The sequence below is a fragment of the Nuphar pumila genome, chromosome 6, assembly GCF_984573655.1.
Source record: "Nuphar pumila chromosome 6, dmNupPumi1.hap1.1, whole genome shotgun sequence".
In the NCBI taxonomy this organism is placed as follows: Eukaryota; Viridiplantae; Streptophyta; class Magnoliopsida; order Nymphaeales; family Nymphaeaceae; genus Nuphar; species Nuphar pumila.
In genome coordinates this window covers 108,890,346-108,962,434 of record NC_143254.1, presented here as the reverse complement: position 1 = coordinate 108,962,434, position 72,089 = coordinate 108,890,346, and the positions used below count along the sequence as shown (strand labels likewise).

Here is a 72,089-nt window from a genome sequence, read left to right as displayed (position 1 = left end):
AAAAAAATGTTTACAAATAAAAACCACACGGTTTTTCATGATAAATAGCCAATAAAAGCATAAATATCATGTTTAAAACTCTCAATAAACGACTGGTTTTAACTTTCGAGTAATTTTTCACGATATTTTCGGCAAGATTTTCATAAATCTCGCGAGATTCGTCGCTATGCCTGCCATCCTTGGTTTAATATTTCTGTAAAGAGTTTTTTTCTATAATAGTCCCTATGTTATGGATGGTTACCCAAACACCCCTACCTTATTTTGTTTCCCAACATCATTCTTACATTTCAAAATGTTAAGATAACTTCTGTTCTATCATGTGACATTTGATAATTACCTTAAGGATGGTTTTGTCATGATTGACAAAAAACGAGTGGATGATTTTGGAAAATGAGGTAAGGAAAGGATGGTTTTAGCCTTTTAGGTTTGCTTTATAAGAGAGGATTGATCATGAAAAAAATTCTTGTAAATGTTGACCATGACCATTATGCTTATCATGCATTTGTTTTTTAATATTTTACACACAAGCACCTAACAAATAACAAATTTTCATTTTTCTGACTTAGTTTTCAATTATTTAATATAAACAATCTTTTTTAAGAAATTGCTTATATATCAACTGATTGTAGCCAACTCTTCATAGCAACACCTTTAACCTTTCTCTTTTTTAAATTATTGAATGTGGATTTCAAACTCTTCATTTTCTGTAGCTACAGTTAAGGACGAATAAGTAAATTTCAGTGGGTAAAAAGTAACTCAGAAAATCATTTGTGCAATTTCATAAAAAAGATAGACTTGTATCTTTAAACTAAGGCAGGCATAAATTTGGCATATGTTTGATTTTCTACTTCTCAAAACATAGTGACTGCTTGTTAGTTGTTGCTGTCTAGTATTAAAGATTGTTATAGCAAGACAAGGCTTTTATTTCTTGATCAGTTTTGTTGCTTGACATTAAAAAGTGAGGGCCAGTTTACAGAATGGCACAAATATATTAATTTACTTATTTTTGTACGAGTAAATTGGCCATTTTCTGCATGAGTTTAATAAGAGTTAATTTGTGGTTTATTTGCTTAACTTAGGTTGTAAGTTTTTGGGATATTTGAAAATAAAAAAATGTTGATACATATGTCAATTAGGACTAAAGTTTGGTGATCATTTGAAAATTACCATAAAAAATAACAGTGCATTTTTTTTTGCTAGTCCAAGGAAAAATATTGCATGTTATGGAAAGGAAAATGAATGATTACTTATAAAGACAAGTTAAAATATGTTGCCACTATTAAGTCATATTATACATTAGGTCAAATGAGATAGCTGGAAGGTTAGGTTGCATTATCATAACCTAGAGGTCCAAGTTAGAATCCCATGGAACTATCCCACATCTTGACTATTTAAAAACATAACACAAACTTTTCAAAAGTAACATTAGTTTTTGTGACCCGATAGATGCATTTCTCATTGTTTACTCGGTAGAATACGTGTATTAGATGAGGTATTTATCATGTTCAAATGTATTTTTCTGAAAGAGAAAAATCACACTAAAACTTGATAATTAAAATATTCATTTTTTTTGGCTAAATCAATTTGATCTAATGCATGTTTTTTAATAAGAATGTGTGATACCATGTATACTGGTATGATTTAAAAAAAAAAAACACCAGCAACTATGATTTTCAAATGCACTACAAGAAAAATTGTTAATTAGCGATGGAAATTTGCGATGAATTTTTTTCGTCGCAAATTTGCGACAGATTAACTAGAAAAAAATTTCATCCTGAATCTGTCGCTAAGTAGCGATGGATTAGCGATGCAAAAATGTTATCGCTAATATGTCGCTACTTAGCGACGGATTTAGCGAGGGAATTTTTCCCTCGCTAATCCGTCGCTAATTTTTTATTTAAACCGCCCATCAAGAGCGCAAAATTTTTCCTCTCGCCCCTTTCGAAATTTAAACCGACCGAGTGATTTAAACCGACTTCCGAAGGAATGATATCGAAGGGCGGCGACGAGGCAGAGCGGACGATTGCTGGAGGATGGTGATGTCGGAGAGCGTGTCGGTTCATGGAGGACGACGACGAGGCAGAGCGACCGGTTGCTGGAGGACGACAACGACAGAGTGTGCATCGTTCACGGAGGACGGCGACGAGGCAGACCATCTGATTATTGGAGGACGACAACGTCGGAGAGCGTGCAGGTTCACAGAGGACGGCGACGAGGCAGAGCGTTCGGTTGCTGGAGGACGGCGACGCCGGAGAGCGCATCGATTCATAGAGGACAGCGACGAGGTAGAGCGTTCGGTTGTTGGAGGACGGTGACGCCGGAGAGCGCGCCGATTCACAGAGGACGGCGATGCCGAAGAGCGCACCGGTTCACAGAAGACGGCATTACAGATATCGAAGGTCGGGCAGTCCCTTTGCAATGCCTGTCGGGTGCGGTACAAGTCCGACTTATTGTTGCCGGAATACCGCCCGACAGGGAGCAAATTTTTTTTTTTTTTTTTAAATTTAGCGATGGATATTGTCTGTCGCTAATCTATCACAGATTAACGACGAAAGTAACGACAGATAATTTTGGCGCTAATTAGCGAGCAAAAATTTACGATGGACGATATTCATCGCTAATCCGTTGCCAATCCGTTGCTAAACAGTTTAGCGACGGATTAACGATGGATATCGTCCATCGCCAATCCATGATTTTCTTGTAGTGATGGTCCTAATGAGTGACTTAACGGAAAAAAAGGCAGGATGCTCTCTCTCTCTCTAGCATAAATATTCATACACTTGTGAAAATTCACATTAAAACCAACACACATTGTTCAGGAGAAAACAAGTTTTTTTATCATGGTGATTGTAATGTCTGCAAATTTATCAAGAGCCTCAAAATTTTAACAGCCCATAATGTGCCAAAACTTAATGACTCAAAAGATACATTCAAGAAATATGAATTAAGGTATATATATATATATATGTGTGTGTGTGTGTATGGGTAAATATTGGCTACTAATAAAGGTATGAAACTAATGAGCTAAAAATCATAGGTGCAAGTTGTCTACTCAATCTAAGGATAAATCTTTGGATCATGCTTTTCTAATGTAAAAATGTGATCTTTTCCCATGATTCCAAACAAGTTTCCTACTAAACAAACCATGTAGATCACATCCATAACATTTGATTTACAACAAATAAAAATAAAAATTAAAGAAAAAAGCGATTTCTACTCATCAATTTCCTACCTTCATTAGTAGCCAATATTTATGTATAACTCTGATATGGGACCTCTCAAGTTCGAGTTCATGGGTATTACTTCTCAGAGGGAAGAGTACAATAGAAACATGATATAATTTTTTTTTTCTAAATTTACATCATAGTATCCTAACTCAAAACCTTCTCAGACTACATCATTCATCAATAGAAGCCCAAGCTCATGGCATTGTTGATCTTGTATCGGTCAAAAATAGCATGGATTTTGTGTAAAATAGTAATTCTACTTCGAATCACGGTTCATTTGAACCATGATTCGAAATAGAATCTTCTAATCAAATGAAAGTAATTCATAATCATCAGGGTAGGATTGATCTAAATCAACTTATTCTATATATGATTTAGCATGCCTACTATTAAACAACTTATTATAAATACAAGACAGCCAATGAGAAATGTTAAGAAATCTCCTGCTCTTTGAGGATGTCCTCAGTTTAGAGAAACATGTACTAGGGTGTATCTCCTACTACTGAAACATGGAACAATTGAAATCTTAGATCAAAACACTGTATGAATGGTATGAATTGCCTAAACAATAATTCTAGAACGGCAAACAACCATAACCTATTACTCACTACATCAAACAATTTCCATTAATGAAACATGTAAATCTATTGGAAAATAAAAAATATGCATGTCTGATGAAATGGTTGTTGTTATCTGCTCCAATAACCAATCATTGGTTTAACTGAGTAACTAAATCAAATAGATAGATCATTCTTTTCATCTTAGGTCGATAGACCTTCTCAATTGGAATATCTTTTATATGGATAATACGCATTCCAGTCGACTGAGCCTAATTCTAATTGTTTTGTTTTGAAGCAAAGGTATCAACGGAGGTGGGTTTGTCCTATTCAACATGAACAAGAAGCACTAGATTCTCTTTCAAATAGGCCCTCCCTGAAAGGAGAAGGAAGCCTGAAATGCCAACATATTTAATTCACCCAACATGATAGTAGCCATTTTGGGAATGTCCAATGCCAAAGTCACTGAATGGGTAAGTCGTCAATCCCTAACCTAAAATTGGCTATGTAATGTACTTTATCTGCTAGGTTATAGGTGGACATTTTACCAAAACTTTTTATCATATCAATCTACCTTGTGTGATTCTTGTTGAAGCATATACTTGTGGGGGGGTGCACGGTGGCACGGAGGGTGAGTTAGGGCCTAGTAGTCAAGATGATAGCAAGCTACAAATTCCGTCTCGATAGAACATGTATTTCTATTACTATAGGTTAGGTGGGGTATGAAAAATATGAATCAGGGTTTAAAGAATGAGAAGAAGAAGGAATCCTCGACTTGTAATAGATAGAGGAGGATGAGGATTTATTCAATCACATAGTTTGGGCTCCTATACTATGGCGCCCTCATGGCAATCTATTTGATTGTATCGAAAGGCCCAGTAAATTAGGATTTCCTTAGTGATACATAGATGGATACCCATGTATATTCTTTGTATGAAATATTTCATAAAAGAGTTTCATTTAGGAATTAATCAAGCACTTCTGTTCTATTATCTTAGTATTAGTTAGTGATCCTGACTCTGTGAGTCCTTTCTTCTGAGATGAACTATTTGCACTAGTCCTACATTTTGTCTCTATGAACCAAGGAGAAAGGGGGGGGGGCTCAGTGGGAAGAGGATTGTAACATGAGAGAGCAAGGAGGTCAACCTGTTTCAAATATACAACATGGATTCTGGCAATGCAATATAGTTAGACCCTCATGTCGATCTGAATGAATCAGTCTTTCCACGAAGGGTGAGTCAAGGCTTGCTAGTCAAGTGGATAGCAAGTTACAAATTTTGTTTCGATAGGACATGTATTTCTATTACAATAGGTTAGGTGGGGTTACTATTATTCTTTTTGTAGTGATGAATCTTGTATGTGTTCCTAATAAAAGAAATTTGTCTATTTTTTAAGGTCTCAAAATCAAAAGGGTGTGGAAACATATACGAACTCTTGAATGAAAATTGAAAAGAGATATAGCTCCAGTTCTTTAAAAAATGGTAAGATCTTTGGTGCAAAAAGAACGGGTTGATTCGTATAATCTTGACTTGGTTCTGCTTCCTCTCTTTTTTGTATTTTCTTTTCTATTTTAACAATACCGAGTCAAATAGAACATACTGAACACGATTTTCTTTATGTAGAACATGCTCGATTTAGATCAGGAAAATCATACAGATTTTATGAAACCATGTGTTATGGCTCTTAACCGTAGTCTTTTGATAGGAGTAGTTGACAAAAAAATTCAATTTTTTGCATTATTTTCATATCTATAATAATCCAAAAAGAAGGCCCAGCTCTAGGTTGTTCAAGAATAGTGGAATAGTGGCGTTGAGTTTCTCGACCCTTTAACTTAGGATTAGTCAGTTCTATTTCTCAATAGGGGCAGGAAGGGATATAACTCAACGGTAGAGTGTCACATTGACGTGGTGGAAGTCATCAATTTGAGTCTAATTATGCCTAAATCCAATGTGAGTTTTTCTATTTTGACTTGCTCCCTCACCGTGATCGAGTGAGATAAGAGGTTCGTGGGATTTACATGAGAGGGTAGGGTTGGCTATATTGCTGGGAGCGAACTCCATGCTAATATAAAGCGCATGGATACAAGTTATGCCTTGGGATGAAAGAAAATTTCGAATCAGCTTTGTCCACGAAGAAGGAAGCTATAAGTAATGCAACTATGAATCTCATGCAGAGTTTGATCCTGGCTCCGAATGAATGATGACGACATGCTTCTACACCAGATATCTTGTATAACCCCTTTAGTGTGTGGATGGAATATGATAAAACATTCAATGAAACTTAGGAATGAATTATTTTGATTCAACCATTTCTTTTTCTACTCTCTTGCCTAATTTAATCATATATTTTGGGTACTAAATTAATTAATGAATTAATTCATTTGATATCCAAAAACTACTCAGCAACAGTTGGACAAGTGGGTAATGTTGGGGTGAACCAGAAAAAAAATGGGTAGAGCTGGATCTAAATGTTGGCTAGGTAAGTGTCCTGTAGTAAGAGGAATAGTTATGAACCTAGTATACCATCCACATGGAGGTGGAGAAGGGAGGGCCCCGATTGGTAGAAGAAAACCCACAACTCCTTGGGGTTATCTGACTCTTGGAAGGAGTAGGAAAAGGAATAAGGTGGACACCGAGTAGGAGAAATAGAAGTTTGGGCTCTAGAAGGATTTGGTGTTGATCATATTTTACAAGAGATGCTCACTTATAAATCCAATCATATTAGAACTCGTTAGGAATTACTTGGTACTACGGTCATTGAGGGAACAATACCTAATCCTGAGGGTGCGCTAGAATATTTTTTATTGCTCATTCGTGAACTACGATCTTTATCTCTAGAATTGAATCATTTTCTTGTGTCTGAGAAAAACTTCTAGATTAATAGGAAGGAAGTTTGATTAGAGTGAATCAGAAATTTTCTTCTATGATCAATCAGTATAAACATCAACAACTTCGAATTGAAACAGTTTCTCATAAACAAATACGTGATTGGGCCAACAAAATCCTACTGAATGGAGAGATAGTCAGAGAGGTGACAAAACCCTATACTTTTTATTATAAAACCAATAAACCATAAAAAGATGGGTTGTTTTGTGAAAGAATTTTTTGACCTATAAAAAGTGGAATTTGTGCTTGTGGAAATTATCGAGTGACCGGGGGCAAAAAAGAACAAAAATTTTGCAAACAATGCGGAGTTGAATATATGGATTCTCGGATCCGAAGATATCAAATGGGATACATCAAACTAGCATGCCTGGTGACTCATGTAAGGTATTTGAAACACCTTCCTAGTTATATCCCGAATCTTTCAGATAAACCTCTTAAGGAATTAGAAGGCCTGGTATACTGCTATATGTTATTTGATCGAAATTACGATTTTATAGGTTCATAATGAAAAATTGACATCCCATTTAATCCGATTGGGATGCCTCTAGCTCTGACATATCTATTTCCAAGAATAACATGAAGCTCAACGAACTCTTAAAATAACTGAAGCTAACCTGAGGAAAGTGGAAGGCAAGAGACAAGTAATTGAGGTGAATTTAGCTCTCAGACGAGCTAGGGCACAAATAGAGGTTAATCTAAGGATTGCACTCTTGTGCATTTCTCTCTCTCTATAGGGATAATGTTTTCTACGCTCATGGGTACGGAACCCCTAGTAAAAAATGTAATATTTCTATTTTTTTCAGTTTTTGTTACATATCTTACCCTCCATATGTGATTTTCATATTAAGTTTAGTAGAAATTGGTATTTGTATCATGTTTTTTTAATGTATATGTCATATTTTATGAGGGTTGAAAAATCAATGGCTTACAATGTACCAAACTTTTAAACTTAAAAAAATTGTCTTTATCTCCAAAAACTATGATCCAAGAGTTGATTCCTACTATTTTGACCATGTTGCAAGAGGTTAGATTTGGTCAAAACAAATCTCCCTATGAGTCCCAACAAGGGAGTTCCTTACCCAAGAGAGTAGTAAATGTTATCCGCCCCCACACCTCCTCCCCCCCCCCCCCATATATATATATATATATATATATATATATATATATAGAGAGAGAGAGAGAGAGAGAGAGAGAGAGAGAGAGAGAGAGAGAGAGTAATGTGTTCCTTAGGCCCCCTTTTTCATTAGGTCTCGTTAATTAGGCCGCTTCAAAAATCTTAGTTTTAAGTATTTTTTCTCATAGGTTTTGTTTAGTGGGAATTGACTTTTGGATCAGCAAAATCTGACTTGTATATAGGTTTTTTCGGTGATCCACAATCAATGGCTATGAAGGTACCATTTTTTTTTGCTAAAAAAACATGTTTTTTCATAAAAAAAATCCAAGAGTCAATTCTCACTAAATCAAGCTAAACACATATAATGGTTAAGATCTGTCATAAAATACTTTAAACCTATGGGGTAGAATGAGGCAGAACGAGAAATGGAGCTTTATATGTTTGGCGTAGTGAAACTCTCTGGCCAAGAGGAATCATCATCGCTCAACATGCACTTGTTGAGCCCCTTTTAAGGGTGTGAGGTTGAGCGACAAGGCTGGCAACAAGAGTGGGCCCCACACATGCTTGAGATGCCCATGGAAAATTTGTATATTCGTGAGCATCCTCATCCCCTTCGATGTGCTACTCACGAGATATAAGAGTTGCCCACTCTGGACCACATGGTGAGACACCAATGCAAGTCAAGAGGAAGCTCCCCTATATAGGTGTTATGAGGGTCGACCCCCCACCAATAGGAGGAATCCTAATATCCCTTGAAAACACACCACTTTTGTTTCCAATGGAGTTTCTGATCATAGACTTCAAATTTTGTCGAAATGACCACACCAGGGTCTTCCTCACATATGAACGTGTTAGTGAGATTTCGATCTTGACTAAGAGATTCTCAATATGCAAGGAGATGCACGATCCCGAAGTTCAGGCGAGCTCGCGTGGATATTGACATGGCACCTTCAAATGAAGTAGATTATTTTAGTGTTCTAACTTCACATACATGTTCCCCACATATGATTGTGAGGGAGAATACTTGAGTGTAGCACATGAGTTCTGCATGGAAGGCATCCATTTGTGAACACAAAGTCGAGATAGGCTACAGGTGGCGTAACACCCTCGAAGCATGGCACATGGTCATGGGTGGCTGGAGAGACCCTCGTGGCATGGAGTTGAGCAGATGCACTTGAGATTTATCATGCATACTTAGACTTACTTGCTGAGTTGCTCATAAGCAATATAGTGTTGTCTCGTTCCGCAACCATATGCCATAGCCAAGGTATGAGCTTTTCAATTAGCAACATGCATGTCACCATAGGCTGTACCGCACTACAAACACACGTACACCACTTTTGGTCAGTGACAAATAAAGTTTGACACATTCCCCCCCACTAGAACAAATCAACGTCCTCATCGATACTTCTCCAATTGGGAGGCGACTAATGCCAAACCGCAGAAGATGGTGTAGAACAAGTATCCTTTGAGAGTCCGTGTGCAAGGCAGTAGAGCAGAGTTGGGTTCTTAGATAGAGCTCAATGTCAGTCTCTTTGTTAGGAAAGCATTCCCGGAGAGCATGGCATCTAGAAGCTACCAATGTGAAAATCACCACCCATTAAGATATGTGGCGTAGCATGCCGTCAGAGAGCTTCGAAGTTGGAGGTGGTCCAGTCTTTCTGAGTTGTGCGGGTGTTTGACACCCGAAGTGGTCCGTTGAGTAGAGCAACACGACCACGAGCATACATGACCCAAGCAATATAGTGACGTGGCCCATTGGTGACAAATGAAGATCATCACATTCTCCCCTACTAGAACGAACTCAATGTCTTTGTCGATACTTCACCAGTTGGGAGGAGATGTAACCTGCCATGAAGTTCCTGATGATAACCAAAGGGAGGCCACTTTGAAATATGGGAATCGTCACCCATGAAAATATGCGGTGTGGACGAGCTGCCATAAAGTTCTGAAGTTGGAGGTGGTCGGGTCCTCTTGAGCAGAGCGTGTCTTTGGTGGTTTGTTGAGTAGAGCAATGCGACTACGAGCAAATGTGATCGTTGTGACATAGTGAAGAGGGCCAAGAGAGCATAGCAATTTTTGAGTAGATGAGTTGGTCTTTAATAAATGATGGTCCTTCCAGAAGGTGTTGCATAACATCGACTTCTCACAACAAAGCACAACTAATAGGTTGAACATGAAGTGTCTTCACAATTTCCTCACATGTGCTAAAGAGCAGATGTTTGACATTTGAAGAGTGTAGCACAGAGTGTCTGGAGTGTATGTTCCATGAACACGAGAGGAGTGATGAAGTGTGAGGGTCCTTGCATCATCCTAGAGGTGAATATTCTCGAGACAGTCGTTGAGGTGTGACACAAAGTCCTGTTGTAAGGATGAAACACCAAGAGCTAGCAATCTTGGCGATGTCATTTGTGACATGACATTAAGTAGGTGAAGAGATCAGTCGAGTGAAGATAAACAAAGCAGATGATGTTGACGATGGGATGCATGCAAAACCCAATGGTCAACGAGTGCAAGCGACACCAAGGCAAGGTGTTGAATAAATGGACAAAGAGAGTGGGGGAAGAGAGGCATTCTAACAAGCCGATTGCGCTACGCGGCTCCCTTATCGCACGAGCACTAAAAGCGAGCAAGCTCCACTTGCGAGACTTACTCATGAGAGATTGGACTGAAGCAAAACACATCCCCTTAATGTGCTTGAAGAAAGAGGGGTCACCAGCAAGGTGTCTAACCGATAAGTGAGATCCCATGTAAAAGTGAGCAACTGCAGTAACGAACATATTAAGCCTCATTTCTCGTTTTGCCTCATTTTGCCCCATAGGTTTTAAGTATTTTATGGTATATTTTAATTGTTAAATGTGTTTAGCATGCTCAATTTAGTTGAAATAGACTCTTGGATCATGTTTTTTTGACAAAAAAACATGTTTTTCTGAGCTGAAAAAAATTGGTACCTTCATGGCCATTGATTTTGGATAACCGAAAAAACCATATACGAATCAAATTCCGGCGATCCAAAAGCTGTTTCTCACTAAAAAAAATCTATAGATCATATCTACGGTGTTAGATGTAAGAAAAAATACTTAAAACTACAATTTTTAAAGGCGCCTAACAACACCTAACCAAAAAGGGGGCCTAAGGAACACATTAGGGTTCTTGCATTAAAGAAACTTGTACCAGCATGTGATGTGGGCATCTTGAAAGACCACACACATAACTGTGGGCATCTTCGAAGGCCACCGTAATTGCCTCTTTTTCAGGAATCAAGATATTCAAGGTAGCAGAGTTGAATCTGCTTCCATATATACTTTAAACTGACAATACTGGATTTTGGAAAAATAAAAGCTGCAAAAATATTGGATTTGAAATGATCTTGATAAAGATTCGATAAAAAGTACAAATCAGAATCCAAAAATTCTGATCATGTGCCAAGGGGAACATTTGTTTTGCCTTGCCACAAATGATTTCAAATTACATGTGATTTGGAGTTGGGTGATTGGGAATCACAAGGAGCCCCTTGTAAGTCTATTTTTGGCATATATACATGAGAAAATGACTCTCATTTGCCACTGCAAATCACAGTGTTCTCTCACGCCCCATTCTCTCGTGTTTGCTTTGACTGAGAGTATCTGAGTCGATGAGAATCATTCGCTCATTGGGGTGAGGGAATACTTATCATCGGATTCAAACAAAAGTCCTAATCTAAATTGGACATTAAGTAATACTAATCCAAATTTATTCGAGACAACTCTAATAGTCCTTGACGGAACTAGACATTATTCTAAAACAAGATTCTATGACTTAAATATCCAATGATCCATGATCCATGATCCAACAAAGATCATTAATTGTATCTACATCTAGCCTGTTAGACATGCCACGCTTCTGCTTATACCTTGCCATCAAGATGACTAGCCACAATTCATTGATTGTTCTGCATCAATACCCAAGTGGGTGGACCAACCGCTAGCCATCATTATCAAACAATTAGCCTAGCACTAAGTAGGGGAGAGTGGTTGTGATTGCATTTGATTCAAGCTCATTATGTCATTGCAAATTGATGAGGATTTCATTGTAATATTTTTAAATTTTTTACAATTATTAAATAAATAAAGATGATTTTTTTATGTCTCAAATTTATGTTGAATTGTTTCAAATAGAATTCAAATCAACCTAGATCCAAATTAACTTGAGATTCAAATTTAAATTATCATTCAAATTAAATTCTAATTCAATAGTAATTCAATCTAAATTTAAGACATAAAAATTTATCTTTATTTATTTAATAATTATAAAATATTTATGAGCATTACACTAATAAAGAGATTATAGTCATTCTGATCCATGGACATGCAATCCGGTCATCTGATATTTGTCTAATTCTCGAGTTATCTTGAATTTCTTAATGTTTTGCAAGCACTTAAATGTACTACTCATGACCTTTTTTTTTTTTATCATTATGATGGTGCTTATATCCGTTGCTCTTATACCACTTATCAGCCACTTATCAGCTTTCTAAATCTTTTTTATGTACCTGTACCAAAATACCTCGAGTTCATAGTGGGTTCTTCCCCCAGTCTCTCAAAATATGGTACATTTTTGCAAATTAACCCCTCATTATAGCTAATTTACAAAATAGTCTCTGCCTTGTGCCATTTTTGCAAATCAATCCTCACCTTTCTAACCAGTTTTACAAACTGGTCCTTTTGTCAACATATGTTAGTTTGATCATGTATTAACTTTTTACAAATTTGTCCCTACCTTATTTACTTTTTGTAAATTGATAACCGTTAATTAGGAGTTGGCAACAGGCTGCCAAGCTGACCGGGTCATGGGTGGGGTTTGGGCTAAGATTTTAGGCCTCTGCCCGTTAGTTATCGGGCCCTAACTCGGCCTGTTATATACGTGGATTGGGCTCGGGTCGATTGAGTTATTTATTAATTTTTTAATAATATATTTTTTTTTAAAAAATTAACTATTACATAATAACTTGGTAAGTATTACTATTTACCTGATTAGTTAGATTAATTTTATGAAAACTAGAAAGATAATTAGTTGGGTATATGAGAAGTTGAAAACTTGTTAATTATTACTATTTACAAATGGATTATGGCTGGATCGGGCTGAACCCGAGCCGCTTCACATTGCCAATGGGTCGGGCCATGGGTTGCTCTTCAAACTCAAGCGCATTAAAAACCAAACCAAAACCTAGCCCATTAGTAAACGGGCTGGGCCATCTCTGAGCCAGGCCACACTTAAAGCCTGATGGATCGAGCTCTAAATAGGCCAAGGCTGGGCTGACTCAGCCCTAAGCCCACCCTTACCGTTAATGTGTTTGCCTTTAACAGTAACCATTAGGAAAGCTAACAACTGTTAACCTCAAGAACTGAATTGCAAGGGTTAATGAAAAGGCAGGGACCGGTTTGCAAAATAACCTAAGGCAGAGACTATTCAGCAAACCAGCTATAAAGCAAAATTTGATCATGGAAACCCACATGAGTCAAGGGAGGCGTGTGTATGACAATTATTTTGCTGACCTAGGTAGGTACTTGTAAAATATCAAAAGTTAAGTTAGGCGTGTGTTTATAAATTGGTCAAAATTCAGGCGAGTTTATGTAAAATGAAAAAAAGAAAAGAAAAAGAAGGGGTTGATCAAAGAGGGCATTTTTTTTATGCAGCGCTTTTGACAGCAACACTTCCTCAAAAGATTATTCAAAAAACTTTCTCAAAAGAATATTAAAGCAATAATTGACAAAAAGGTCGTGGGCTACTGTCGCAAAAGGTTGACGCCTGAGGCCGTACACTCTCTCCACTAGGGGAGGGCATTCCCGTTATTACCTTAGAATTCAAGGGTTTAGTCGCAACCAACCAGTCATTTGAGATCAAACCCGAAGAAAGGCCCCGTCTGTCGTCTTCTGCTGAACCGAAGCTCTCGACCTCACCAGAAAAAGAAAACCCTTCCCTCTCGGCGCACTGAGGGGTTTCTTCCGGCGCATAGACGGTCGGCATTCGGCGGCGCTCTCCGGAAAACCTTCCGGAAAAGTCGATCCTCCTTCGTCTCGGTGCGTCGATCCCGGAATCCCCAGTTCTTCTTCTTCTTATTCTCCTTCTTCCGGCCGTCGGGTCTCTCTTCATTTAAAAAAATATCCCGATCAGAGATAAGGAAAATTTTCCGTTTTCTTCTTCTATTCGGAGCGGTTCTCATGCGAGTTCCTTGTATCTGGCCAAAACCGAGGGTTTTTGTGCTTTGCAGATCTAGGTTTTGCTTGAAATCGTCTCGATTCAGATCCTTTCTTTCCGATCTTCTTAGTGTTGGAATTCATGTCTTTGGAGAGCAGAAAATAAGGTTTTTGGTGCCTTTGGGTGTTTTTGATCAATAGTTGCTCAGAAGCGTACGTTTTGCCTCCTCAATCTGAGAGAATTAGGTGGATTGTGGTGAAATTGTGTGTTTGAAATTAGGCTTTGGATTCGTGTTTTTTCGCGCTGCGTAGTGTTTGTTCGCGGTATGCAAGAGAGCAATGTCTGAGAATCACAATGATGTGAAGGGGCAGGAGTCACAGAGGCGTCATCCCGGCGTTTACACACAAGGGAACACCGACGTCCATTCTTCTGACCAGGAGCAGGTGAGCTCTCACCACATACATATGCACAACATGCATCTGCCCGGTCAGATTGATGACGTGCACGGGGACACCCAAATGCACGGTGGAGATGCTGCGAATATACCAGTGCACTTCGTGCAGGACCACGGCCATGCTCTTCATCACAACAATGAGAGCAGGATTGACGATGATCAGGACGATGGCGACAGCGACGGCATGGAGGGGGACGTGCCGTCTGACACTGCTAATCTTGCTGATCCAATTTCGGTTATGCCTCCTCGGAACCAGGGATCCAACCAACTTACACTGTCGTTTCAAGGCGAAGTCTATGTATTCGATTCGGTTTCACCAGAGAAGGTATCACTTTCATCTCTATGTTTATGTTCAATTAACTGCAGCTTTTATGGTTTACTTATCTGCTTTTCATGGCATGCTTGCTTATAGTTTGATACTGCCTGATAAGATGTAAATTTCTAGAAGCTTTATGTTGATCGATTTTGTTCTTATCGTTCTTTTCTGTCTACCCCTTGGAAACAGAAGTAACGTTATAGGTCTAGTTCTAACTTTGGTAAATCTTCTATTCAGTCTCAATTTACACTAGCTAAACCGTGCGTCCTAGTGGAGGCTTCAAATTAAAGAAAGAAGACGATTAGGTACTTCGGAGAAAAAAAAAAGAACATTTGTTAAGTGAAGTCAAACTGTCAACTTTTTGGTGTCCTTAAAACTTGAAAAAAACTGGAATCTCTCTCTCTCTCTCTCTCTATATATATATATATTATTGTGCGTTTCAATTCAAACCACTTTAGTATCACTAATCCAGAAAAGAAAAAACCAGAAGGTTTTTCATGCCATTTTTGAAATTCTTATAAATCCAGATTTGCATCAGACTTCGTTATGCACACATAAACACACAAGCACAAATGCAAAGCCAGCCTTTGAGCATTAAATGGTCCAAGAATTTTCTATCTTAGCTATTGAAGCTTTTGTTTACTTAGTTTGTTTTTTCCTATTAAGAAAGAGGTGACATTCTCATGGTTACTGAAAGAGGTGACATTCTAAGTAAGGAAGCAACATGTACGTTCTTGAAATGTTTGCCTCTATCACTAATAATAGCTCTCGGAACACTGAACCTACTAAAGTTGTGCTTAATGAACTTAAGTACTTCTTTATGGTCATTGGTTCAGGTGGCCATGACCTCAACCCACTTGGACACATAATCCACTGCCACCAAGATATAAATATTTCGAACGAAGGCAGGAAGGGACCCATAAAATTGATGCCTCAAACATCAAAGATCTCAACGACAAGAATGAGAAGCAGGGGCATCATATTGCGTTTAGAAATATTCCCTGTTTGCTGGCATCACAAGCATCTCTTGCAAAACTCATGTGAATCTCTATGCAGTGTTGGCCACCAGAATCCAGATTGGAGGACCTTGGCTGTGGTTTTTCAACGGGAAAAGTGGCCTCTACAAGCCAATGAATGACAAAAAGCCAAGACTGACACAATCTCTTCCTCGGGAATACACCTTCTAATAATCTAATTTGGACATAGCTTGAATAACTCTGGATCCTCCCAAAAGTAGTGTTTCACTTGCGCCATAAATCGATCTTTCTCATTTTTGTTCCGATACGCAAGAAACATTTCAGTCACCAAATAATTAATGATGTCCGCGAACCAGGACAGACACTTAACATGTAGAAGCTGCTCATCCGAAAATGAATCGTCAATCTGTCCCTGATCAGTGGATGACTCCACTGTTAGTCTGGATAGATGATCTCATACAAGGTTCTCACATCCGCTCTTGTCTTGAATTTCGAGATCAAATTCTTGTAGCAGAAGGATCCAATGGATGAGACGCGGTTTGGTATCCTTTTTACTCATTAAATACCGCAGGGTGGCATGATCTGAGTAAACAACGACCTTGGAGCCTAATAAATATGAACAAAAAATTTCTAATGCAAAAACTATAGCTAGCAATTTCTTCTCAGTAGTAGTGTAGTTCATTTGAGCTTTCTAGAGGGTTTTGCTAGCGTAATAAATAACATAAGACTTTCGTTTAATCTTCTGGCCAAGAATGACTCCAACCGCGTAATTCGACGTGTCACACATGATTTCGAAGGGCACTGACAAATCGAGAGATCACAGAATAAGGGCTGTGGTTAGGGCCTCCTTTAGAGATAGAGATGCTTTTAGACAGGCATCATCGAAATGGAAAGGCCAATCCTTAGAAAGCCCCTGTAGAAACCTGCATGCCCTAAAAATGACCGCACTTGTCGCACGGAGGTCGGTGGAGAGAGTTTCACTATGGACTCCACTTTGGCTTTATCGATCTCAATCTCCTTCTCGGACACAATGTGTCCCAAAACAATCCCTTGCCGAAACATGAAATGACTTTTTTCCTAGCTAAGCACTAGATTTGTCTCCATACACCGCTTGAGAACTCTCGATAACTTCTAGAGACAATCGTCAAATGAGGAGCCATACACCGAAAAGTCGTCCATGAAAATCTCAAGGACGTCATCCACCATATGGGAGAAAATAACCATCATGCACCTTTGAAATATTGTCATGGCATTATAGAGCCCAAACGACATTCTCCTGAATGCGAAGGTGCCATAAGGACAAGTGAATGTAGCTTTCTTCTGGTCTTCGGAGTGAACGACCATTTGATTATATCCTTAATATCCATCCAGGAAAAAAAATAGTATTGGCCTGCGAGTCGCTGTAATATCTGGTCAATAAACGACAGCGGGAAATGATCTTTTCGCTTTGCATTGTTCAATTTTTGATAAGCGATGCAAACTCGCCACCCCGTTGTAGTCCTCGTGGGGACGCTCTCTCCTTTATCATTGATGGTGACAGTGAACCTAGATTTTTTGGGGACAACCTGTGTTGGGCTCACCCATTGACTGTCGGAGATGAGATAGATTATCCCTGCGTCCAACCACTTGACTACCTCCTTCACATGGGGATTCAGTTTCCTTTGCATTTCTCTAGAGGGTTTAGCACCCTCTTTCATGATGATCCGATGCATGCAAAAGGATGGGTCTATCCCCTTGAGATCCACAAAAGGTCATTTTTGAAAAAAAGCAATTTTCAGGCCAACCGTAGCCCGAATTAAAAAAAACAAAATATCAATGTTTTCAGAATTATGAGACGCATCTAATGATATACTACCTAAATTTAACCTAATTTTTGCTCAATTTTTGCTTGATTGTAAAGGTTAAAAATGAAAAGCTTTACAAATCTTATTTGCTTCATTTTGGTCTTGTCAATGGGCATGCCCAAACTTAGCTGACACCACCTAAAACTGAAGATATTATCAATGTTTTTTTTTATCAACTTTATAAAACACTTAGCCAAAATTTCAAAAATTGAGAATTTAAAACTAGAGAAAACACACACGATATTACAGTGAGAACCCTTGTTGCGTTAACATCCATTAGGAAGTGACTTATTTAACACTTTGATTTCAAAAATGCCTTTTGAATGAAGACCTAAAAGAGGAAGTGCACATGGACCCTCTTCCCGGTCTTGAGATCGAGAGTGGGATAGTTCTTCGTTTGAGAAAAGCTTTGTATGAGTTTAAGCAAGCTCCTAAAACTTGATATGATAAATTTAATAATGTTATGCTAATTTTGGGTTTTAGATTTTGTTATACTGACATTGATCTTTTTATAAAAAATACAGGTGTTGATATTGTTATTCTTCTATTATATGTGGATGATATGATTATTACAAAAAGTGACAAAAAGTGAGTTGATGCAATTAAAATAATTCTTAAAAAATATTTTGATATGTTTGATCTTGATTTTTTAAGATATGTTTAGGTATAGAAGTGACTTACTCACCTAGAGAATATATATTATCCCAAATGAAGCTGACTGTAGATATCATTGTTAAATCAGGAATCTCCGAGGATAAGAAAGTTGATACAAATCAATGCAAAACTAAGATTAAAGATGAAACACTTCTTGAAGATCCAACACCATACCAGCAATTGATTGAATCCCTTACTTGTCCATTACAAGACCAGATATTGCTCATGCTGTGCATTCTGCCAGTCAGTTTACACCAACTACAGTGCATATGAGTGTTGTTTTGAGGATCATTAGATGTATAAAAAACACTATATCCAAAAGGCTTTTCTCATCCTCTGTATATTTAAATTTAATTGTTTATAATAATGTTGATTGGGGAGGTAATCCTAGTGATAGAGTCTCAACCACTAGATTTTGTATGTTTCTAGGAGACTTGCTTATATATTGGAGGTGTAAGAAGCAACAAGAGGTTTCGTTATCATCAACAAAAGCTGAATATTGAGTTTGGGCAAAAAAACTATGAAAATTATTTGGCTGAGGAGTCTTCTCAAAGACATGGGAATCATCATTTCTGGTCCTTTGAAGATGTGCTGCGATAATAAAAGTGCTATATGTATTGCAAGCAACCACACTTTCCACGAACGAACCAAGCATATAGAGATAAATTATCATTATGTCAGAGAACAATACTTGAGAGGAACTGTTCAGTTGCCATATGTAACTTCTGAGTGTCAGCTAGCAGACTTCTTCACTAAGGCCTTGCTTTCACCTCATTTTTATTCTCTTCTTGTCCAACTCTCGAAAATTACACCATAAGTTTGAGGGAAAGTGTTAAAATATATTGGTATATATATGTATGTATACTTATATACATACATACATATATTTGCCTATATATACATATATGAGTGTATGTACGTATAATATATATATATATATATATATATATATATAACTGTTTTCTATTGTAATAGGTTTTGCCCTTGTAGGAGCATTTTTGTCTTTTTATATGTATGTAATAAGTACTGTCCATTAGGGGCAGACTTGTCTTTTTGTTTTTTATTTTATTTTATCTTCTTTGAATTGTACAAGGGTAATATGGGGCTTTATCTATATAGTTGTTGGGACCCCTCCCCCCCAATGGCTATATGGAACCCCATATTGCCTATATAAAAGGGTTGAAACCCCTTCTTGTTTTAATGCTTGTTCTTAAGCATTTGTTATTAATAAAATTCCATATTTTTTATATTCTCTTGTGATTGCACTTAGTGGCTTGTGTGCTTTTGTTTTTTCCATTGATTGGCTTTTTGTATTGTCCATTTGTGGACTTGTGGTTGTATTCTATGTTCCTTGTTCTTGTAAGCCCTTAGAGGCTTCATTATTGTTTCCACTCATTTCTTTACATGTCTATGTGACACAGCAGTGGTGATGATATGAGACTATATGTTGGTGTTCCCTCCATTTCTATCTGCTCCAAATAAAATGGTTCAAGAGGAGGAGGTTTACAAATCTTGGTTTTCACCCCCCTCAGTCTTCTTAGCATTTTTTGTGGGTTATGTCCCAATCCTTGTAAGTCAAGCCTAAAGTCCTATGTGGGCATTGGTCCATGTGGCCTTGTTTTCTGTCTTGTAGGAGTCAGGACGATGAATCTTTGCATGCCATAGAGTGCTTTTGGTTCTTTGGAGATTTCTGTTTTTCATTCAGGATAGACTAGGGTCTTGGCCAAGGTGTAATATGACTCTCAGTTGATTGCTAGTGTTTTGAACTCAGGCCTCATTATATGCAGTTAGGCGATTGGCTTTCTCTAATGTGGTAACTGTTAAATTATGTAATCAAAGTTGTAATTTCGTATATATATTTTATATATATAAGGTAATACATATACATATATATAATATATGTATATGTACTTACCAATTATATATATAAAATATATATAGTCATAGTAAGGGTAGTTTAGGAATTTTACACATATTCTTTTTCAAGAATATGTTTTTTTGTATTTTCTTTTTTCTTTTTCTTTTTGTATTTTTGTTTTTTGCATTTAATGCATTGTACATGCATTGGGAGGGGCCCAACCCACTAGTCGTTGGACCCCTCCAACGGTCACATTTGTGACCGTTGGAGGGGCTCCAACGACTATGTGGAGCTCCTCCCAAGGCCTCCTCCAAGCCCTATTTATATGGGCAGCTCCTCTTGTATTTCTCCAAGGGATTTGGGATTATAGCCCAACCTCTTTAGTGTTTATGAAACTTATGGGTGCAAGTGCACATTTGTGATTCGGTGTGTTGTGTTTGTTGTGCACAAGTGTTCTTGGGTGTGTATGTTCACACATTTATTCTTAAGGTTGTTGTGTTATCGACTAAAGTATCTTGTTGAAGATACTTTTACATGGTATCAGAGCTTCGTTGAAGAAGAAGAATTGCGACTCGCCTTCTTTTGCATTCCTCGAGAAGCGTGCCTTCAAGTTTTTTGAAATCAAAGAGGATCATCTTCTTCGAGCAATATTTTAGGAGCTTCTTTTGTCAAGAAAGACGCAAAAAGTAATTAAGGTACATACTATCTCTTGCATTCTTTCCTCTCTAATGGGCGAAAAAGACTCCCATTTCTCTCTTGGGTTTAAGCTTAATGACTCAAACTATCATGTTTGGGCCGGTAATATGGAAGCCCATATTAAAGGAAAGGGGCTTTGGGGTTACGTGTATGGATCCATACCGGAACCGGAACCCAAAATTACCATTGTTGAAGGAGGTGATATTAAGATTCTTGAAGGGGATGAAAGACAAAAGGCCCTTGAAGAGTATTCTAAGAAACATGATGATTGGGAAATGAAGAACTTCAAGATATTATCTTGGATTTTCTCATCCGTTGAGACCAAGATAAATGCCAACATCATCAAATTTAAAAGGGCTTCCGAAGCTTGGGTATATCTTGAGAAAATGTACACCTCAAGAGATCTATCCCACAAGTACTTTCTTCAAAAGAGGGCTTTTACTCTCCAACAAAATGACATGACCATTCGGGAGTACTTTGCCGAATTATCCTCTATTTGGGACGAGCTCGCAATCCTTGAACCTAAATGGAGTGGTGAGGCTATCGAATTAAGGCACAAACAACTTGAAGAAGACCGGTTCTTCAATTTTTTAAATGGCCTTAGACCCGAATTTGAACAAGTTCGGTCCTCTCTTCTCTCCGCCTTCATATCCCCCTCACTCGAAGATGTTATCACCAAGCTAAGTGGTGAAGAAACCCGTATGGGGATTGGCAAAAATAACCCTAGCATTCTTGTTACTTCTTCTACTCAAGAAGATGGTGAAATGGCTAATGCCGTGTCAAGACCGGGAAATAACATGAGGACCTATAGACCTCCTCATTTCAAGAATCAAGGTCAAGGAGGAAATGATCGGTATGGCAAAAGAGACTATAGCAAAGTAACTTGCTATCATTGTAAAGAACCCGAACATATCAAACCCTTGTGTCCTAAATGGAAGAAATTGATTGCAACGGCTATGGCATCTCAAGTTGAAGAACGACCCCCTTTATCAAGTGAGTCTCTTTCTCTTCAACAAATCGTGGAAGCCCTACAACCTCTTCTCAAGGGAGGTACTTCCGGAGCCGCTATGTCATCCTCTTCCCCCGGTAAGACATCTTGGCTTTTAGATTCCGGGGCATCCTTTCACATGACCCCTAGTTATTGCACTTTTTCAAATTTTTCTAAAAGTGCTTTTCCATCCTTTGTATCAACTGCGGACAGTACATCTCTTGAGATTAAAGGAATAGGTAATTTTGAAAAACAAGACTTCTTTGTTCCAAAAATTCGTTTTATCCCAAACCTTAACCTAAATCTTCTTTCCGTTTCCCAACTCTCGGACCATGGTTGCGATATAAAATTTTCTTCTAATAAATGTTGGATACAGGATCGCCAGTCCGGGAGATTGATTGGGGAAGACTCTAGAAGAGGAGACCTCTACTACGTAGATTTTCTTCACGTTCCCAAGAGTCAATTTTGCAACGTCGTCCAAAACAAAGACATTCATGTATGGCATAAGAGATTGGGTCATCCCAATATTGTTAAAATATCGTACTTGCCTTTTGTTAAACATCTTTGTAAAAGTGACTTTTTGTGTAATGAATGCATTCTTGGGAAAATGAAATGTTTGCCCTTTCCTCAAAGATCCATGTTTACGACAAAACCATTTGAAATTGTCCATTCCGATGTATGGGGACCGGCTCCGGTAATGTCTAAAGGAGGTTTTTCATATTATGTAATCTTTGTGGATGACTATACTAGGTTTTGTTGGATCTATTTCCTTAAACATAAACATGAAGTTTTTTCAACCTTTAAAAATTTTCACATGATGATTTCAAATCAATTCAATGGATGTTTAAAAATTTTTAGGTCTGACTCTGGAGGAGAATACCTCTCAAATGAATTTAAGGGTTATCTTGAAAATTTTGGAATTCTTCACCAAAAATCATGTCCAAAAACCCCTCAACAAAATGGGTTAGCCGAACGAAAACACAGGCACATCATTGAAACAACTAGGACTTTGCTCATTTCTCAAAACATTCCAAAAAATCTTTGGGCTGAGGCAGCTCTTACCTCTGTCTATCTCATAAACCGACTTCCATCGAAAAATTTAAACAAAATTTCTCCCTTTAAAAAAACTGTATGATAAGGAACCTGATTATAGCAGGTTAAGGGTCTTTGGGTGTAATGACAAACTTTCTCCAAAGGCCATTCCTTGTGCCTTTCTTGGCTATTCTGAAACCCAAAAGGGGTTTCATTGTTATGATATCAAAAGTGATAAGTTGTATGTTTCCAGGAACGTGAGTTTTTTGGAAAATGTTAGTGGATTTGAAAGTTGTGACCCCCATAATGAAAATATGGATTACTCTTTTTTATTTGATTTACTGAATAAGGACGATGATACTAGTGATATTGAGTCAGATCAAGGTAACCCAAATGAACTTGAAACCGAGGAAAACATCTCCTTGTCTCCTTCGTCACATCAACCTATTGAATTACCTAGAGACCCTATCACCTACTCTCATAGAGATCAAAACAACTTTAGGAGTGCTCTTGACAGATATAATGATGCCAGTTCCAGTGCCTCTCAGAATGAAGTGATTCCTCGTAGAACTGATAGAAGTAGAAGGCCTCCTTCTAGGTTCATTTCCTATGACTCTTTCTCACCAAGATATAGAGCCTGCCTTAGTGCCATCCACTCTTATATAGAACCTAGAAATTTTGAAGAAGCACGTAAATGCCCTGAATGGATTAATGCCATGGACAATGAACTTGAGGCTCTGAGAAGAGCCAAAACCTGGGAATTCCAAAATCTTTCTAAAGGCAAGAAAACAATAGGGTGCAAATGGGTTTTCAAAGTAAAAACTAAAAGTGATGGATCCCTTGAAAGGTATAAAGCTCGTTTGGTTGCAAAAGGATATAGTCAAGAATATGGTATTGACTATGAAGAAACTTTTGCTCCTGTAGCTCGTATGGTCACTGTTCGATGTCTTATAACCGTTGCCTCTATCAACAAATGGAACATCTATCAAATGGATGTGAAAAATGCCTTTTTAAATGGCGATTTAAGCGAAGAAGTCTACATGGATGCTCCTCCTGGAATGGAGACTCCTAAAGGAAAGGTGCTTCGTCTTCAGAAAGCACTCTATGGCCTAAAACAAGCTCCCAAGGCTTGGTATGATAGATTTAACTCTGTTATGATTGAGAATGGTTTTTCCTCTTGTTTTACTGACACTGCTCTATTTGTTAGAAAATTCAATGCAGGGATTGTTATTTTACTTCTGTATGTTGATGACATGCTCATCACTGGGAGTGATTCTAACGGGGTTAAAAGTATAAAATCTATCTTAAAAGATAAATTTGAAATGTCTGACTTGGGTTTTTTAACTTATTTTTTGGGAATTAAAGTGGCATACTCTCTTCGAGGATATTTCTTATCTCAAACTAAGCTTGCTTCTGAGATCATTGACAGGTCAGGTATTACAGATGAGAAGCTGTGTGAAACTCCTGCGGTAGTAGGAGCAAAGATGAAAATTGATGATGGAGTTCCCCTATTGGATCCTACACCTTACAGACAGCTTGTAGGGTCCCTGATGTATCTAAGTATTACCAGACCAGATATATCCCATGCAGTCCATACTGCAATTCAATTTCAGCATGCGCCTACATCCGTTCACATGAGTGCCATCTTACGGGTCGTAAGATACATAAAGGGTACTCTAAATAAGGGAGTTTTTCTGTCCTCTTCCTCTGATTTAAAATTGATTACTTATACTGACTCAGATTGGGGAGGTGACCCAAATAACCGTCACTCCACCACTGGTTTTTGTGTGTTCTTAGGAGACTCACTAATTTCGTGGAGATGCAAGAAGCAACAAAAGGTGTCGCTCTCCTCAACTGAAGCTGAATATCGTGCCATGGCCACTACTACCATGGAGATTGTTTGGATTCACCAACTGCTAGAAGACATGGGGATCAAAATTGAAGGACCCACCAAGCTATGCTGCGACAACAAAAGTGCAATCTACATTGCAAAGAACCACACCTTTCATGAGCGGACAAAACACATCGAAATGGACTGTCACTATGTTCGTGAAGCATATCTCCGAGGAGTTATCGACCTTCCTTATGTCACGTCCGAATATCAGTTGGCCGATTTCTTTACTAAAACCCTGTGCGCTCCGCGGTTCAACTTCCTTCTTGGCAAACTATCGGTCATCTTGCCCTAAGTTTGAGGAGGGGGGGTGTTAAATTATGTAATCAAAGTTGTAATTTCGTATATATATTTTATATATATAAGGTAATGCATATACATATATATAATATATGTATATGTATTTACCAATTATATATATAAAATATATATAGTCATAGTAAGGGTAGTTTAGGAATTTTACACATTCTTTTTCAAGAATATGTTTTTTTGTATTTTCTTTTTTCTTTTTCTTTTTGTATTTTTGTTTTTTGCATTTAATGCATTGTACATGCATTGGGAGGGGCCCAACCCACTAGTCGTTGGACCCCTCCAACGGTCACATTTGTGACCGTTGGAGGGGCTCCAACGACTATGTGGAGCCCCTCCCAAGGCCTCCTCCAAGCCCTATTTATATGGGCAGCTCCTCTTGTATTTCTCCAAGGGATTTGGGATTATAGCCCAACCTCTTTAGTGTTTATGAAACTTATGGGTGCAAGTGCACATTTGTGATTCGGTGTGTTGTGTTTGTTGTGCACAAGTGTTCTTGGGTGTGTATGTTCACACATTTATTCTTAAGGTTGTTGTGTTATCGACTAAAGTATCTTGTTGAAGATACTTTTACATTTGCTTACGTCATGAAGTCTTACATAATTGCTCTATTCGAGTATGCCTTGTTTGTGGTCCTACGAAGGCTTGCTAAACTGTTGGATCCAAGTCCTTGATTGCTTGTTACGGTCACTGGTGGCTCTAGTGCTTGCCATTCGATGGCAGTGGGGTAATATTGTGCATTTTTACACCAAGTTAAATTTTGGATTTTTGAAACTTTGGCTGTGTTGTAGAAACATCGGTAAAATACTCAATATTAGGTGGCGTCAATTGAATTTGGGTTCGGCTCAGGTCTCATTGACAAGACCTAAACGAGCCAAACAAGATATGATAAAGACTTTTATTTTTGACTTTTAAAATCAAGAGAAAATTGAGCGAAATTCGGGTTAAATTCAGACAAAATTTAGAGGCAAAATTCGAGTTATATATCGTTAGATGCGCCTCAAAATTCTGAGCTATGTCACATGGGTGCGGGTGCGGCACTTTCAAAAACCTTGGGTGCGGGGGTGCGGTAGGGGCAAAAATGTAATATATATATATATATATACACCCGGTGCCGCACCTGCACCCGCGTCGACGCGGGTGCGGCACCCTGCTAGCCTAATCCCTGTTACATAGATTCTGAGTTCAACGATATTTTGTTTTTCTGAATTCGGGCTGCGGTTGGCCCGAAAATCATTTTTTTTAAAACTCGCGTCGATGGGACCGGGTCTGGGTTGGATCAAATTGGATCCGATCTGTATGATCCAAGTTAATATGGATCTGTACTAGGTCCAAGACCCATATTAATTAGGATCTGATCCAGTTCAAGACCCATATGGATTTTGAATATGGATTTGGATCTTGGATCATGATCTAGATTTAGATTCAAAATCCAAATCCAACAAAATCAAAGCTTTAAATTCAATATACATGTTTAAATTAAAGAATTTTAAAGTTAAAAAGACTCCAACTTTTTGGATATTTTTATGTAATAAATAATTATTTAAGTACTAAATAATAATTAATTCCAAAAATCTGTTTTGATATGGCAGTTACCTATTAAAAAGGGGACTCTAGAGGGGCATCACCCTCTAGAAGAACCCAATAGATAATTAAAAAAAATAAATATAGAAGATAATAAAGAAAGAGAAAGAAGTTGGAAAAAGTCAACAAAAATCTTTGAATGGTATTAGGAAAGGAGGTTGAAGATAGAGACCATATGGGAAAACTTCTATCTCCGGCCCATATGGGATTCTATAGGAGGGGGGGGGGGGGGGGGTCACCCTCTAGAGGGCCTCCCCATTATAAAAATTCAAAAAAAGGAAGAAAAGAGAGAGAGAGGAAGAGGAAAGAGAGAGAGGGAGAGAGAGTCATGGAAGAGAAGAAGAAAAAGGAAAAGGAAGAAGAGGAAGGAGATGATCCATCACCTTCTCCGGTCATCCGACGATTTCTTTGATCTTTTTTAAATTCCAACTAAGGTACGGGTTTCTCTTTTGATTCAGATAGGGAAAAAAAGCCTAAATAAGATTTAGGTGATATTTTTGAAGGAATCCATGAATCTGATTTAGTTTTGCATATTCAACTTATGAAAAATTGATATATGCATAGAAAAAAAGACAAAAGAATATATTGTACATGATCTTAACTTTGGATCTGCCATATTTACAGGTGAATAGATCTGGACAGATCTGTCCGGCAGTACCGATGGGCAGAGCTGCCGACAGCAGTACCGATGGGCAGATCTGGACAGATCTGCCGATATTCACATGGGTGCAGATATGGTCTAGATCTGTTTTTTTTTTTTTTACTGCCATCAGTTCTTGCTCAAATTTTTTGATGATCAACTGTATGTATGGGTTACAAATCTGTCTTCCTTTCTCAGTTTGTATTCATACTGATTTTTGGTTTGATAGAGGTATGCGTTGGGCCTGGCTGAATGGGTTTCATGCCAGGCTGATTGATCAGCATTAGAACTTGGGTTGCCCAAGTTTTTGATGGGATTCTGGAATGAAACCAGACCCTGTCCCAATCAGGTTTGACGTCATGATGTGTTTTAACCCTTGTGATGTGGAGGCTCGTCTATAACGAAAATTTGAGTTTTTATTTATCTTGAAAAGAATCGGTGTTTGATTTAATTATGAGTTTGTTTTGCTTAACTAAACCTGGCCCTGAATTTCAGGGATCTGTGTTTTGATAAACATGTCAGTTGGGTTTGAATACACATTAAGTTTTTGGTTTTAGTATGTGATAAACCAGTGACTTTATTTATCTAAACTGGTCTTGTTAAAACACGAATACATTGATCTGAACAGGGAGCTTAAGTACAGGTCAAGTATGAGTTTTTCTTACTACAGTCTGAACCATTGTTAATCATGAATTACATATGAATTTATCTATTTAAAGCTGGGCAGATTCTTAAGCTGATGAGCCTAGCCGACTGCATCAGCTGGGCGGATTCACACCCTGTTGAACCTAGCCGACTGCATCGGCTGGACAATTTTCAAAAAAAATAAATATGCATGTTAATGTCCAGATTTATGTGTTATGTCTAGATTTACATGTTAATGCGTATGCATATTAATGTTCAGATTTACATGTTAATGTGTATGCATATTAATGTCCAAATTTACACATGCTAAAGGTTCTTGTTTATGTCCAGATTGACATATGTTAAAGGTTTAGAATTTATACATGTTGAATGTTTAGATTTATACATGTTTAATATTCAGATTTATGTGTCTGCTCATGTCCAAATTATGCATTTTTATGACTGGACTGTTATGCAAGTTTTCATATGGTTATTAGGCATGATTCTATGTAATTGCTGAAAATATTTTCATGTGACCACCAATGCTGTCTGGTGTGTGGGCAACATGGCTCGGGGCCTGTCACATGGGTGCGGGTGCGACACGGGTGCGGCGCAATTTCAAAATTTTTGGACACGGGGACTCGGCTATATATATATAAAGACTCGGTCAAAGTTGTGCCCATTAGGGGACAAGTGATGAGTTGTGAAGCCTGATTCAGGGTTTTTTTCCTTACAGGAGGGGGGGGGATCCCCCCGACGTGGGTCCAAGGGGGCCGCCCCTGGCAGGAGGTTATATGGGGGCAGCGCCCCCACCCCCCTCCCAAGATTTTTTTTTTAAATTTTGCACCCAAGTTTTTTTAATTTTTTTTTTCCAAAAAATGGACCTAAATGACCATAGGTGCGTTGACCGCACCCATGGTCGGGTTGACTGAGTCCGAGCCGCACCCGTGTCGGTGCGTGTCGACGCGGGTGCGTCGACCTTGGAGCCGAGTCCGTGTGACATATTTCTGGGCTCGATAGCTATGTGTTATAGCCCGAGTTGCCTAATTTTGACGAAAGTAATGGTTGTATTTTAACACAATAATGGCATAGATGTGCATATTATGAACACCTGAATTTTTAAGTTGCTTACTGTTGCATCGTCAATAATCATGTGCCTGCTTGAATGATAGGCATGCGATAAAATAATGGGAACGATGCGTGTGTTCATATGCATATGAAATTGTTATACATGCCCATTCTTATTATGTGTGCATGAATGTGCATTTGTGTGCATGTTAAATGTTTGCGTATGTTGCATGTTCATTGTGGTTTTTGCATAAGGTGCATCATGTGAGCCACGAGCATGTGTTGCTTTAAGTTTTGTTATATGTATTGCGAAAATTCGTTTGATATTTATCGAATTTCTAAATTGATTGCACTGTTCCATATTGTAACGGGTTGAGGTCCCGTGTTGTGTTTTGCATGTTGATTTGCAAAACGAATATTGTATAATAAATCTTTCTTTTGATAAAAAAATAAAAAAAGATAAACAATGTAATTAATGTTAATTTCTGGATGTCCCTTCTACAATGTGAGAACCCTGAATTTTGGTTTTGGAGAACCGTGAGGATACTAAAACTCCGTATGCGATTGTGCCTTTGAACCCAACTAGGTGGTTCACCTCTCGACCACGATTTTAGGGATATTTTGCCACTTTGCCTAGGGGTAGTGTATAAACACAACTGTTGTTATTGGTATACCAAGAAAGTGACATTAGTGACTATTGATTTTTCTAGTTTTCTGACATTAGATGCTGATTTCTAATGTTTCGATGGATGAGTTGATTCCTGATATCGGTCGAGGGACAAGTGTGGAACCCAGTAATAAAATAAAAATTGTGTTAACTTCGAAAATTTGTGGTGCCCGTTTTGAATATCTGTGGGTTTTAATGAAAAGTGAAACTAAAATTGTGTGCATTTAATAGGGACATGCTTACAAAAGAAAACTCTGATAATAACTTAATAAGTTATTACCTGTTCTCTTACATGTGATATATATTGATTGTTGCATGATAATTGTTCTCAAATGCATGAATGATTATTTGAATATTGAAATTGTTGTAGTTGTATTCTTTTAAAAATGTTACATGAATTTGATTTATTCTTTTCTTGTCTATTTGAATTATTAGGAGAATTCGTACGAAGGATCTATGATTCTGACCCCGTATTCTTTATGTTTTTCACAGCCTCTGAAGCTCAGTTATGAGACCAACTGCTATAGGGAGCCTACAAAGACTGGTTTTGACATTTTACCTTGGGATAATGTGACTATTTTTATTGATATTCATTTGAATAGTGTTCTCAAATTCTAGTTAACGATGAATAAAGTTATTTTAGTTGGTTGATGGTTAATGTAAGATCCCTGGTGGTGTGGATTGTGATTATGATCGTAAGGCCCCATATATCTAGATATGGTTTCCGCAATTGTTTAAAAAAAACCCACTTTTCAACTGGGATGAGTTGGGGTCGTTACAAGTGGAGTGTTCTTGTTCCTATTATTTGGAAGATGTATAAACAGTGTATGGCCTGGATGCTTTCCATCCAGTTCATAATTATTTTCATCTGTCATTTAATTAGATAGCTTATAGCTTGGTGCATTAGCACACTTGAATTTGCATGTTTTATTTGTGTTTCTCAATGTTTTCTCCTAGAATATCTTTGATGCAACATTTGCGAAGTATGTAATCCTTTTCATGTTCTGTATTATAGGTGCAAGCAGTGCTATTATTACTTGGTGGACGTGAATTGCCTCCTGGCTTGCCCACCATGTCGTTATCTGGACATCAGAATTTCAGGGTATGTGAATTCCTTGAAGTGCTTTTAGTGGCTTCTGTTTTTCTCTATACCCGTGTTTACTGATGTTTTCAACCAGGGGTATTCTGATGCTCCACAGCGCATGAACTATCCCCAGCGTATTGCTTCACTCACAAGGTTCCGTGAGAAGAGAAAAGAGCGAAATTTTGATAAAAGGATTCGTTATACAGTGCGGAAAGAGGTTGCTCTAAGGTATAGGTTGCATATCTGTTATTCTTTCTGTATTATTGTCATCATTTAATTGGTTTATGAGATGATATAATTACTAGAGGGAATTTATGAACCTTACTAGAATGTTATTATTGCTTTCCAGGCAGCTATAGAGGCCAGCTGGCTGCTGGTGATCACTTGTCTTTCTGTGGTCTTGAACTGATTATGGGGTTATCACATTTGATATCTCTATATCGTTTCTCTTGCTTTATAGTTAGTATTTTGGTTCTTCATCATATTGGGCTGCTGCCCCCAAAAGTTGGCTCCTTAGGGGGGGGGGGCACTTAGTTCATGTATTTGGTGTTGATTCATATGGCTTATAACTTTATTACCCTACTATTTCTGATAAAATTGTGTAAAGCATTAATCACTCCCTGTGCAAAAGGCGTCTAGCCATATGTCATATTTTTGGATGTTGGGATGCAGTGGAAATATACCACAATGTTACTAGACATGTATACCAATCCATGTCGTCAGCATGATATATCGGGAAGCTGTGCATGAATACTCCAGTTTGCTCATAGCCATGCAATGGTGCCCACATTTAGACAACCAACAAAAGCACGTGTCTCTGCTGGTTGTGAAACTCATCTTTGGTGGCATTTGTAGTGTCAGTACAGAAGCTCTTATAGATGTTAAATTGATTTTCTATTACACCTTGGAAAACTAAAAATGCTTTCATAAGGAACATAATTCTCAATGAGGCTCTTCACATAATTGTGGTTCTTTTTTTTTAATTCATGGAAATAATGAGGTTTTTGCTGTTATTGTAGAAGTCATATTAGAAGGCATATCGAGAGATACAAATTTGTTGTACTGTATCATTATCATATTGTGGGATAAACCACCAAAAGAGCAGGTAAAATTAAGCACTAAAATAATAAAACTAGAACACTAAACAAACCTAGAGTAGAACATGAATTTACAATTCAATGGATATGAAGGTAATGTACAACAACTGAGTGACTAACAAAGAAATAATAGTATAATACATGATATAAAGTTATCAACAATAACCCATCAATTAAATAACAAATAAAAAGAAAAAAATCCTTTAATCTACACTTTAATTTCACCAATCATGGCAAAACAAGATTCCAAAATGAAGGGATCTTATTCTTCTTGATCATTCCTTCCGTCCTCTTCCTCTAGCTCAACTCTTGCATATTTATTTCCTTTTTTTAGAGTTTTGCTTCCATTTCAACCTCCAATTGCTTCCAATCACTGTTATCTTTGGTCAAGACAGGCTCCTCTTGCACCATTCACCTAGTATATCTACATGATCTGAATTGACGAAGTCATCTTGTCTCCTATGACATCTCTTTGATTTTTTTTTGAATTTCTTTACAAAGTGCACATAATATTGTTAGAAATCATGGATTCCTCCGTGCCATACACAAGACTTAGCACAAGTTGAAGGGAAAACACGTAAGGGCTGCAGAATCCTCAATCAGAGGCTGTGGTATTAGGCTTCCCATTAAATACACACTGTTACAATTACTAGGGTACGATAATACCCATCATACAACAAAGGTAAATTACAATATGCCATTAATGCTATTAATGAACATGTACTGAAATCTGTAATTAGATAAACACGAATTGGGTTTGGATAAGATCCAAACCCAGTTCGTGAATGATGACTTTTTTTCATCCTCCCTCAAGTTGTACATGAATCATGAACAACTTGCCTTTCAACATCCAGAATCTGTCTTTGATAAGCCCTTTGGTAAACAAGTCAACAACTTGATCAGTAGTCCGAACAAATTCTGGTTAAATTTCCCTCTCTTCGACTTTCTGTCTTATAAAATGTTGATCAATTTCAATATGTTTGGCACGACTGTGGTAGATAGGATTGAATGACATGTTGATGACACTTTGATTGTCACATAAGAGAATACATTTAGATACAGATTCTCCTACTTATGTCAATAGATGTCTGATCCATGTTACTTCAGTTGTAGCACCTGCCATTGATCTATATTCTGCTTCTGTGCTTGACCTGGCAATAGCCCTTTGTTTCCTACTACTCCACGAGACAAGATTTAGGCCAACGAAAACACAATATCCTGAGACTGACTTACGCTCATCTAGATCTCCTGCCCAGTCTGCATCTGTGTAAACAAGAAGTTCATGCTTGTGATGTTCATTCATACTCTTTCTGTATAAAAGACCATCCCTAATAGTTCCCTTCAAATATCAGAGAATACGTTTAACAACTTCCATATGTCCAATACTTGGTTCATGCATGAACTGTGATACCTGATTGACTGAATAGACAATATCAGGATGAGTAAATGTGAGATATTGAAGCATCCCTACTATCTTGCGATATCTTGTAGGATCCTCATACAAATCTCCATCTTGGGAATTGAGTTTCTGATGAAGTACACTGGGCGTGCTTAGAAGCTTGCAATCTTTCATACCTGCCTTGCTTAGAACATAAATATTTTATTTATGTTGGGTAAGTGTCATGCCTTCAATAATTCTGTCAACTTCTACTCCAAGAAAATATCGCGGCTTACCAAGGTCCTTCATCTTGAACCTGTGATTCAGGAGTTCTTTGACCTGTTCAATATGTTCATTAGAGTTACTTGTAATGATAATGTCGTCTACATATATCAGTAACAAGGTAATTGTGTCTTTACATTTGAATATGAAAAGAGAATGATCAAGAAGAGATCGACTAAAACCATATTTCTCTATTTCAAGAGAAAAACTGTCAAACCAAGATCGAGAGGCTTGCTTCAGACCATATATAGCTCTCTTTAATCTACACACATATTCTTTGGAGTTTCCTTTTGCATACCCAGTGGGTTGCTCTATGTACACTTCTTCCTTTAGAGTTCCATGTAGGAATGCATTTTTTACATCCAGTTGACTGATAATCTACTGATGTTCAATAGCCAATGATAGTATGATTCGAATAGTGCTCATTTTCACAACCGGACTGAAGGTTTCATCATAATCTTGTCCTTGCTCCTGAGTGAATCCCTTGGCAACTAGTCTAGCCTTATAGCGCTCAATAGTACCGTCCGACTTATACTTTACTTTATACACCCATTTGGACCCAACCACATTTTGATCATGTGGTCTGGGAACAATCTCCCAAGTGCCAAATTCATGAAGAGTCTCTATTTCTTCATTCATAGCTTCAATCCATCGCTTAGAATTTGCTGCTTGATAAAATGTAGTGGGCTGATCTTTCTTACCTAAAGAAGTTAAGAAGAGTTGGAAATCCATAGTGAAATTCTCATAACTTACCCATCGATCAATAGGATGTCGGGATCAAGTGGATCTTCTAGGGACAAATGATAGAGTAAAATCGGAAGAAGAATGCATCTCCTGATCAGAATTGGGGAGAGTTTCCTTCTCAAGTTGATAGAGTAAACAATGCCTTTATACCTTTCGGGAGGCAAGAGTGGATCCGAAATGACACTTTTCTGAGTCCTTTGTACCACATCGAACTTGTGGCCCTCAACTCTTTGATTACATTTTGAAGGGCAAACATCACCAACACTAGAAAAGATATCAGAGTTCAACTAGGGGTGATAAACTTCAATTTCAGGGAGAGTGTTAACATTGTGGTCAAAATTCAATTCATCAAATACAACATTCCTGGATATTTTGATACGCTTGCTCACTGGATCATAGCATCTGTACCCTTTATGATCATCCGCATACCCAACAAATCTGCACTTCAAGGCCTTATCCTGAAACTTGTGTCGCATTGAACTGTCAACATGAACATAACATACACACCCGAATACTCGCAAATCATGATAATTTGGATGAACACCATATAAAGAAAAGTAGGGTGATTTGTTTTCCAGAATATTCATGGGCAACAGGTTGATGATATAAACGACTGAATGAAAAGCCTTTGCCCAGAAGGTAACTGAAAGGTTACTGTCATGCATCATGCTCATTGCACTCTCGACAATATGGCGATGCTTTCGTTCAGCAATCCCATTCTGTTGAGGTGTATGAGGGCAAGACACTTGTCTACGTATTCCATTTTTCTGGAGAAAATTAATAGTCATTTGAGGAGAATTCACCTCCTCCATCACATTGGAAACAAAGGATATTATCAGAGAATTGATTTTGAACAAAAGAACAAAATTTTTGAAATAGCGTGAATGTTTCATATTTGCATTTCATAAAGAAAATCCATGTATACCGAGAATAACTATCAACAAAAATGAGATAATATCTAATGTTAGACATGGAAGAAACTGAGACTGGACCCCAAACATCAGAACAAATAATTTCAAATGGTCTTGAAGCTCTTTTATTAATAGAATGAAATGGAAGAACATGACTCTTACATTGAAGACAACTAGAACACTTTTTATCATTGACATTGAAACTTAAACCTTACTTGGGAATAAGGCTGCTTGAAGCAAGCTTTTCAATGAAACCACTACTACAATGACCTAGACGACCATGCCAAAGATCCGGCTTATTACGCTTAGAAAGACTAAAAACATTCTTAAGAGGAACTGAAGAAGAAGATGATGTGAGCTTCAAGGTGGAAGGATTCTCTTGGAATACATACATATTTGCTTGTCGTTTTCCTTCAGCGAACATTTCCCTCGTATGAAGGTCCTTGACACGAACAAAAAAAAGAGTAAACTCAACTGAAGCATTGATGTCATCTACAAGCTTAGAGACAGAAACAATATTTTTCTTGATATTTGGAGCATAAATGACATTTGAAAGAGCAAGAGAAGAGGTAGACATAGGAATGAGAGAGTTTCCAATGTGAGAAATACGATGGTGAGACCCATCTCCAGTGACTATACTATTTCTACCAGCATAAGAAATAAGAGTTAGGAGCTTACCAACATCACCAGTGACACAAGTGGTTGCACCAGAATCAACGTACCAAGTGCCCTGATCGTTTTTTTCAAATTCAATTCAGGTAGAGCAGATAGTAATAACTCCTTGACTTCGCCACTATTTTTCAATTTGTCTGGCACTTTGTTGGTTCCTGGTTTGCCTTTATTTTGAGGGTTAAACCAACAATTAGCTTTGATATGCCTTTTTTTATTGCATAGAAAACATGTTGGTATTGATCTTTGCCTCTGTCCATTGGGTGGAATATTGGGTGTAGGTAGGATGCCACGACTTCCTTGTCCATTTCTTTCTTGACCCCCTCTTTCTCGAAAATCAACCCTACCACGTCCTCGTCCATAGACAACTCCTGTGGCAAGGACATCGTGTGCTGCAACTTGAGCATGAGTATCTTCAGAAAATCTCTTCAAGGTCATCTCATATTGTAAAAGCTTAGCACACAGATCTTCAAATGTAGGTAAATCTGACAGACACAATAAATAAGTAACCATCATATGATAATCTGATCCCAGTCCACTCAAAGTTTGCTGAACCATATCTTTGTCGCTAACTGTGCATTCCACGATAGCCAACTGATCTGCAATGGTCTTCATTTTGTTCAAGTACTCCATGATAGTCATGAAGTCCTTCCTCAGCATTTGAAACTCTTTCTTTAAAAATAAAACTCTGGCCTGAGAAACTTGAGAATATGTCTGAACCAATCGGTGCCATAGTTGCACCGTAGGTCCGTAGAGCAGTCATCTGGAATTGCCACAAGCACTTCCTGTGACAATGTAGAAGTAATATAGGCGATCAATGCCTGATCTCGCTTCATCAAGGACACATACTCTGGATTTCTAACATAAGTAATAGAAAGGTCTCCCTCACCATTCTTTTCTTGCGGTATGAACTCTGGAGGAACAGGAACAAAACCATCCAAATGTCCAAAAAAATCCTAACTTCTTATGAATGGTATCATTTGTCGCTTCCAGGTTAGGAAATTGGAATTGGTCAATTTCTCAGACACGAGTTAACTAAGAAAGTTTGAGGAAAGACCAGGCTGAGAGGGAGTAAACGAATCCATGTTCTATCAAAACCAAAAGGAATAAGAAAGAATAGGGAATAAGAAGATGACTTTATATTGAATTGTAATAAAATTCAGAACAGAAACTTGATATAAAAAAATTTTGCTCCCACCGTCTCTTTTTTTTTTTACCCGATACAGGAAGCCAGAACTATGCAGTGAGAATCTGTTCTGAATTAAAACTCAATCAAGAGGGGCACGTTACCTTGAAAATAACGTATTTTCTTTGAGAAAATATAGATAGACAGTGCAAAAACAGATTGCGCAGGTAGAAAAGGAGACAGATCTAGTGCAAAAACAGATTGCACAAATAGAAAACAAGTCAGATCTGGGATCACATCCAGATCTGAATCGGATGTGCCCTCAAGGTGCAAAAGAATATGACGTGATCTAATTGAAGCTTTGAAATCACGCAAAGACCAAATGATTCAAATCTAATCTTGTGTGATTTTTTGAAACTACTGATATATAAGAACACGTGCAACAGTGAGAGAATATGGGGACGTGAGCAGGAAATGCACGCGAGCAGGAAATCAGCAAACAAAAAATTTGGGTTTTGTATAGGAGAAGGAAATCAACAAAACAACAAACAGAGAATCTGTTAGCAAAAAGAAAATCTGGGTTTTGTACTGGAGGGGGAAATCAACAAAACAGTAAACAGAGAATATGGGTTTTGTACTGGAGGGAGAAATCAACAAAAGAGAAATATGTTGGGCTTGGTATGAAGGAGGAACAGTAAAGGGGAAATCAGTAAGAGAGAAGGTAGAAGAAAGAAGGAGAGAAGAAAGGAGATCTGTAGAAGAAAGAAGAAGATCTAGGAGATGAGGAAGCTTTACCGTTCATAAGAAGATCACGATCCTTAAGGTTGGATCTGAGGCTCTGATACCATGTTAGAAATCATGGATTCCTCCCTGACATACACAAGACTCAGCACAAATTGAAGGAAAAACATGTAAGGGCTGTAGAATCCTCAATCAGAGGCTGTGGTATTAGGCTTCTCATTAAATACACGCTGTTACAATTACTAGGGTACGAAAATACCCATCATACAACAAAGGTAAATTACAATATGCCATTAATGCTATTAATGAACATGTGCTGAAATCTGTAATTAGATAAACACGAATTGATCCAAACCCAGTTCGTGAATAACGATGACTTCTTTTCAAATATATGTAATGCTACATTACCATAACCTCATATATAATGCAGACAATAAATTATACATGTAGAATGTAAATAACAAAAATGAAAATAAATTTTTTATGAATTTGAGAATCTACAAAATCTAACCTTTACCTGAGTCTCATTTTATATGATATAAATACAGGTTTATTCAAGCATTAGTGCTTCAAATGGTTTTCTTTTTTAGTGTAAATGCCCTCAGAACAGCTTTAATTTTTCTCAGACCAACTAGTATTGCACTTTTGCCTCAAGATATACTTAGTAGGCAAATATACTGAGTAAAGGAAGACAACATGGGAGCATCTCCTCTAAACCTACTCCACTGTTAAACTGGACGAGGAAAGAAAAAGGATCACAAGTCACAAGTCTTATAAAAAAAAGGAATCCAGTGACATCACATTTCACTTAAAATTTTAACTCAAATGTAAAATACAAATAAAGAGTAGCTGAGTGCTTTGAGTCATGCAATTCGGGCACATTTTTTCTTCCAAAATCTCTTTGGTTTTGGTTATAAATGTCCAACTTCATATGAATGGCTCGCTGCACTTTTTCATTTATATTTAGATATTCGTTGGTGTTAAGGTAGTCTTTCCTCACTTTTCCATTTTCACGTGCATAAGGGAGAAACTGATGGCATGGTCCAAGTAATAAGTTGCAGCATGAATATCTTGACAAAGCTAACTAATTCATCTGTAAATGGTCTTTTAAATCATAGTGTTTTTTCCCTTTAGATTATCTATGATATGTTATTTTTCATTATCTATGTCATCAAATAAGTAGGTCATAGCTAACCTGTAACGACCCCAACTCATACCCCTTGAAAATGCGGATTTTTTTAAAGAGTTACGAAAGTCTTCTCAGAGACCTGGGGTCCTTACAGTTCCAATTTTAACTGGATAACCACACACCACAAACGAACTTACATTTATCATCCATAACCAAACAACCAAACTCTTTATTAATGAATTAATAACAGTCTTATACTCAAGTCAAAAGTGGAGTAACAACTGCAAGAAGTAAAAAGAACTAAAAGAAACAAAAGTAGAGCCACTCTGTCTGTAAGTGAAGCGGTCTGAAGCAAATGTGACCCTCGTATCCCCTCGGAAGCGAGTCGACTTCACTGATCACCTGCGACTGCGAAAAACCATAAAAGTAGAGTGTCAGAATCCGAAGAATCTTGCGTACAAGTCCCTCTAGTGAATCAAATAAGAATAAAGCACATAAATAAGATTCATGTAATATTTTAGAGGAATCCAGTTATAACCAATTCATAAAACAATAACCATTCATGCAGACAGGAAATAAAGATTAACCATAAAGGAACATTAACTAAGCAACATAGATCACAATTTAAGCAATAAGGGCACTTAACATGTATTAGGGAACAACACTATGTAGTCATCAACATGTAACAATTAAGGGGACAAGTACACATGCATGATCTAATGCATAGCAGGAATATGCATGATTTATCTGCAATGCATAAACCATTTATTATCTTTCATGTAAGTTTTTCTTTTTTCATATGCATGTCCTATTAAATGCATACAATTTAAGTTTCTCTTTTTAATTACCATTGCCCGCGGATACATCAAACGGGTAAAAATCTCCGAGGTTAAGTAGGGTTCCCAGGCTAACTTAGCACACAAATTTGTATTTTATTACTGAGTTTCAAACTTAGCCTTTGATCGATATCAGGAAACATCACCATCCATCGGAACATTGGAAAACAACATCCAATGTCGGGGACACCATGAAAAACAACATCCACTGGTGCCACTTTCTTGGTATACCAAAACAACAACAGCTGTGTCAAACATATCACTTTTAGGCAAAGTGGCAGACTCTCCCTAAAATCGTAGCCAGGAGAAAGGACCTCAATATCGGGTTCAGGGGCAACAACAACGCACACAGAGTTTTTGTATCTTCACGTTTTTTCCCAAACTGTAACCTCCAAGGTTCCCACGCTAAAGAAGGGACATCAAGGAAACATAAATTACACTGCTCTTTACTTTCTTTTATCTTGCTATTAATTCATCTCTTTTACATTTGCAAATCAACAGGCAAAATTAATAACATAAGCTTGCAAAACAACATGCCAAGCTCTTCACGGGACCACAACCCGTGGCAATAGAGAACAATGCAGTAAAACCATAATATCATATTTGATTTTGCAATGCATCAAAACCACTAAAGTAGAGAACAACCTGTTCTCAAGGCTCACCCAACCCCCGATGATCCAATTGGCCACCAATGCCCTCATAAGCAAAAATCATAAAGAGTATGCCACTTATGCATTCTTTTCACACGCTTTTCAATGCACATTCATGTATGCAAGCTGTGCATGAAACAATAATTTCACAAGCATAAGCATAAATTCACACACCCACATTAAATGCATGCTTTCATGCCATGCGCATACTTATGTCAAATGCAAGAGTTCATTCATGAATCATTCTAATTAAAACATGCGAACAACCATGCCATTTTGACCTTGCAAAAGCATCTAAATTCCATATGTGTATATGCACAAGTACACTCGCTTACAACAATAATTTCGAATAAAGATTACTTATCAAGTTTAAGCACATAAAAAATATCACCCCGTTGTATGCATATGATTAAGTCTGATACACTTGGCATATTTTATTCCCATAAGCAAAGAAAATTTGGATAGATCCACTCCAAATTGCATATTATATATATTTCCCTTTTTGTAAAAGAATCGCTGCACCCATGACCCAGCCGACTCAGTCGGCTGGGTCTAGCATGCAGCCAAACCCACCCAACCGACCCAATCGGTTGGGTTGGGCAGTCAGCCCAGCCGACCCACTCGGTTGAGGCTGATTGCCCCACCACTGCTCAACAAATATATATTTTTAAATACTAACAGTTGTTTTTTTTTTTTTGTGTAACACATGCTAGATAAATACAAAGATGATTTTCACCTTCTAAAAGCATTGAAGCTACACTCAGACCTGGGAAGGATTCATAAACCTACTCCAAACTAATCGATGCTTCCTGTAAATGGGGTGTGGTATTTGATTTCATAGGAAGCAAGGTTTTTCTTTGTTTTTTTCTCAATAACATGAGAATATGTCCATCATTTAAATACTATATATTATTTCTAATGCAAACATCCAATTAAAAAGATGCACTATAGGTCTCTAAGATCCATCCATACCTTCAAGCTAGGCGCTTGGAGTTTCACGCTTTTCAACTAGATAACCTGTCTTAACTCTACTTAACTCTAATTGGCAAAACTGGATCCTATCAGATGTAGATATCTCTTGAACAATTCACATTGGCAGTGTTAATTTTTTTTTCTTTGTAACACATGCCCAGCTGACCCAGTCGGCTGGGCTCAAACACACCCAGACTCGGCCTGTCAGGCCAGCCGAGCCCACTCGGCTGGGCCGTGTAGCACAAAAGAAGAGTTGGGGCCTATTACCAGCAGGCCAGCACATGTTTATGAACATATTTGAAATACTGGAATTTGAAACACGCTGCAACCTCACATAATATGCATATTCAGCATGCATGAACCTACAGTTTTGGTTTTTCCTAGATGGGTATGCTTCCTGCATGAGTATTACTCATATGCTCAGAACAAGAACATAAGCATAATCAAAGTTTCATCCATGATTCATGCTTACACAAACAAAACAACATCATTCAAGTGTCCTTCAACAAGATATTTCTGAAAACCAAAACTGTAAAAAACAAACACATAATAAACCATATTTTCTATGTAATAAAATTCTGTTTTGGAGTAAAAATGACATACACAGAAATTTTTTTTGTTGATTTCTACTAGTGAGTCAGTCATCTTCAAAAACATGCTATAACCCTGTCAAACTCTATAGAAAATACCAACTCTATCATCTTGTTCTCAATTCTTTTCCTACATACTGGAAAAAGTATCACATTTAATGCAAAGTATATACTTTAGTGCACCTTGATGCAAAAGACAAGGCTTTGCATTATGAAAACGTTTGTATCAAAACTTATTAATGCAGGATGTATTAATTTTGCTCTAGTGGTAAACTTTCTCATTGACTTTGGTACCCATGAATGGTTGTAAATGAATTTTATGATCTTTTCGAATATTTTAATAATATAAACAAATTTATCCATTTCTCGAATGTCTTCAAGCATAGAAGCCATTAAGTGTGCTGCACATTGACACCAAACAAAACACTAAACTCATTATGAATCAATTTTTATGCATTCTTAAAGTTTATTGCATTATCAGTAATGAACTGGGCCACATTAGAAAGTCTAACTTCTATTACCTCCAAGAATATTTCAACCAACATCCACTGTTTTTTATTTATTTGACATATCAATGAACCTTGAAAAGATTACTCTTAGGACATAAGACCAAAATATTTATCAACTTCCGTTGTCTATTTTGTTCATCCAGTTGCTATAATGGTGTAGCTTATAGTCTCTAAAGACGCTCTAAGTTCATTGCATCACTACTTTACCTATAAGACAACTTGGTTTACAATTCATCCCCTCAATGCATGATAAGAGCATGACTTATAATCATATCCCATGTTGGTAAAGTGTCAATCATAGCTGGAAACGGGAAAGAATTTATTGCATTAAATTACTTGCATGTCTCAAGAAAAAAGTCTTTTTTTTTAATGACATGGAATCCTCACCAAAGAGAGGAAAACCCTGGGTGGAACCCCACAACCACCCTGCCTCACGTGCCCCACATCTTAAAGCTACGGACACACCCATGTGCCTGCAGGGTTTGATCCGGTGCCTTCATCTCAGCACCGTCATAACTCACAACCACTCGTGAAAAAAGTCAAACTGCTAAGTCCATCTGCTTTAATGATAGCGAAACATATATCAGGTTGAGCACTTGGAATCTTTCTAAGCAGGAAACAGTTGTCAATTCTTCATCTAGGATTCATAAGCCCTCTCCTTGAAGCAGCTCTTTCCCTTCTACTACTACCGATAGGGGTGTAGATTCCTGGTGCCACTGCCATGAGTGATATTGGTTACACCTTTGCCTTTTTGTTGCTAAAGAATTTGTACTGTTTTTCAGGAGGTCACTAACACTATCTCCATCACTTCCACCCAGGCAAGACTTCTCCCACAGCTTAGACATATTTCATCAACCAATTTCTATATCTTTTTTTTGATTCTTCCTTTTTTCCTCCGAGTTTCTTAAATCAAGTTGTTCATCTAACATTTACAGCTTTGGCAGTTTCTTGTAGTTGCATGGGCCGACTTTTTGCCTTATACGAACCAAATGATGCTTCATTTTGGATATTCTCCCAGGGAACTCCCTCATATTACTTGCAATGGTTAAGCCAGAGTTATCGGAAGCGCCTAGGTAAAAGGGGAAGCGCGAAACGTCGCGCTTCCGAACCGTGAGTGGAAGTGTCCCCCTTTTTTGGGAAGCGCGCTTCCCCCACGTTTCCCCCGCGGTTCTCCCACGCTTCCCTCTCGCTTCCCCCATTTTTTCATTTTTTTCGCTTCCCCCTCGCTTTCGGTTCGCTTCCTAGGTCGCTTCCGAGACGGTTCAGAATTTTCTTCTAAGTGGTCCCACGCTTCCCCGCTTCCTAAATTTTTGAAAGTGCTTCGCTTCCCTCTCCTGCTTCCCGTATCGCTTCCCGCTTCCTCGACTGGTAACTCTGGGTTAAGCAACCTATTATCTTCATACATTGAAATGCAGTGTTGCTAAATTAGGTCTCTTGAAGAAGCCATTTTTTGAAAAAAATCTATTTAACAGCACCCTTCAAAGGATGTAGATCAACCTCTTACCTTGTAATCTTATTCTTTTAACTCTGTTCTACCTTAAAAAATGTAGATCAATCTTATTGTGTGGATCTAATCTTGCTAGGAAGGATGAGGAAATATAGTTGAAGATCTTGCACAAATTTTGCATCCAAGGGTTAAATTAGGGGGAAATACTGAAAAATCTTATAAAAATTTGACTCCTGGGATCGGATTAGGACTAATACTCCAAGAACATGCAAAAATCAAACTCTTTAGGTCAGATTAGGGAAAAATCATAAAAACTCTCAAATTTTGAGGAAGAAATCTAGGTAAGTCTGGATGAAAAGTGTAGATCGAGTTTGGGTGTGAAAATAGGGTAAAAAAATTCCCTTTTAAGCTAAAAAGCTGAGCCAAAAGTGGCTGTTGCCTGAAAATTTTGCTGACAAGATACAATTTCCAGCAAGTATTGACTTTATGATACAGGGTGTATTGTATAATATGATAGAATACACTCATGTATCAGATTATTCGTACTGAATCCTGATACTGTGATACAGTATATTTACGTAGAGGATCATACGGTATGCTGGTATGAGACACCGATAAATAGTCTTGTGTCATCATATGATGCAATATGACTTTTATAACATATTGCCTAGATGTTTTGGAGATTTGACCATTTTCGACAAGTTTTAGTACTGTTCTGGATAAATGCTTTATAATGACTATTTCGGACGTGTAACAGTGTAAAATTTTGGTCTTGCAGTTGCGTGGTCAAGAATGTGTTAGTGATGGTGCACCTTTGCAATATTCACTTGTGGTCAATTAGGTTTAACCTAGACTCCAACTGATATTGCTTCTTGTTATATTAATTTAACAGAGAACTTTTACTGATCAATAAAGCAAAAGAAACAGCATTTATCTTTATCTTAAACTCATGGTTGAATGTTACATCCATGGACACTGATTTTTTTTTTATATAATTCTCTCCCCTCAATAAAAAAGAGAAGATTTCTTTAAGTTGATGCTTTTGCACTGCAGCTTGGAAAACTGATCGTGGTTTTGCTTTGTCAGTGCAAATAAAGAACCAATCTTTACTTCATTGCTGATTGTGGTTTTGGTGTTGATGCAACATTAATTGTTGTTCAGATCTTTAATTCAGAGAGAATTTACCCCTTGTTTGTATGTATTTATAAATGGCTTCTAGCTATTTATTTTTATTTTAAATAGCAACTTTTCATGTTTGGAAGTTCTATTTTTTAACAAGTTCGATAAAAATAGAAGCCGCCTTCTTTTTGAAAAAATAAGGACCTATTTTTTTCTACTTATCTTCTCCCGTTCTACCACCACCACCATCACGCATCACCACCACTTCCCCTTCAAACCCAAGACCACGATCACTACCACCAACACCACCATTATCACTTCCCTTTCTTCAACATCAAGGCCACCATCACCACCACTACCGCCCCACCATCATCTTTAACACCAGAACCACCACCATCCCTCCTTCAACACCAAAACCACCATCGTCATTGCCGCTACCATCCCACCCATCAATACCAAAATCATCACCACCACTCTTACCATCCCTTCAACACCAAAGCAACCACTGTGCCCAGTCTTCATCCTCTCTTTGCCTCTTTTCTCTTAATCCACTCCGCCCACCCCTCTTTCTTGTTGATCCTAGTTTAAATAGTTTGGGATCCAAAAATTGACTTGATTATAAATAGAGATAAATTCTTATTTATTAAATTTGTTTTTTTATGTTTGTAAACAATAAATAAAAACACATAAAAACAAGGCCCTAAATTTTCTTTTAGTAGATACATTAACATGCATTTGTATAAGCTGTTGATTGAAAAAAAAAGGTAAATAGAAATCTTCATTAATTAGGACTGCTCGAAATTTAGAGAGAAGAAGAAAAGATGAAATTTGTGGGCCCATGTGTTTCCACTTTTATAGGAAGTCTCGAGTATTCCTCTTAAAAAGTCTAAAACAAATTTTTTTGAGGAAGTGATTGAATTGCATGGAATGACAGTGCTATGGGAAATGATACCCAAACTTGGCAATTGTGGACTTTGGAAGAACTCTGAGCAATAATCCTCGTGAGTAGTATTCGAAAACATCCTTAAAAAGTAATATTCATACACTTTTTTTTGTGTTTTGATAATTACCATCTCATGTTCCAATTTTGAGAGTGCATTCATTTAGATTGTTCCAATTTTAGTGATTTCTATTTCAGTGTATAGTCATCTTGGATCAGCTTACTATCTAGAGTATAAGTCAAGAGTGCTTATATCTGGTTATGCTTTATTTTTTTCGATAAGTTTTTTTTCTTTTTTCGATAAGCTATATCTTGTTATGCTTTAGCGGAAACATGATCTACAAAAGGTTGTGCACAATGATTGTTGTGTTTTGAGCAGAGTTACCAGAGGCGCCATAGGGAATGGGGAGGTGCACTTCCCTGAAACGCGTTTCGAAAGCGCGAAATGTCGTGCTTCTGAAACGTGCTGGGAAGCACAAAAAAATTGGGAAGCGTGCTTCCCAATTAGGGGAAGCACACTTCCCAATTTAGGGTAAGCGCGCTTCCCATTTAGGGGAAGCTCGCTTCCCCCTTTTTTTTCATTTTTTGTATTTTTATTTTTATTTTTATTTTTTTTTCTCTTTTTTTGCTTCCCCCTCGCTTCCTAGGTCGTTTCCGGTTCACTTCCAAGACGATTCCTGGTTCGCTTATAAGTCGTCCCACGCTTCCCGCTTCCTAAATTTTTAAAAGTGCCTCACTTCCCACTTCCGCTTCCCGAATCGCTTCCCACTCCCGCTTCCTCGACTGACAACTTTGGTTTTGAGGATTAGATTATCTGCACCACATGATTATCCAAGATGTATAGGTTGCATGTTGTTTTGAAACTGAATTTTTCTGAAGGATAAAACAATAGAAATAATCAATGTTGTAAGTATCGTAGCGTATCATATCGTACAATACAATATGATAAGTATTGTATCTATGGGGTTTTCCGATACGATAGACACTTGTATCTCGATATGGGTGTGTATCTTACAATATACCTCTGTATCTTATGATACGCCCTTGTATCTTATGATACACTCCGATATGGGGCGTATCTTAAGATATGTTATAAATGCAGTTTAAGTGCACTCATTTTATTTTTTTTTCGAAAACATATAAGGCTCCTTAGGGCTAGTTCATATTCATCCCTAAAGAGATTAAGAGTAATTTAGGGAGATTTTTTGCAAAAAAAGGAAGATGATGATGATGATACTCATGATTGACGTTATCTAATTCAATTTTGTTTGAATTTTAAAAATTTTGGTTATGTAAAATTTTTAAGTATTGAAAACACTTTATGATATTTTTTTTTGTTTATGTAAACACACATAATTATGAATCTTGTGACTTATTAGCTTAGATTCATTATTTAATATGCATATTATTTCATAGTTTGCATTTTTCTTGTGAGATATGCATGCCATTTATAGCATATTCTCTTAATTGTTGAATGTTCGATGTCTTATGCATGCCATTCACAGCACATAATTGTTTTGATATGCGATATTATAGTTTTATCTTATGCAATTCATCATTGTTTCTTGTGTTATGAATTTTTTAGATTTTTCCTAGTTTTTGGATTTTTTAATTTTTATTTAAAACATGCATTTTTTTACAATACAATACAATACAATACAATACAATATGTATCTTATTTTGGGCCCGGACGATACAGGTTCTGATACGTTTTTTACCACCTTGGAAATAATTGTAGGGCTAATCTAGGTTGCTCATCATGCAAAGCCTAGTTTCTGTTCTTGACATATTTATTAACATGTTCATCTCCCATTAGTACAACTTCAAATACCAGTTTATCACCTTTAGATGTATGTGTATGCCAAGCAGTTCCCGGCTAATTTTCTTCTTAGAATCGAGGTCTATGTCATTGCCAGCATACCTGTTTCTGTTGCTGTCCATCAAAGCATGGAAGTAATCTGTCATTGTGCATGGTCTGACGAGTATTTATAAGAAACAAGTCTCAAATTGGTTCTTTTTCACTTTTACCTTTTTTCATTATCAAGTCTAGCTGCTTCTATAATTTCAGCAAACCTGGTCAATGAGCATATTTTTCAATTGACATCATCCCCTCCAGGATGTTTTTTCAGATGCATTGATATATTAATTTTACAATTGATGGTTTTGCATTCTTATAGAATCTGCTGAAACTTAAATCCATATTTGTATTTATGTAGTCCCTTTCTCACAGTTGGTGACCTTTTTCTACGCTATGGTTACAACAGGATGCAGCGTAATAAAGGCCAGTTTACTTCATCAAAGGCAAATCCGGATGAAGCATCATCACCTGTACAAAATTGGGATGCTGCTGCTCAGAGTTGGAGTCAAGATGGCACCAATCCCCAAGAGGCTGCGTAAGCTTCAAAATTCTTTTTTGGAGCTTTTTATCGTAAGATTAATGGTACATATGTATGTTCTTTGAGCTACAGTCTACCTATATTTTGAAATTGTGATTCTTTTTTTTTTCTGAATTAAATATACTATATTGAACGTTTGTTGTCATAGGTAGAACATTATAAGTGGGTGTGGGGGTGGGGTGTAATGAAGTAAGCGGAATTACAAATAACAAAGTGTAGAACACTTACAAGTCCAATAATGGACAATTATAAAGAGAATAGACAAACACTCAAGTTCACACACAAATCCACTAATGGACAATGCTAAAGGCTAACAAAAATTAAGTATTATTGAAAAGTGAGAGAAAAGAAATGCTTTACATGTAGGGGATGCACCCCTATTTATATACACAAAAGGGAGGGGAGCCATTGGGAGCTCCCCCTTTCATAGAGATGTTGGGGAGCTCTCAACGATCATAATTATGACCGTTGGGGCCCCAACAACTCTATGAAAGGGGGGGGGGCAATGTGCAAAAAGGAAAAAAAAAGAAACAAGGAAAAAATAAGAAAAGACAAAAATAGTTGTTTTTAAGAAACAACTATTTAATACATGTAAAAAGACAAAAATGCCCCTATTGGGCAATACACACACACACACACACACACACACACACACACACACACACACACACACACACACATATATATATATATATATATATATATATATATATATATATATATATATATATAACATGGGGGTGGGGGGGGGGAGCGGTGGAGATGGACTAGTCTCTTAACTTTTATGGTGTTTTCTTTATATTATTGTATTGCATCTGAAAAATATTTAGGTTCTACCTAATTTATTTTTTCATTTTCACATAATAATCAACTTACTTTTTGATATATTAAAATACAGCAAGCATGCTAAGTATTGATGAAACAGAGGTACCAATATTGTAATATCCTCTAATGTTGCCTACAAGGGCTCACACATCTGGTAGAGGTGACTTGTGAATGTCATCAAGTTGACAGGATGTCACAAGTTTGAAATGTACTGGTGGTGTGGTGTCCCTTGCTGCAAGGGCGAAGCTGGGTGTACTCCCCAGTGGGCAGGGGGGACCTATGGCTTTTATCAACCAGAGGCCAGCCAATGTGCGGTCGGTGATTTGAGAGGAGGGGGGGGGGTCCCTTTTTTCTAGCAAAAAAAAAGGCTGGAATAGTGCAATGTTAATCTATTAAAAATTTTAGTAATGATTAATGGTTCAAATATCTTTAAGAAATAGAAGTATTGTTTCTCCTATATATTTGGAATGCCTATCCACAGCAGTTAATATGCCTTTGAGACTTCAAAAAATAGAAATCTATTTTCTTCAATGTCTTTGATTGTTCATCACAAACTAGTCCATAGAAGCAAGCACTTATTCGGCGAAGCTTTTCACCAAAAAACATGTGGTTCATGGGTTCCAATTGTCCCAACTCCAATGGGTTGAGACTTCATTTATTGCAGTTTCACTGTCAATGGAGATTGGGTTAATGTTGATTACAGCTATCATTTTTTTTTCTCAAATGGTGGCAACTTTCTTAGGGCACATATCACCATAATCATGCTCTTCAAGCTTCCTCCCATCGACATGGAATCAGCATTGCAAAACCTTTTTCTCCATCACGTCTTTGGCTGTATTCAAGCTGAGTTGTAACAAAGACATCCTACACAGTCTCTTCCTGCCTTCTCTTTGATAGACTTCTTTTCATTAAATGATTAGACAATTAATGCATATTGATTCTTTTGAGTTCTTGTGTCAGTGTGGAAAACCGGATGTTTAAATCACATGGATGCCGGGGATGGTTACCCAGTTCAACATTGGTATGGGCAGTCAAGAACAGATGATTCTCAGAAAAAGGGTGCAAGTGTGGATTTGTGTATTTACTATACATAGAGAATTTCACTGCAAAAGAAGGAATGAATATATAATGAAGAAATAAGATACATCTGAAGATATATTATATATGCACATGGTTTATGATATGTAAACATTGTACAGCATACGCTGAGTGCTATCATCAACACAGGCATGGTACATATTTTTGAAGCACCCTGACACACAGAATGTCAACAATATTTATGTTATTGGAACAAACATATCTCACTTGTCCTTAGTTATTGGAACCAACATATTTTTGGCAAAGAATGCTTGCAATTTCTTGGCAGATTGGAACTCATACAAGAAATAAGCCAAGCAGAAATATGTCAGTTTGACATGAACCATAGTGAAGCTGAATATAGATCGAGAGAATCTGATTGGGATGGCCATCATCTTTTATTGTTATCTTGGCTATGCAAAATTACCACCTCTTGACCTTGACAATATTCATTATTCAGACTCACCTTCCATACTTGGTAGAGGTCTCCATTTGTTGATTGAGCATGGAGATGACACTGTTCATTGAGTAGTCACTTGGTTTGTGACTTCAATTTACAATTCTTATGTATCACCTGATTGTCATATCTGTTTTGATTGCTATTTAAGGTTTCTCATTCAAATTGCAAGGCAGAAGCTCTGATGTTTGTGGCCTTCATAGTATTGTGCACTTGTATGTGTGTGTATGCATGCATATATGATTGGAAGGTTCTTCCTCTGGGGTTCTTTTTTATTTTGTTGGGGGAGAAAGTGGTCATATTTCTTTGCTGTTCAATGGCCAAGATTATGTCTTGCTTTAGGCTGAAGATGGCATGGAGCTATAGATCTAGCTGCTAGTCAGAGGGGCTGCTGTTCAATAGGCTCAAACCACAAACAGAAGCTGTTCTATGGTCCATTCACTCTCTCTGAACCAGCTTCTCTTTCTGAGATAGGAAGGAAAACTTTTTCTCTGTTTGAACAGATGGTTGCCTTGTTATCTACCTATTTGTTCAGAGTCTTCAGACATAATGTTCCTTGCCATTTTAATGGTATATTGCACATGACAACTAGAATTAGAATTTTTTGCAAGGTTATTTGATGCAAGGACATTTGCTGGTGAGCTAATGATTGCTAGGAAAAATTCAGTATGTAGTACAGATTCAATGTTACTTTTACTTAGCCTCTCTCTTGTCCATGCATGATTTTGATGACATAGCAAGGTGTGCCGGTTATAGTTCTTGGAGCAAGTTAGTCACTTGAGGATGCTCTTTTCCCGTTAAGCTTCTTGGTTCTTTTTGAAACAAATACTGAGTGAGTGTGTCACTAGCCTTACGGTAGAGGAACTCATAATCCATGCATCCTTTTGATTCTATAGACTCTACAAGTCTGATCACCGTGCTGTATAAATTTCTCAGGGAACCTTAGCTCTATTACTGGTGCAGAGTTTCAACTTTGTTGAGAAACTGTGCATATTGAATCAAAACAAGTGGCCTCCACATTGTATCCATGTGTAAACAGGGTCCTTTGATGAGTATCCTCTGCAACTGAAATATCATCTATGTGCTTGTGTAGTAGTGCTATGCAATGGTGGCTGGGTGTGTGAAATTGTGAGAACTATGCATTTTGGTATTGAGGGATGAGAACCAGTCCAAGGTGCATGGCACCAAGTTTCCCATAAATAGGCAGTAAGTCGGTGCAGGTTTGTTATTAATTGAAGTTTGGGTCTATTAGAGGAGAAAAATGCCTATCAGTTGATCATCCCACAATGAATTTCCATCTGGATACCATTCAAGCTAACTGTTGAGTAATGTAAGTCTTGTAATATGAAGGTGTGCCATATGTATTTTTTAGTCTTGTGCTATCCGCTCATTCTTGTACATATTATCATTTATGAGGGGCATTTTTGTATGTTATCAGGAGGTTAGAGAGTTAACAGATTTTGCCTTGTAGTGTAACCAAGAGGGACGTCCCCTTTAAGATGTATTATTCTCATTTCGTAGTAATGAAGTTTCTCTTTGCACACCTATTCTCCTCTTCTTCTTCCTTGAGCATCTTCCTTTGTTGATACTAACCAACGTCTAAGGAAGTTTACAAGTGGTTGGTCTTTGGATCAGGTTCTGTATCTAACTTCTTCAATGTTTTACAAGTAACATGGTAGTGAGGTCCATGTAAATAAGGGGAGAGAACAAGAAGAATAAATGGGGCCCATACATGTAGAGTCTTTTGTTTTTATATGAAAATGTCAGCTTTTATCCTTTGGTTTGGGAAGAGTACTCACTTTAATGGCCATGGTTTTCTCATTTTTATTTCAACTGCGAAATGTTGGACTCTTTGCAATTATTTAGGAATGGAATGCAAGAACGGAAAAAGATTTATAGATCCATATGCACCTTATGATGTACCATCGTTACCACGTTTCATGTTGTGATGTTTCTTGTAGGGAATGGTTGCCCCATTTCATTGACTTCTGTTTTTACCAACAAATACTGAATTTCTAACCTGTGCACTTGCACATCCTTCAAGGCCTGCATAACTGTGATCTTGAAGAGCAAGTTTTATTGTATTCTTTTTTTTTTCCACACAAATATGATTGTGTCAGTCTGGTATCTATAGGACACGTCCACAACTCACAAACACACTATGACACGTTTTTATGTATTTTGTATTTTTTAATAATTGTGTATGTTATCATTTTATTATTATATATATATACATAACTATTAAAAATATGTACTTTATATATTAAATAGTTCAAAAAATGTGTCATAGGTGCTACTTTTCACAAAATCACATATATGTCTTGGATCTGTATCATATTCGTGTCCATGCCCATATCCACTGATATAGAATGTGATTTATGTGATTCTGCTTGGCAGCTGGATGCCCGAACTCCAGTAGTCATCTGATTAAAGATGCCACTTTTAATTAAGTTAACAATCCTGTTCTTGGGGGAGTTGGATTTCTTTTAGCTGAAGATGTGGATGTGATAGTTGAGGAAATGATTGTCTTTTGAGGGTGACATATCTGATGCTACTTTTTGGCATGAATTTCTAACGCAGAGCTGAAATAGAAAAGTTTAGTGGTTCATGTTAATGCATATCATCTTTTGTATTGGTTAAGTTATAGTATCACAATGGTAACTGTTAAAATAAATTTTGCAGGAGAGAAGTGCATTCAAATTTTGTTTGTTTTTTTCTATGTTGCTGTCCTTTTCATTATACATGTTGATCCTTTTCTATATTCATCTTCTTGGTACCACAATCTTGACTTCATTCCTGGTAAGATCTGTACCTATGGAAGTGCTGCTGTTGGTCTCTAGAAAATCAAAGTTGACAGACTTAGAGGAAACTGAGAATTTCTGTAGCAGCAACTGAGAAAATGTATTTCCCATTTGGGCCTAGCTGGAAGATAACATTTACCAGAAACACTGCAACATGAGGTTGGGCATAACAGCAAAAATTAGAAACATTGAACCAATTTTGATTTTCTTGTTTTTGCAATTTCCTTATTTGTTTTATGCTTCTTTTTTTGCAATTTTGTTAAAAACTATTTGTTGATCTGATTGTTCAGGTGTCGACATTGTGGCATCAGTGAGAAAGCCACACCTATGATGCGGCGTGGTCCTACGGGACCAAGAACCTTGTGTAATGCGTGTGGCCTCATGTGGGCAAATAAGGTAGACATTGCCAACGGAGCCTGTATCATCTAGTAACATGTATTTTCACTTAATATTGTCCATGTTTCACTTGCATCTAACTTCACATTTCCAATTAAGCAGTTTATATCTTCTGGGTTTTGGTAAAATTGTTATCCAGTTTTCTTCATCGGAGCATTTAGTGAAACTTTGCAGAAGTCATTGTTCTTTTCCTAGGGAATTTCTTTTGTATCTTTTCCTTAAATGTATATTTGAGATTTTGTTTTTTTGTTTTTTTTGTTTTCTGTTGTCCAAGTGAAATAAAACATTAAAACCAAATAATTCTATGATATATTAGGTTGCTACTGAGTTCCTATAAATGTGTCACCTATATCAGAGGAAATTTATCTTTATGCTTGATCTAAAGCTTTGGCTGCCATCCATGAAAGCCCTGTATCTGTAGCCCATGAACTTTATATGGTTCTAGACTAGGAGTTGCCTCTGTCTTGTTTGACTTTTAACCTGAGTATGGTTCCGAGTTCAAGTAGCTAATATATGAACTTTGTAATCTTCCGAATAGTTCACTTCAAACTGTTTATGTGATCATATGCATTAAAAGGGCAACTCATTTTCACAGATCAGCTCATTCCAATTAAATTTCCCGATCAATTCCTGAAGTTTATAAACCTGTTTCAACATGAAATTCCTTTCCCCCTTCCCAAATGTTAGCAGTATACACTAGAAATTCACACCGAATATAGTGAAGCCTTTCCATGTCTTATTGTAATTCGAGAATTTGTTACATTTGGTGTTGAAGTTTACCTTTAAAAAGTTTTTTTTAGTATTTAGATCTGCACTCTTTGGCATATTATTTGGGCTTTTATTTGTTTTTCTAGTGGTAACGTTTTATGCTTGTCTTCCCAATTTGTTCCTTTTTTTTATTTCTAGTTTTTATTGGGTTATAGAAATGGTCTTTGTGCTACCATTTCATGCAGCTCTTGATTCATTTATGAGGAATGTGTTTAAATATATAATGAAATGAGTGTGTGCACAAATAGATGCCACTAAGGGCTACACAATTACAAAAGACTGTTCAAATACAAGAAGCCACTTATGGGCACAACTACAAGCACAAGCCACTGAAGGGAAACAACACAAAATTAAATAATTTACGAAATTAAATAATTTTATTAATTCAAAATGCTTAAGAGAAGCATATCATATGGGGAAAAAAGATCCCCTATATATACAAGAAGAAGGGAGCCAAAGGAAGGCTCAACTAGCCATTAGATAGGCCTAACGGCTAGAAATACTAGTCGTTAGCTAGCCTAACAGCCAGAAAAACAATGTACAAAAGTGCGCCTAATGGGCATTTCAAACTACAAAATAAATAAACAATAAGAAGGAAAAAATGCAATAACCTAAAATACAATATATATCCTCAAAGTGATGGTGGAATAACTGAAAGTTTGCTAAGGAAAAATGAGGCGACGACAATACTTTGGTGAAGAAGTCCACAATTTGAAATTTGGATGTCACATAGGAAAGTTCAATAGTGCCTCTAAGAAACTTTTTCCAGACATAGTGACAGTCCATCTCTATATGCTTCATACGCTCGTGGAAGGTGTGATTGCTAGCAATGTAGATAAGGTTCTTGTTATCGTGATACGTTTTTAATAGAGTAGAGATGGTAACACCCATATCCTTTAATAGACTTCTTAGTCAAACGATCTCGGTGGTGGTAGTTTCCATTGCCCGATACTCAGCTTCGGTGGAAGAGAACGATACTTTTTGTTGCTTCTTACACCTCCAAAATATGAGCGAATCACCAAGAAAAACACAATAACCTGTAGTAAAAAATACGATCATTAGGATTGCCTCTCTAATCTGAATCAGTATAATCAATCAATTTGATTGATGAAGAGGATAAGAAAAACCCTTTTGTTATTGTGCCCTTCAAATATTTGATAATTTTCATAACGGGGGCCATGTGGACTAAGGTGGGTGCATGTTGAAACTGGCTTGCACTGTGTACTGCATGTGCTATGTCAGGTCTAGTGATAGATAAGTACATGAGAGCTCCAATTAGTTGATAGGGAATAGGATGTTCTAATAGAGTGTTGTCGTTGACCCTCATTTTTGCATTGATTACCTCAGGAGTATCCACTACCATTTCATCTGTCTGACCTGATCTAACAATTATTTTAGATGCCTATTTCATTTGTGAGATTATAAATCTTCTTGGGGAGTACTCAACCTCAATACCTAAAAAATACCTTAGAAAACCAAGGTCAGACATATCAGATTTTCTTTTAAAAATATTTTTAATATTATCAAAAACCTTTTTATTGCTTTCGGTGCGAATCATATCATCAACATATAATAATAAAATAATTATACTTGTTTTCGCATTCCTAACAAAAATAGAAGTGTCAATATAAAATGAAACAAATTCAATGTCAATAATGACCTTACTAGAACGATCATACTAGGCCTTAAGGGTCTGCTTAAGACCATATAAAGTTTTCTTAAGTTTTAAAACTTTACCTTTATCAATGTCAAACCCAAGAGGAAGATCCATATACACTTCTTCACTAAGGTCATTAAAAAATGCATTCTAGACATCTAATTGGTAAATTAGCCATTTTTTAATAGAGGCTACGACTTTGAGAGTCCTAACACTTGTCATTCTAGTTACTTGTGCAAAGGTTTCTTTATAATCAATGTCATATTCCTGAGCATACCCTTTATCTACTAGCGTAGCTTTATATCTTTCTAAAGTTCCATCACTCTTGGTTTTAACTACATCCTATAGTTTTCTTTCCTAAAGAAAGATTCACAGAGGTTTTACCTCTATGGAGGGCATCCAACTCAACCTTCATTGCTTCTACCTAATGGGGATAGTCTTTGGCTTCTTTGTATATAAAGGTTCATAAAAGGCATGAATAGCTAATAGACAAGCTCTATATTTTGGAGAAAGACTATATGACAAATATACTAGGAGCCTTAGATATATGATCTGATCTCCTAAGTTTGGTTTCATCTATGGGTTGGTTTTGCATGAACTTATCAATTGCACATGGATGTTCCTTATTGTTATGTCTAGAATTGACCTTTGTATGTAGAAGGTTCATGTAAGGCATGAATGGCTAATAGAAAAACTCTATACTTTTGGGAAAAAGACTCATATGACACAAATATACTAGGAGCCTTAAATATATGATCTGATCTCCTAAGTTTGGTCTCATCTATGGGTTGGTTTTGCATGAACTTATCAACTGCACATGGATGTTTCTTATTTGTTGCGTCTGGAATAGACCTTAAACTCTTGAACATCATTGGTTTTGTTAATATTCTCTTCATTTCTAGAAAGATTTGGAGAATCATTATTAACATTATCATTGCTAGGATCATTAGTAATGCAATCATCAACATTATCATTGCTAGGATCATTAGTAATGCAATCATCATCAACATCGTCCACACAAATTTCATTAATGTTAGATGATTCATTCTTTTCCTTAGGCATTAAATCGAACAAGAAAGAATAATCAATATCTTCCTTAGTCACATATTTTTTAAATCCATTTTCATTTTCGAGAAAAGTAACATATCTAGAAATATTAAGTTTTTTATTTTTTAAGTCATAACATCTAGACCCCTTTTGATTTTCCCCATAACAAAAAAAAACACATTCAATGGCTTTAAGAGACAATTTATCATTTCTTTCAGAAAGAACAAAATATCTACAACAAAAAATTCTTAGTATTTAAAAGTTTTTCTAAGGGAGAAATGTTTTTCAAAGCAGAAGATGACATTCTATTTATTAAATAGACAACGGTAAGTGCGGCTTTGACCCAAAAGTTTTTAGGAACATTTTTTAGAAACAAGTAATGTTCTAGTAGTCTCTATAATGTGTCTATGTTTTTTTTCGACAAGTCCATTTTTTTAAGGTTTTTAGGCAAGATCTTTGATGTAAATACCATTTTCTTTCAAATAACATTTGATTTCATTTGACAAAAAATTGTCTCCCAAAAAATAAGAATGTTTGTTTGAAATTGATTTTTAATTAAATTTTGAAAATCCTTAAAATAAGAAAATGTTTCTGTTTTTTGCCTAAGAAAATAGATCAGAGTATATTTAGTATGATCATTAATGAAAGTAACATAGTAGGGGAATCCTCCTTTATATATAACCGGAGTGGGTCCCTATACATCCGAATGCACCAATTCAAAAGGTTTCTTAGCCTCATAAGATCTAGAAAAAAAATAATGCGCTTTCATTTTTCTAAGTATACAATCTTTGTAAAATAGTTCTTTCTCATTACAAGATTTATCTAAGAAAAATGAGATCGTTTGAATACGCTTGGATGACCTAGTCTTTTATGTCAAGTTTCAATATCCTTTTCTTGGACATAGTTACAAAAAGAGTTTAAAATACACAAAAAGTTTATGTAGTATAAATATCCTCTTCTATGGCCTTCCCCAATCAACTTCCCTGGCTGTCGATCTTGCACTAAGTAACCTTTAGATGAAAAGGATATTTCGTACTCAATCAGATATTTGAGAAACCAAATGTAAATTTAAGTTTAATTTAAGAATAACTCTGACTTTTGGAAAAATAAAATTTTAGAATAATTTTTTAAATCTCCCATGCTAATTATTTTTAAAGAAGTGTCATCGGTGGTAGAAACACTAGAGAAATTTTAGTTGGTGCAACATTTGGATAATAGAGACCCATTAGGATTCATGTAAAAGAGGCTTCCGAGTCAAGGATCTAAGGTGACATACCTGAAGGAGAAGAGGATGAGATCGTGGCACCCAAAGTAAAAATGGATGTCTTCCAAAATTGTTGTAAAATCTCCGCAAATTTTGCAATAGGTAGGTCTTTGGTAGCATTGCTTGTTTTGGAGTAGGTGTCTTCAACCGAAGCCACCTTTGTCTTCAATCTTGGGCAAGCTGGCTTGATGTGCTTTGACTCATTGCAAAAATGACATAATTTTCCTTAACCTCTATTATTTTGTTTTTCAAAGTGTGGAGGTCTATATATTTTGGTGGTGACACTGGGTTTGGAGGCGGCAAGAATGGTGTCATTTGTTTTGTCTTCCTTATCCTCCTTCAATCTTCCTTTCTCCGTACTAAACTCAGTAAGGGTCGCATGAAGGGAAGACATTTTGGATTTATGGAATAGCATCATCCTCACCCTCTCGAACTCGGGCCTTAGACCATTAAGGAACATGAAAAATTATTCTTTTTTTAGTTGTTCTTTTATAAGGGAAGATCTCCGGGAGTCTCCCACTTAGGTTCCAAGATGGCAAGCTCTCTCCATAAGAGTGCTGTCTCATTGTAATAGTCCCGGATGATTTTGTCATCTTGCTTCAACGACATCATTCTCTTGTTAAGATTCTACCAATGAGCTGTGTCCTTCATAGTATACATGTTTCTTTAGAACTCCCATGCTTCCTTGACAATTTTGAATTGGGCCACACTATCAAGTATGAAGACATCCACACTACTCTCGATCCATGCTAAGATTTTAGCATTGTCCATCCATCATTCCATGTGTCTTTTCCTGAACTCAAGGGTGATAGTGACCTTTTCATCTTCATCGAGGAACTTTATGTTTTCATCCACAATTTTTGTGAATGAGAGTTGAGGTTCCAGACAATCATCCTCAATGTATTTGTTGAGGACTTTGGACAAGCTATGATTCTCCATAGTGGAAGCTCAAGTGCTGTAGTTTGAGCCATTCAACTTGATGGGCATAACGAACACAAACTCTTTCTCAATCACGAACAAGAGAGAGTTGATAAAGAAGAATGGTCACTTGAAGCATTGACACGTTCTCCAATAAGAAACATGAGCACCACGATGGTCCACTACTAGGATCAAGAGCCTATTGGCTATGATACCATGTAATGAAATAAGTGTGTGCACAAATAGATGCCACTAAGAGCTAAATAATTACAAAAGTGTGCACAAATACAAGAATCCACTTATGGGCCAAATACAAGATCCCCAAAGATAGCACATGCACAAGCCACTAAAGGGCAAACATAAATATTTTTATTAATTCAAAATGCTTAAGAGAAACATATCAAATGGGGAAGAGAGATCCCCTATATATACAAGAGGAAGGGAGCCAAAGAAAGGCTCAAGTAGCCGTTAGATAGGCCTAATGCCTAATGGCTAGTTGAGCTAGCCATTAGACCTAGCTAACGGCTAGACATACTAGCCGTTATCTAGCCTAATGGCTAGAAAAAGCAATGTACAGAAATGCCCCTAATGGGCATTTCCAACTACAAAATAAATAAAAAAGAAAAAGAAAAAAATACATACAATTACCGAAAATATGATCTATATATATATATATATTTGACATAAATATACCTTTTTATCTGAAGAATACTGCACATCTTCATCGGAAAAAGCTTGTACGTCTCTTATATTTGCACGTGCATTTTTCTTATGAAAAATGGTCTCAGGTACTTTATGCTAGGTTTCAAGGAAAATTCTCCTTTCAACAAACCATTTAAGTTCCAGATGTACTAGCATCTTCCAGTGTTTATTTGTCTATTAAATTCAGACTTGCAGGCTTCATTGCTTGCTCACATTTTCAATGCCATGTAGTGAATGGCATGATCACAAACTTTTGCTTGCAATTATTTGTATCATATTTCTGTTACTCTCATTTCCAGCTTTTCTATACTGGTTGGTTGTGAATTTATTTGCTGGAAATCTTTATTCTACTGTGTTTTGTACCATCAGTTGTCTTATTGTCGTTAGCAAATTCATGCTTACAAATTGACCCATTTATCTGGGGCATTTCTGAAACAGTGGCTTAGATTTCCTTAAATTCAACCAAACCGTTCTGTGTTCTGTATTGGCTGGCACGGATACGGCCATTGACACCTCCTTTCTTCTTCATTAGTTAAATTTTTTTTCTTGGAGCTGCATTTGCGTCTTCATTTCTAAAATTATACCCTTGCAAACATGCTTATGCCCTATAAAGTAACCTCAAAATAATTTTTGCAATTTCACGCATCAGTAAACTGCTGTTAATCACATTTAAATTATGAAAACGTTATCTAATCCTCAAGTATGAAGCTCAGTTAATTCTTGTTATTGGCTTAGCCTCCCCCATCCTGCATGCACGCTCCCGAGATCACTAGTACGAGTTCCAAGAGTTGTTTCCAAATATCTTTATAAAAAAATTATGCCCTCGTGCAACGATCACAGTGTTGTATAATCCTTTGTTACGCAAACTGCAGGGAACTTTGAGGGATCTTTCTAAGAGTGCAATTGTCCCAGCACAGAATCCCCCGACAAACTCCAATGAACAGGTGAGTTTTCAAAATATTTTTTTTCTTTTCTTTACCTGTTACCCTGCATGATTATGCAGAGATTGAAGCCTATGAAACTGAATTGCAGAAAGATGGTCAGGTTATGCCTAGCACATCAGACGGTCATAACTCTTCTTGACCCACACTTCATTGCTTTGGCGGCAACCAGCTGTAGACAGTGTGGCACATGATATTGGGAGCTCATCCCTTTGTAAGTTTGGCGACCATTTTGTTCATTATATCATATTTGTAACACATGTTTCGAGAAAATGAGAACAGTTACATGAGGAAGTATGGTGTTGCCTTACCAAATCTTTTCCTTGTTGACCCCCTTTTTCCCATTGTCAGACAGTGGGATATTTGAAGTAGCAGGATTGTAATATTCTATATGGAAACATTTCCTATAAAAAATAGTTTTCTAGACCTTTTGTTCTTGCTCCAAATTAGTTATTTACTAGCATGCCATAGTTTTATTTCATGTGTAGATTCTGCCATCGATCTGCAGGACAATGTCATCAATTGTCTTCTATTAAGTTTATATGCATATACTTGATTCCCTTTATAGAGTGGGTTCGATCTGTCTGGTCCATGTTATCTTGTTGCACGAACTGGTCTCATTCGGAAACTCCATATCTGTTCAATATCTGAGATGGGCCTTAACGTGACCTTGAAGTTGACATTCTCATCTAATAAGTCGTGGAGCGTTCAGGCTCTGTTTGCTTGAATTTGCTGCTGTTTTTGCCACCTATTGGATGGTGGAAGCCCCTCAGAGTTGGGATTGGTGCTCCCAATGGACTCTTATGGGGTCTGCAAAGATGTATATTGCATAGAGATGGGATCAGGTCAGGGTGAGCTCTGACAGTATTGGATGCCGTTGATCTCAAGATGAACAGCATCCAAGCCTGTATGAATGAGATGGCCATCACTTAGATGGGCCTCCTTTTATTCTCCCCGATTGTGTTTGGGATGAACGACATCTGAATGGTTTAAAGTGAAGGGCTCACAACTTGCTTTATTCCCTGTTTGATGGGTATCGTTCATTTTTAGATGAATGGCAGAGGTGGCTCGACCTGATCTTCTGTCTATTGTATAGTGGTAGGCTTGTCAAAGATTACATTTGATTTGACTAGGTGGCGATTTGAATCCGTTGGGCATAAATGGATAAACCAACCCATCTCTATGCCTATTTTAATTTTTGACATGTTTCCTTGTGGATAACCACAGTCGAAGAATTAATGGAAAATGACCGGATTCTATGGCAAAAATAACATGTTTTAAAAAATGCCTTACAATTTTTAAAATCTGCCCCATGCTCAAAATCACAAATAGGCAAATTTGTTAGGACCTTTTTAACCTTCGCTTGTGTGAAACGTACGAAGTTTGAGCGATGTATCGCTCCGCTCATTGGCTATCACAAAATTCTACTTAAAAAGGAAGTCTACAAGTTTTTTTGCGTACATCATGAAGATTACGTAATCATATTTGCGAACATCTTATTAAACTCAAACCTCAAAACTTTGTAAATACTTGACTAAGGTCTCATATATAATATGAAATCCACATTAAAAATGTGTGAACTTCCTTTTAAACTGAACCTCATAACCTCGCAAATATCGTACTTAATCCGTATATACCTTACAAAGTTCACATAAAACTATATATGAAGTTAAACTAAACCACATAACTTTGCAAGTACTGGAGTAAAGTCTCATATATGTAACGATCAACACATAATTTTTGCAAATCCATACTCCTAAATGATTGAGTATACAAACTGATTGTCCGCAATTGTGGTCCCCAACTTGTTGCTTCCTACCAATGACTTTTCGGCAACTATTTATGGTAACTATTTTCGGCGATTCATCAATAACACTTCATCTTTGAGTATTCCAGAATCATAGACATGATAAATTTTTTTGGTAAGTATGGCTAAAGCAATTATTTTTTTGAAACAATGACTTGAATAAGTTATTTTTTGCACAATTGACATGAGCTAGTTATTTTGTGGAAGAATTGTATGGTTTTCAAGTTATGTTTGCATGCTCAATAGCGTATTCCATTTGTTTCAATGATTCATGTACCTCTATCCTTCAATTGGTTGTTTATATGCTACGTATCTTGTATGATTAACATGGTATGTTGAGAACACTGTTTGATTTTTTTTGTTTCTTTAATTATTTGGGTTTTTGCATTGTCAATGGGCTATTATGTTTGTTTTTTGCAATATTTTTTCAATGGCCTATATCTTATCTCTATTGCCAACCTATTTACCTATATTCACTATCTTGTTAACATAGGAAATTATAAACTTGTTTAGTAGAATATGAAGCCCAACAAAACTGTGGCAGATGAGTTCACAACCACATCATCTTCTAGTGTTGGAGTACAACAAAAAAAGCCAAAAAAAAATTACGAACTGAGTCATCCTATGTACTATGAAGCACAAAGTAAGCTTGATACGTGGATAGAGAGGGAGCCACATCCAATGCCAAGAATTTAGGTGTCCGACATTTTCACAAAAAATACACCATCAATAAACCCAAAAATCTGTGTTCAAACAATCAGCAACAAACAATATTGTTGTTCAAACAACAACTAACAATTCCAAAGTTGCCTATATATAAGGCAAAATATGTAGAAAAAGTAAATCTGTTTGTGGGCACAATCTTGTCTCCCTTCCTGAAAGTATCTGAGGAGAAGGGTGACTCAGTGGTAAAGAAGAGTAACACATTGACTCGCTCTGAGGTTGTTGCTAATCTCAAGGCCCAAATAGTTGGGGCTAGAGATGTGGTATGAAGAATATGAATAATACATGGGAAGAATCATGTATAAGGACAGAGGATGTACCTCACCAAGGGTAGGATGCAAACCCTAAAACTGAGGTTAATGTGGACACTCCCCGGGAAGTGGATGTGAGTGAGGGTCCTCTATCTAGGTTGAATGCGAACCCTAAGGTTGAGGTTAATGTGGACCCTCCTCAAAAGTTCAAATGTTGTGGAGGAGAAAGTGCAAGCTTTGAAGAAGTGGTCTTAGTGGAGGAACAAGATCTGGTGCTCGTGGATAGATACTTTGTTCAATTGTTATTTTGTATATACATATTTGTAAGATATTTGCAATCATTGTTAAGTTTACATTCAATCATTGATTAAATTGTTATATATATATATATATATATGTGTGTGTGTGTGTTAAGCATATTTTTAGGATAACTAGTTTTATTTTTTTAGTACCATGTGTAAAATGTTATATATGTGTGTATGTGAAGCATGGACTGTTATTTTCTCGTTGAATCAATAATAGTGTCTTAACATTCCTTCACACTTAAAAAGCACATGAATATTTTGGTTTTGTTCATAAGCATTATGTTAAGTTTAAGAGAAATTGGCTTAAGTTACTTGATATTCCTAATTTTATATTAAACATTTTATGTTAATTGGCTATTTAACTAATTTGAATGTTAAAAAGTACAAGTGTCTAATATGACAAATTAGATTATTTAATCATTTAATTAGTTGAATGTTGCTACTATCCATAGATGCAATTGACTAGTTGAATATTGCTAAGGTTACCACTATTCATTTCAACTAGTTTGAATGTTGCAATTGATTGATTAGCTTGTCATATATGTATGAAATATGTTTTTAGATTAACTAAATTGTTAAAATGTTATATATATATATATATATGTGTGTGTGTGTGTGTGTGTGTGTGTCAGTAATTCAATGATTAATTTTACTAATTTAACTAATTTCAGCAAAATTAATTTGATTGCAAGATCCACAACCAAAAGATTCAGAAAATCGAGCATCACTTATGCACCAATTTTACTGGTTCCAAGCATACTAGTGGTTCATAACACTAATGTAGGAAGTAAAGGAGTTGCTGCATCAGATGAATTTTCATAATTTCTTGGAGATCACACTATGAAACACCAGTCACCCCCTCTTAGAGGCTATTGTGTAGTTATGGAATCCAACAACCAACACATTCTAGTTCAGAGATCTTGAAATGACCATCACGTTAGAAGACACGACACGAATCAGCAGATTTAAGTGCGATAGGAAGCCAGTGAGTGGACATCGGTGAGGAGATTTTAAGCACCTATGAGATCTTTATTTGGATGCAAAGGATGATGTGTTTGATAGTGAAAGACTTGAAGAGTCACTATGACCTTATTAGGGAGAGGATGATGAAGGGGAAGCTACCGTGTGTTGGAGGGAAGGGTGATAGTAGGCTGGAGAAGGAGGTGAGATATTTCTTGTTTTACTTCTTTGGCACATGCTTATTCATCGACACTGGTGTAAAGTCGATCAATTCATCGTACATTAAATTATTGCAGGACCTGGATTGCGTTGATCAATACGCATGGGGAGCCGCCTCACTTGCACACCTATATGTAAGTTTGAGTAGCACGAGTGAAAAAAAAAATATAGCAGGGATGTTGGTGTTGTTGGAGGTATTTATTCTTTCATTTTACCTAAACTTTTGATTTATACTCAAACATTATTTAACTTTGTTGATGTACTATATTATGTATTAATCCTTGTATGTTTTGATACGAGAGCACATATTCATTGCAAGTCCCAGACGCATGACTATCTACATGAATTTCCATGTGTAGTAATATGAAGTTGGTCACACAGTGAAGAGGTGATTGATCGAAGATCGGTGGGTCCTTAATGTGCCTAATGCACTATATCGTTGCGCAAGCTAACTAGTGCAAATGTATCATTGATGATATTTTTTATGTTTTTATAAATAATGTGATATAAGATTAACTATGAATGAAACTTCATTATGTAAGTAAAGTGGTGCCCCTATGAAAACAGAAAAAAAGTGGAGGAGAATGCTGATATGGTTATGGGGGTGAAGGATATCGTGAGGACGAACATTTGGTTGTATAACTTAATAAAGTTGAGTGCCAAATGGTCAACCGAGTCGTCCGACAGTTTGGATTTGTTCAATAACCACCCTGTCACCCTTATATAATTAGCAAATTCGTCTTGATGCAAATAAAGGATCGAAAGAAGGATTACCCCAGATATTCTTATCTGAACTTGAAGATTGGCACAATGGCAGCTAAGACATTGGCTTGTCATCCATGGTTTGTGCCACCAATGACGATGATATAGCTATTGTATTCCAGCAGGTTGCAGGCAGTCCCTCTACAAAGAGGTCTATTAAGGAGGAGAAAGTTGGGGCAAAACACAAAAATACTACAAGTGGAGCACAAATAGAGTTGTCTCTTGCACTAGACGAAATTCATATGTTAAAGGATATGTTATAGACTCAAGATGGTCTTCTCGATAACGCAAATAAGGTCATACAAACTCAAACATGCCTTCTTGATAACGTAAATAAGGTCATCAAGGAGCTACGAGTGTGTCTGAAGCATCCACAATAGTTCTGTCTTTGATTGTTTTATAAATTTGAGTAATTGTAAATTTGAGCAATTATAAATTTGAGTAATTATAAATTTAAGTGACTGTTGAAGCTTTTTATGAAATTGTAATTATAGATTTTATATCTATAGAATGTAATTATAAACAACTGAATTGTGTAAGTGTTGTGAATTTGAATATAACAAGTGATTTTTATTTATGTAGATTTTAATTATAAATTATAATTGTAAACAAGTGAATTGTTTAAATGTTGTCCTCATAAAATAACTGAATAGGTGAATGGTGAATGTAACAGGTGATTTTGATTGTAGCTGAACATGTGAATGGTGAATTGTGTAATTGTAGATTGTAATTGTAAATAGGTGAATGGTGAATGTAATAAGTGATTTTGATTTGAGCAGGTAAAACTATATATTTGTGAGGATGTGAAAGTTCGCATAAAATAATAAGCAAAAATGACCAATAATTGCGAGGATGAAGAAGTTTGCATAAAATAATAGGCGACAAAATGATAAATATTTGCAAGGATGAGGAAGTTTGCATACATTAACAATGACCAATATTGCGAGGAACAAGTCTTTCACAACAAGAAATATGCAATTTTTCTCGTATGTCATTTCAACGTAAATCTTTCACAACAAAGAGTTGCGATGATGGGGAACTCTGCAACAAATGATTACGAACATGAATTTTGGGACTTTATGCGTTTTTCATTTTACATATGAGATTTCCTCCTAATTGACATGTTTACAACACTTGTGTGTGTTTTCTTTATGTGTTTTTCTTCATATACAAATTTCTTTCTACATATGTGAATTTACTCCTAATTCACATGTTTATAACATTTATGCATTATTATGTGGAAATTCTCTTACATATGCAAATTTCCTCTTATATATGTGAATTTACTCCTAATTCATCTGTTTACGATACTTACAATCTACATTAAACCTGTTTACAACACTTACAATTTACAATTCAAATTTACATCACTTATAATTTGAATTGCTTACAATTTACAATTGAAATTTACAACTTTCTATATGTTTAGTCCCGGTATGGCGAAACACCCAAGAAGGAGGTGAATTGAATTAATTTTTTTTCTACACATAAGAGAAATTGCAAGAGATAGGGAGAAGATGATAATCCAAGACACCAAATATATAGAGATTCAACCAATCCTCCTCTCAGCCTCATGCTTAATTCACTAGCTTGTTGGTGCTAGTAACCAATACAATCGTTTCACACCACTTGTGAAACACCAACTATGAGTTGTTCCGGCTCATTGTATCTCAACCATAGAACTACAAAAAAAAAAGGTTGAAAACAAGTCACTCTTTTACAATTACAGGATTGGCAAACAATGATAATCAAAAGTGAAATAAACCCAAGGCAAAATACCTAAATATATCCAACACAATCGAAGAGATTCAAGATAGTTCATTGTTAGAGATCTTTGAAGAGCTTAAATGCTTGAAAGATTTGAATCTTTGATGTACTTAAAGGTGTATGTGATTTCAAAAATTCTAATCTTGTCCTTCATCATCATTATATAGTTGGAGATGAGATAAATTCGTTGAAGAGTCATTGAGGACAAGAAAACAACTTTTACAATGAATATGACTGTTAAAATCCATTAGTTATGCCCTTGAGTCGACTCTGAACCTTTCAGGGGCCGACTCTTTCTCCCGAGGGTCAACTTTTCGTTATGAAGGTCAACTCTTTAAAACAGAGTAAGACTTTAGCTTCCACAGGTTGTCTACTCTTCCTTCTTGAGGGTCGACTCTTCATTTTAAGGGTTGGCTCTTTTAGTGCCCAATCAATATATATGCATTTAGTTGCCTCAGGGTTGACTCTTCATTCTGAGGGTCAACTCTTTGATGTCTGAGGGTCGACTCTTCCTAGATGGAGGGTAGACTCACTTTACTCTGAGACTTGATATTTACACTTCTTCAAGGGTTGACTCTTTGGTTTAAGGGTCAACTCTTCTGTGCCTTTATATGAAACTTTAAAAGTTGATTTTGAAGCTATTCAGGGGTTGGCTCTTGCTACTCAAGGGTTGACACTTCTTAGTTATAAGCATCTGTATATATCCCAAAATCTTCATTGAAATTGAGTGATTTTTTATCACTTTTGAGGGGACATCCACAACAAAAATTTAATCCTTAAAACAATATAAGTAATATTAAATCCCTGCACACTTGAGGTATAAGAATTAGTCCTTGAAGAGTTTTGTAATCATCAAAATTAGTCTAGGATCTTAACACTATATAATTTAAATATGCATATGTTTACAACACTTACAATTTACATCTTTCTATACAATTTACATTTACAATTGTACAATTTACAACACCTACAATTTACTTGTTTACAACATTTATAATTTACATTAAACCTGGAATGAAGGTAAACATATAATTGTTAAACATACAAAATTTGCAGAACCTCAAAGAATATCCAAATTTTTGTATTCATATTTTACATCCTTAAAGTTTGACAATTAATACAAATTTATATTGACTATTCAAACTAAACTACCCATAATTTTCTACAGCTCAACTATTGAGACCTTGTCATACGACACCTTACTGACCATTGTCTCCTCAACCTTCATCTTTTCATTGTCCTTCATACCATCTGTGTTATATTGTGGTTTATTTTCGTTTTTTGCCTCTCTATCAACTTTCTTTACTCTCCAAAGTCTCATTTTTTATGCGTTCATAGAATTTGATCATACGCCTCCTGTACTATGTAACATATCTCTGAAAAAGGGTTATTAGTAAACAACAAACTATAACTTATATCTCAAAGTACTGAACTGAACATGACATATAAATATGTAACTACATGAATTTCATTTTTTAGTTTTTGCCCAAGTATTTCATGTATACTAGGACAAATATACCACAATCATACTTGTAACAATCAAATACCAAGTTAGAAACATGTACATGTACGAATTGAGTTAAGAAATATATGCAAAGTAATTACCTATTTTGCTATTGAGGAATACCCTCCATGGTTTCAGTTGTCCACGTTATAACAATTGTAGCCAAACCACGTAGCAAAAAAATGAACTTGCAAAAAAAAAATGAGTTAACAAACATATACAAAAAATGAGTTAACATATGCAAAAAAGTGAGTACATTATTGAATAAGTATTATTATCGTACTCTTTGTATGACGTTCTCATCTGCACAGGTAGTGCACCCCGTAAAATTGTACAACTTTAATACCTCCTCCTTTATGTCCATTTTCCAAAGAACCCAGTGATAGTTGACCTAGTCAGACTCACATAGAAATATAGATTAAGTAAAGGGTCCTTGGTATTTTCTTTTCTCTTTCCATGTCCTCGTTGTGGGTCACTTGAAGTCTTTCTATGAATCTTGTTTGATGCTATATAGTTAAAATATGTGGTACATTCATGTTAGATTCAAATGAGTCTACATACAAATGTAAAAAAAGAACAACTATATAAACAAGCATACCTAACACTTATGTCACTTGCCAATAATGCTTCTTCACCAAATTCATACTCTTTTGTGTTTTGATGCACAACTTCTCTTTCATCATTAATATGTTCTCATCACCAATTGAAATTGTATATAAACACATGCAAGTACAATATGAAAAATATACACACATGACTCAGGACATTGATTATAACTCAGACACCATAATTGATTCTTTGCTTACGGGTGGGGATGGAGGTTTAGTTCTCTTTCTGCCATATTTTTTTAACATATACATAGAAGACATGCATAACATATACATAAAAGACATAAGACATTTGAGCAATTCATTAAAAAATACTAGATAAATACAAAAAAGCAATTCATTAAACAACTCATAACAAATGCTATATTTTGCAAAGCATACGTACTCTAACATGCTGTTATTCATGCTTCTGCCTGTTATGGCCAACCTCACCACATACACTACATTTGTATAACATAATATCCTTGTGTTCTTTTCTTTGTCTCTTCATCTTAGGTCACCGTACTTTACGAACCACTTTTGATGGATAGACAATTATAAGAGTCGATGAAGCAATGCGTGAGACATTATTCGCCATCAAAAAGAATGAATATTCATTATATGCAACTCGATATGATTGAACTGTGAAGAACTTATCATAATAATCCTCTGGTAGTGTGCCCTCATACAAAATGCGTGTAATTTCATGTTCGCAAGGAATCCCGCTAACCTTTCACTCTTTACAAGAGAACAAGTGCTTCTCAAGATTAACACTGTAACCGTGAGATTGGTCATGGGCTTCGTACCGACATCAGTGGCAATTTAATATTTGCACATATAGTTGTTGTATATTTCTCTTTAGTTCCTCTAGCTTTTCTTTTACCTTCGACACCACAATGTCTGACATATGCTGCTCGATATTCTTTTTTTTCTCAAAAAGTTTCATCAGCATAAGATAAAGCCTTTTTAATAAAAAGAATTAAGAGTTTGTCATATATGATGTAAATCTATGAATTGAAGCTCTCTCCTATATTAAACATTAAGCACCCATATATTTTTATTGGAAAATGATTGTTAGCTCAATGTTCTGGGCTCACGTCAGTGGCAACATAATTGTATGCGGCTTTATCTTGCTCTCAAATTTTAAAAAAAATTTATTTGCATTTTCGTCTCATGGCTGCTCAAGCTGCACTCCACCAAAGTGCACTGAGTGGTGAACCAAATTTCTTAAAAATGTTTTTCGTCAAATGCTTCATGCAATATCCAATATAACATGTAGGTCAAGTGTGAAAAACAACATACTTTAGACCTTCATGCCTATATGAGATAACTATCAATACCCCTCTCTCTCTAAACTCGTCAAAGTGTATGAGTTCTTTCTTTAGATGCTTCAAAAACCATGCCCATAAATTCTTCGACTCCTTATCAATAATTGTAAATGATACTAGAAACATCTCACCATAAGGATCAATATTATGAGCAAACAATAATATACTCATGTATCTTACTTTTAGAAACATGCCATCTACCATAAGAATTGAAGAGCATCCTTTAAAAAACCCATCAATCCTTGAACAAAAGGATAATAACAAGTATTGAAATCGATCTTTCTGATCGGTTTGAATGTACACTAGCGATCCTCGGTTAACCTTTATCAAATCCAAATAAGCAGAAAACATCTAGAAGAAATCTTCAAATGAACCATATAACACCTCCTTAGTCTGTTTTAGTTCACACCATACTTGTTTGTAAGTAACCTCACATTTCTTGTGATTGATGTCATTCATGATTTCTCTTGAAGTTATCTTCAGGTTATTATGTATGTATTTGTGAATAATACTTGAAATCTACTTGGAAGACACTCTTTTCACTACAAGGTGGTATAATGATCCACCACATGCTTGCACACTTTAATACTTCTTTACTTGAAAGAACCCTGCTATGTGCACCTTTATGCAATGGATCTTCTAGGGGCAATCAACCATAGTATGCAGGTTCTTTCTTATGCATATAACAGTGACTCTGCTATTACAGCTCATTAGAAATTTTGTTTTATAGTTATTTTTTATCACATGATCTTTCAAAAACTCACGACTGTTAAACCTTTTATCAAAAATAATTTCTTGATCGCTTAAGCTTGTTGTTAGCTACTGAAATTATTCACAATAA

General features: G+C 36.6%; 1 protein-coding gene across 4 annotated transcripts; it reads left to right on the top strand.

Moving 5' to 3' along the window:
* Positions 1–13,703: 13,703 nt before the first annotated feature.
* Positions 13,704–61,329, top strand: LOC149835634 (GATA transcription factor 28-like). 4 transcript variants are annotated; one of them, XM_090008642.1, is made up of 7 exons: positions 13,704–14,739; positions 30,578–30,664; positions 30,762–30,874; positions 48,051–48,179; positions 53,633–53,738; positions 60,967–61,038; positions 61,131–61,329. In XM_090008642.1, exons 1-7 carry the CDS (start codon positions 14,299–14,301, stop codon positions 61,227–61,229), a joined length of 1,047 nt encoding a protein of 348 aa, XP_089864768.1. In that variant the 5' UTR covers positions 13,704–14,298; the 3' UTR covers positions 61,230–61,329. The 4 variants fall into 4 exon arrangements, with proteins under 4 accessions (XP_089864768.1, XP_089864770.1, XP_089864767.1 ...); XM_090008644.1 differs by having other exon boundaries at positions 61,127–61,329; XM_090008641.1 differs by having other exon boundaries at positions 30,741–30,874.
* Positions 61,330–72,089: the final 10,760 nt, after the last annotated feature.

Bases quoted from the DNA above. Each gene is read 5' to 3' on its own strand.
- LOC149835634 (XM_090008641.1), top strand. From the start codon at position 14,299: ATGTCTGAGAATCACAATGATGTGAAGGGGCAGGAGTCACAGAGGCGT. The intron at 48,180-53,632 runs GTAAGCTTCAAA...CTGATTGTTCAG, and splicing joins ACCAATCCCCAAGAGGCTGC to GTGTCGACATTGTGGCATCA. The intron at 53,739-60,966 runs GTAGACATTGCC...CGCAAACTGCAG, and splicing joins GCCTCATGTGGGCAAATAAG to GGAACTTTGAGGGATCTTTC.